This window comes from Lepisosteus platostomus, chromosome 5, assembly GCF_059453375.1.
Source record: "Lepisosteus platostomus isolate fLepPlt1 chromosome 5, fLepPlt1.hap1, whole genome shotgun sequence".
NCBI lineage: Eukaryota > Metazoa > Chordata > Actinopteri > Semionotiformes > Lepisosteidae > Lepisosteus > Lepisosteus platostomus.
The window spans coordinates 14,065,874-14,128,356 of NC_142615.1; the positions used below are offsets into that span (position 1 = coordinate 14,065,874).

The following is a 62,483-nucleotide window of genomic DNA, read 5'->3' on the forward strand; positions in this document are numbered from 1 at the left end:
TGGCTGAATGAACTTTGTAAAAAGAATTGCATGAAAAGATTTACGAATCTAAAGGATAAATACACTAGAGGTCTTCAGAATCACAAAGACAAATAAATATTTAATGAAACAATGAAGAGCATAAAGAAGATCAGAGAAGAATACTTCAGGTTTCACAGTAAGTTAAATTGTTGGCTCAATTTAATTGAAAACAATACTTTTAAAGTTGTTTTATCAATTGTTACAGTTTACTTCTGTTTTTTTAAGAACATTTCAGTACACAAAGAATGAGCTCCCATGGTGCTCTTAGTTTTTGGCCTGACGTGCTCTGTGCACTTGAGTGTTTAAACTCAGTGTTTAAACTTGTTTCCACAAGGCTGTACCTTTAAACTGTTGCTTGGTATGACTGCGGACCAGCAATTGACTTTAAGTTGTCTTATGTCTTCCACAAACGCAGCAGAAATTTAATTCTCTGCTCAAGGATCGTGGTATATTTATATGATACAGTATACAGAATATACAGAAGCAGCCATTCAAGGTTCACAGTACAAACCCGTACAGCACGCAACTAACCACAAGCCACCTCGGCATATGCCACGGTACGTGATTGGCTGTCCAAAAATACCGACAGGGGCACTCGTGGTGCATTGGTCAGTAGTGAAAAGATTTAATCATTTAATCTGTTTACTGTGCACATTTTAATCTGCTTAGTATTGAATATTTATAAGGGAAATTTTAGTAGCTGAGCATAAAAAGAAGAGGAACATAACGCATCTGAAGGTCATAAACAATATTAATTTAGGAACATAAACATATTACTGTATGTAAACTGTACTGTATATGGCTGGTCTTGGTATTTTAAAGAAAAAATACACACCAGTATTCCATTTCTCCCTAAACATTTTAAGCATCAAAGTCTTACAGTACATGTGGTTATTTTGAAATGTTTTTACTTGCTCCTTCTGACCATATTACTGTACATTTATATACTTCGTGAAAAATTGATATTTTTAACCTTTGCTAATACGCTCGTTATCGGATAAACAAAAGCATACTTTTAGAATTGGATAAATAGGGAATATAAAATGGATTTGTGTATCTAAATAAATTAATAACGGTATAGCTATAGTTCTATATTGATATGTGTATTGCTGTTTCAGTGCATGTCTTATGATTTGCCTTGGCGGCGTGACAGCTTAAGTGACTGATGTGTAAGCATGAGGTTGGATGTTTCAATCCAGCAATCTCTGTGAGTTTTCTTTTGACAAATAAACATTTCTTTGAAAAACTAAAATAGCAAATATTATGGACACTACAGTATATTGACATTTTTTATATTGCTAAATATCACATGTTCGTACCGTATGTAGACAGTGGTACCACAGGTTGTAGGGCGTAAATCCACATGAGCCCGAAAGCCCTACATTGACGTTGTGCATTCGCCTGGTGCTGCGGGGTTTACATCTCTCTCTGCAGGAGTGCTGGCTGTCCCGAATTAAACCGGTCTCACTGTTTTTTTCAAAGTAGGATAGGACGAGTCTTCCAGCAAAAGACACTCCACCTTCCCCCACGGACACATGTTTTCTTAGTAAAACAGTTTCACAGTGCGAAGCTGTGTCAGTCTTCTGTGTAAAGAAAATCGGTTTGAACACCATGGGGGCTGTTTTTAATAAGCTGCTGAGTAAAGAATAGGAATTTTCCTGCTGTCAGCAGTATTGTGTATATAGTTTTTTGTACAGGCTGTGAAAAGTTTCACAAAAAGAGGTCTTTAAAATTAGGCTGGTCAAATGATTATTTTAATTCTTAAAAAATAAATCAAAAACAAGATATAATGTTGTGTTCCTACTTAGACATTGCACGACTTTAAAAGCTTAAAAAACAGGTTTCGATAGTTAATAACCACTTTTAAAAAATGGGTGATTTTTCTTCCTCATGATCAGTTTAGAATCTCTGTTTATGCTGTAAGGTTTTTACTACTTAATTAAACGTTTAAAATACACGAATTTCATAAACACAACACACGTTTCGATTAAAAAAAATAATATTCTGTTATCTTCCTGGTATGTAGAACAGATCAGCAGGTTTTTTTTCCCGTATCAGAGGCTCTGAGAACAGTGTGCTGCCCACTGCACTGTGTCAGAGGGAGAGGTAGCATTGGAAAGGAGAAAGCGCAGAGCTCAATAATGCACAATGGCTGTGAAGCACCAATTGCGTTCATAACTTAGTGTTTAAAATTAAACAACGTAAATAATTTTCTTTGACTTCTAAGTCCCTTTATTATCATCAAGCACAGGTTTCTTTTTTGATGCCATCGTTAGACAAAGCAGGAACTTATTGTACTTTCTAATGACATTACATGTGGAAAGATTACAGATTACAGATTTTAATCGTCTTTAATTTTGTTATACATTTTAGAAAAGTTTCATCTACGCATACACCACAAAACTATTTTCGATTGTATTTCTGAATGCTATGTATAAAAAAACTTTTGAATGGCTGCATCTGTATTACAGACATTTACAACAAAGACATATCATAAAACATTTACATATATTGTTAAGTTATTACTTTAAATATATACTTTAAATTACTGTAAATATATTACTTTATTTTATATAACACCTTTACAACAGGCATCTCAAAGTAATACAGGATTCTGGCTATCAAATTCTGAACATATTGGAGATTGCTCAGTGTGGAGTTAAATAACCTAGTGAACAGGATGTGCATCTATTAATTGTGTTGAAAAAAGCCTTTCTTGATTTCTTTAGTTCCTAGTTTCTCTATGTTCCCTTTAAAATAAACGATTATCCCACAATGCTGTGTACTACATGGCCGGTAGGGAAACTAAAGGGAAATTTTAGTAGCTGAGCATAAAAAGAAGAGAAGCATAAAGCGTGTGATGGTCATAAACTATATTAATTTAGGAACTGCATCAGAGATATTTTTTTAACTGCATTACATTGGGGAGAATCAGTATAGCTTACATTTATATAGAATGTATAGAAATACATTTTTCCTGCATCAAAGTTTAACTCGTTCAGATTGCCCTACATTACAGCCCCAGTGCTGCAAGGTAGCAATGCTAACCACTTCACCACCGTTAAAAATGGATGGATATCTTAGTTATCTTTCTAATTCAGAGGTTTGCATGCATAATTTAATTTTGAGAGCCACTGAGACATCTGGTACTACTGTTGTATTTATGAAAAAAAAACATACAAAAAGCATACTAACAACTGTGCCATCCTATTCCTTAGTTAATACATTTTATTTTTATAAACAGTTAACATTTTTAGCAAAATATTTTGAATTATATTTACCCTATTTTTTCTTTAATTTTGTATTTAACTTATTTTATGATAGAAAGATTTAATGTACATTTGAACAATAAAAATATGGTATTACAAGATGTGGAGAAAAGTGCAACAATTTATTACAGTGCTAAATTTAATATTATTGATTACTAATAGTTTATGCTAACACCTAACTTTCTTAAGTAGATGTATTAAAAACAGGTGGGTAGCTGCATCAGCATGCATAGGCTGCAAAGGAACAAGTAATAGGTTTATTCCATGCTGAAAAAAAGAAGAAAGAGAACACAACGTTTCGGCCGTGGAGCCTTCTTCAGGTCTTGACACCTGAAGAAGGCTCCACGGCCGAAACGTTGTGTTCTCTTTCTTCTTTTTTTCAGCATGGAATACACCTATTACTTGTATTAAAAACAGGTTTGCCCAGCCTAAGAGGGGGGGTCAGCTGACACTCCTTCATACACTCAAGTGAAAAATTAATAATGCCAATATAAACGTCAAATTCTCTCTCGCTTTGGCGATTTTGAAAAAAGTATTGAAACAAGAGAGTGTGTGTTTTTTTTAATTCCTGGTGGAATCGGGCTTCCATTAGAATCAAGTAATAGGTTTATTCCATGCTGAAAAAAAGAAGAAAGGTACACATTCCATAAGAATCAGCACCCTTATATAGCGCCTTTATATAGCGCCTTTAAAGGTGGCTTCTCCTTGCACTTTGACAGATCGTCTTTAAATTAATTTTTGATTTAAAGTTTGACAGTAAATGTTTATATTGTAATGCATACAGCCTCCATTTCTTTATAACATTTTTCAAAATCGTTTGCGCAGTCTAAGGGGGGGGTCTGCTCTCATTGACAGCTGACACTCCTCCATACACTTAAGTGAAAAATTAATAATCCCAATGTAAACATCGTATTTACAATTTGTTGATCATAAAAATGTTAAGTTCTCTAAAGCTTTCTCAGTCACGTACGATAGTTTACCCATGGAGCTGTGTAAGCATGCGAAGGCAGCAAAATATCAGCTAAATTTGAAGTTGTGACACCTAAAATATTATTAATAACCTTTTAAATCTGAAGGGAGATCTAAACGGATCCCCACACGATCAGAGGGCAAGACGGTGATAACTCATTGTTATTAAAAAAATGACTTAGATTCAAACATGTTGTGATATTTAGAAATATAAAAAAGTCAATTAATTGTCCATAATATTGCTATTTTATTTTTTCAAAGAAATGTTTGTTAAAAGAAAATTCATAGCACTAGCTGGATTTGAACAGCCAACCTCTCACTTAGAAGTCAGGCACTTAGACCATCACACCACTCACATGATGAGTGGAAAATTAAATATTTTCGTTTTCAAAGAATGTGGACCAGGGTAATACTTTGAGTTTACAGCTTGTCCAAGGTCATTCGTTATTAATACTATTAGTAATATCTTTGGTAAAGACTTTGATGGTGACAGCTCAAACGCTGTACATGAGAGGTTGAGCTTTATTAGCTCCACCTTGCGGAAATTCCAGATACTATTATTTTACTTGCGGTACCATGTGGTATTATGCAAGAATATACGGTATTAATACAGTATTATACGGTAACTTGAGTTATACCGCGACAAGCGTTATAACGCAGTATCGCCCGGTTGTTTTGAATGGCTGCTTCTGTAACTCCACCTGGCGGTTTTATAAGGTGATTCCGGATACTATTAACATAATCTAATTTCCAAGAGGTAAAATGTGGTATGACCTGAAATGAATTGTTATGACGCATGTTTGATGCAACATGCCCACCGCGTTGTACCGCAGTGTACCCCGCTTATTTTGAATGGCTGCATCTGTAGGACAAAATATTTAATCTCTGCATCAAAGCATGAAAAATGATGTTGGAAGCCTTTATCATTGGATAAATTGAAAGCACTAGTCAGTTGAATTTACAGATTATTTTAAGAGCTCATCTCACATTGATTGAAACACTTGTGTGTGTGTTTTTTTTAAGTATGAATACTTATTCAATCAGTTATTTTCTGGTTTATATCCATAATTCATTTGGCAGGATCTGTAGAATTGGCTACACTTTGATATTATAAAGTATTTTGTGCAGATCAATGGCATAAAATCCCAATTAAATACTCAATTATTCCATATAGTAACCCAATAATAGATAAATATATCCAACGGGAGTGAATACTTTTGATAGATAATGTATTAATTATATAAATAATGAGAAAGCAGCAGAGTGAATTCTGAGGTTTACAGAAATATTTGGGCCATTATTTTGAAGAAATGACTTACATCATCACCATCAGAATGACAGTGACCCGAAACACACCATCCCAGCAAACCTCGAGTTATCTCAGCCAGTCCAAGTCAAATCCAATTGAGCAGCATTTAATATAATGGGGGGGGGGGGGATAGAAAGAATGGACAAAACTATCCTGTTTTGCTCATTAAAACATCTTATTAAAGCATCTCAAGTGATTACGTTTTTAACTTAAAGTGGATGTGTCTCGGTACTTATGTTGACTTGAAATCAATGGAACACAAAGTAAGTTGTTGTTATAATCTGATCAAACGTATGCATAACTTACCCAGAAATAACATATGGACGATTTACCAGGAATAAAATAACTCCCCAGAGTTATGCAAGATTTACATAAATCCAATATTATGTAAAATCCTGACCTGGGCAAAATAAAGACTTATTAAATATGAATTTTCTTTTAGCTTTATTTACACATTTTAACAGACAGCCTCCAAGTAAAAACCAAATGCTCCTACCTTCTGAAAGTACAAACTGAAAACCTTGAAAAATGGGCTGAATTATTCTAATTATTTCCATAATCTTAGATGTAGAAGTCAGACATGTTGGTCTGTAATCACACTTGGGTCAGTTTCCTCACTCTTCTTGTGGCTGGGCTCTATACTGGCAGTGAGCCTGACTGGAGCAGCTGTTGGCTCATCAGAACCCCTTCACTGCAGAATGTTATTGTGCTCTTCTGCCATGCCTTCCTGATTTTCTTGTTGAATAACCTCATGCCTTATAGGAGAGTCAGGGCAAGCTATAGGATCACCTTGTATTCTGCATTTTACTGAATACTCTGGTGAGATTCTGCCTTGTTAGAGTATTCATTAATTTTAATTGATTAAAAAAACAATATAATCATTTCTTACAGGTGGTTAGTAATTTTTAAGTTAAAATAAAGTTTCCTTAACTCAGTATATCTTGTGGAGAAGGGGACACAGAATCTCAGTCTGGTTACCAAAAAAAAAATTGTTCAAATATTTAGTTGTAAGTTTACAGTTTTCTTTCCTACTGATGGCAGAGCTGAAATCCGATGGAAGTAGATCCCAGACACAGTCCAATGTTTTAAGCAAACCTTCCTTCAAGCCAATTGAAAAGCAGTTCAAAAGGCTTACACATTAAGCACTAATACCTTCAACACTGTGCTATGGTTTACCTGTTCTAGAGAATTACCTTTATCAGTTCATGTGATATGAATGTCATGAATGTGAACTCAACAATCTCTCCTTTCTGGTGTGAGATAATAGCAATTTATTTAGGTTCTAGGACTCACAGAATACAAAGAGATTTCACTTCTGACAGCTTAGTCTTTCCTGTTGTACATGCAAAGATGTTCTTTCTATCCAAGATCCAAAACTGTATGAGATGTATCCGATTTGTTTGACTTTTAGTGCTGTCCTAAAATTATACAATCATTATTTTCATTTGAACTAACCTTTCATTTTTTTAATAATCCTGTCCTGTTGTATATTGAATCGACAAAACACTGTGATTAATGAATACAAAGTTTTGCTATTTTTTACTGGTGCTTGTACTGTATTACAGGGGTTGTCATGCATTAAGATTCCAAAACAAAAAAAAATTAAAATTTCTGAAAAATTCTCACTGAACTTAATGAACATAAAAGGTATCAGTCATTCACTTGAGAACTATACATGTGTTTATAAAGACACATTTTCTAAAGATTGTGTACATCTTTAAACATTGATATTCACAGGCTAAGTTTTTTTTTAACGTGCTTTATGCTGTTGGAGTAAAGCACTTAAAATGTTTTCATTTAGGGTCTGATGATATAAGCAAGACTGTGTTTTCTGAACTTGGCACCCTTCACCTGGACCCTTTGCTTAAAGACTCCTTGAAGGTAATTGTCATTAAATTAAAAAACTTCTTATTGAATTGTTTGGTCCACCGGTTTACTGAAAGAGCTGTTACAGAATAGTGGTACTATTGATACAGATGCAGCCATTCAAAATGCGCGGTACAAACCCGCGGTACGGTAATCTACCCACAAGCCACCGCAGGGCACCGCGGTAAGTGATTGGCTGGCCAAAATGACCGACAGGGGCACTCGTGGTGCATTGGTTGGTAGTGAAAAGATTTATTTCATTTAATGTCTTTACTGTGCACATTTTAATCCGCTTAGTTTTGAATATTTATATGTAATTTTACCACTAATGGGAAATTTTAGTAGCTGAGCATAAAAAGAAGAGGAGCATAACGCATCTGAAGGTCATAAACGATATTAATTTAGGAACATAAACATTACTGTATGTACGTAAACTTTACTGTGTATGGCTGGTCTTGGTAGTTTAAAGAAAAAATACACACCAGTCTTCCATTTCTCCCTAAACATTTTAAGCATGAAAGTTTTATGAAACGGTACCCAAATATGTGATTGCTGTATAGGATGAATTTTAATCTTAAAAAATGATTTAACACGAAAATTAAGCTGTTTACATCTTCCGCCTGAGAACAGTCACCCGTTGCTACCCAACGCAGAAACACAGCCACTAACTAGCAAAGAGAGGACATTAGCTAGCCAATATGATAAAGAAATAAATGATTAATTGGTTTATTTCTTTTGCACATTTATTTGAACATTTCCATCGATTGTACAAGCACTTGTAAACTGTCCAATCCCTAGTTCATCAGGCATTTTCTTTTATGCTGCGGGCATTCTCCCGGTCTGGTGCCGGTCTGTGTCTTCTAGGATATAATGCCAGCGAACTCTTGTTTTTATGTCCACTATAACTTACAGATTATTTTAAGAGCTCATCTCACATTGATTGAAACACTTGTGTGTGTGTTTTTTTTAAGTATGAATACTTATTCAATCAGTTATTTTCTGGTTTATATCCATAATTCATTTGGCAGGATCTGTAGAATTGGCTACACTTTGATATTATAAAGTATTTTGTGCAGATCAATGGCATAAAATCCCAATTAAATACTCAATTATTCCATATAGTAACCCAATAATAGATAAATATATGCCAGCGAACTCTTGTTTTTATGTCCACTATAACAGACAATCTCCTTTGCTTTTAACCGAGCGTCTAACCCCTCCGATTGGAGAAAAAAGACGTGCTGGCTTGCTATACATACTGTACCAGGAATATGATTTCTTTCTATTCGAAACGTGTATTTTAAAAGTTTAAGAAGTAAAAACCTTACAGCGTACACAGATTTCTAAACTGATCAGGATCGTTATCTTTGTCTTATCCATATTGTTCACCACTCTATCCAGCAAATTAATAATAAACTTTATTTTATATAGCATTTTAAACTAATAAGTAATTAGATTGCTTATAAACCTAATCACTTTTTCTACATAAACACAGCGTACTTGCTCTCTGAAAATGCTTTTTCTTTTTATTTAGGCTCAGATTTCAACTATAGATTCTATTATTATAAACTTTCTTGGAAAAATGTCTTTTATGTAAACCATGTTTGCTATTAATTCATTTAGGGCTAGAATATGTTCATTGTCTTCCAATCGAGTCGAGTTGACATTAAAAGCTTGCCACGCCCGGACTGTTACACCAACGCATTAGCATGTTAAAGTGATTTCATTGAGGAGCCTAGCTTTCTTAACTAGTAAGTACTGTACTTCCTTGGTTTTGGAGGGGGAGGTGTCTTTCGCTAGAAATCTCGCCCCCTTCTACTTTGAAAATACCTGTGAAACCGGTTTAATTCGTCACAGCCAGCACTCCCGCAGAGAGAGGGGTTGTACTCGTTAATGTCTTAGCCGGAACACATCATTATATCTCATTTTGTATTTCTATAAAAAAATCGTTTGCCCAGCCTAACACTATTGTTGTTACTGTTTTTATCCTGTAAAGCGCTTTGAGGAGCACAGCTTTCTCACCACTTAGATTACTTTTTGATACCATCCTTACACAAAGCAGAAACTTCTTGTATTTTCCGATGACATACAAGTGGAAAGATTACAGATTTTAATCGTCTTTATTCTGAACCAGGGAAAATCTGATCATGTTTCTCTATAACAATAATAAAAAACTTTATTTTACATATCACCTTTAAAAGTGGCATCTCAAAGCAATACAGTAGATGGAAACCACAGATTACAAAGTAAATACCCAGACAAACGCAAACGCGTTTTTAATAAAATGCTTTTATTCATTCAGCAGAGAGAGCGTAAAACCTGGGCATAACAGCTGTTCCTTTTTCTGTTCACCCGCTCTCTGGATACACGTCTCACCTGTCCTGTTCTTTGTTTTCCTAATTTGCTGATTATGCCTTCTGCGATCCACTCCTGCCCTCACACCTAAAGAAGACTATTTTAAATTGATTTGCGCGGTCCATTGTGCAATTAACACTTGTATGTGCTGTCCTTAAGGTGATATCACATAAAGGTGATATGTAAAATAATGTTTTTTTTATTGTTATAGAGAAACATGATCAGATTTTCCCCGTATCAGAAAAAAAGATCTAAAGTATACTAATTTGTCACTAGTATACTTTTAATACAGTCTTTGCTGTGCTCTTGAGGATCCTTGTGATATTTCGAGCTCTGGTTGAATGATAAGTGTAGCAGTTTAAATAATTTTCGTAGTTAGATATTATGAAACGCTCTGTTAAAAGCAAGGGAGTTTTTATGTCCATTACAGTAAAAGAAAATGCCTGACAAAGCAGGGCTTGGACAGATTCCAAGTGCATTTTTGCAATTTACGTTGCATTGTGCTGCTGTAATACAGTTTAAAATAATTAAAAGTCTAAACAGTATCAGCTTTATTTATTGCAATTTGCAATTTAAAAAAAGTCAAAAACCGCACTCAAAATGCAATTTAGAGCTTTCTGGCAAGAGGAGACACCCAAATTAATAATGTAACATGCCACTGCATGAACAAGGTTATACTGCTATTTCCTTAGATACGCGATTAAAAAATAATTTTTATTAAATTTTTAATAAAATGTTTTTGTTCACTCATAATCTGACAATTTCAGGAAGACTAAGGAAGGACTAAGGGAATTGTCATCTGTTGTGAAAGCTCTGTGAGCTCTGTGACTTTGAGACCGCTTGTTATCCCAGGTTGTTTGAATTGCCACAATTCAAATAGAGAAAAAAGAGCTGACTGACAAGATTTAAGATGTGGCTGTCAATGTTGGATTAAAAAAGACACATTGCCCGACGTTAGTTGCATTGCTTGAAAAATAATTTTATTTTGAGAGACTGGATAAGTAATTCAAGTGTTTTTTTTTTAACTTCCTGAAAAACAAATAATAATTTAACTATATGTGCAAATGTTTTATGATATGTCGCTGTTGTGAATGTCTGTGGAGTGTATCTTATTTGCCTGTCTGTCCTGGCTATGCTCTCTCGCTTGCTCGCCCTCCCCTTCTCTCTCTCTCAATTCAAGGTGCTTTATTAGCATGACAGATTGGTACAATCAGTGTTGGGTATTTACTTTGCTTTGAGATGCCACTTTTAAAGGTGATATATAAAATCAAGGCTTTAACTTGCTTTAACTCCGCAAGTCTGAGTTCTCGTGTCTGTCCTATCCGAACCCGAAAGTATTACAATATGTATCTTTATAGCAGGTGGTGTACAACTTTTTAGTATAGATTACACTTTTCTAAAATGTATTTAAAAAAAAAAACGATTACAATCTAATCTTTCCATGTTTGATCCCAGGATCCCAAGAAAAATAAATCTAAACGGGGAGAATGCTATGCTGAAAGTTTATTAAGATACTTAGAAGACAAAGATATCAATTTATGTTGCATTTGTCTGATTGTGAATCAAAAAACACATATATTTAAACCTGCGTTTGTGATTTAAATCAAAACGCGATTTAAATCAATATAAATGTTTATATTGTAACACATAGGTGACTATTCATTGTTATTAAAATGACTTAAATTCGATCATGTTGTGATATTTAGAAATATAAATTTGTTTGGTGCGAGTGAGGTTTTATTTAATCTCTGACCCAGGGAAATGTTTTATTTTTTCAAAGAAATGTTTGTTGAAAAAAAAGTCATGACTCCAGCAGGATTCAAACACACAGCATGTGAGGTAGGAGTCAGGAGCCTAACCCACAGTGCCACCAGCAAGGTCACATGCAGAGTGCTGAAAAAGTACTACAGAAACATTATCAACAGACAATGTACAGCATGTACTATTCTTGTGTTGCGGTACATGAATATAATTATATCGTTATTAATTTCTTTAGATACGCAATTCCATATTATATTCCCTTTTAATCAAATTCTAAAAGTATGCTTGTTGACTCCAGTATCACATTAGTTAAAGACTTCGAAGCTTAAAATGTTAAGGGAGAAATGGAATACTGGTGTGTATTTTTTATTTAAAGTACAGAGACCAGCCATATACTGTATGTTTATGTTCCAAAATTAATATCGTTTATGGCCTTCACACGCGTTACAGTATGCTCCTATTCTTTTTATGCTCAGGTACTAAGATTTCCCTTCAGTGGTAAAATTCCATATGAATATTCAATGCTAAAATGTGCACAGTAAAGACATTTACTGTAAATCTTTCTACGACCGACCAACGGACTACGAGTGCCCCTGTCGGTCAACCAATCACGTACCGCGGTATTTTGCGTCATTGCGCGTCACAATGCGCGACGCCGTAGCCAATTACCTCCGGTATGTGTCTGTACTGCGCACTTTGAATGGCTGCATCTGTACCTTCCAATCACTGATGTCGCTCTCCCTAAACCTTAACGTGATGTTTTGCAGATGTGCAGTGTGCCTTTACTCCTGTATTAAAAACGACCTCTGTTGTCGGGCGGAGTTGAAGGAGAACTAACTGCACAGAAAAAGTATGTAACGATAAAATGTTTCTACACTTCAGAATGTCCCTTTAAATCCCTGCTCACACACGTCGGTGTGGGGAGCGGGCAGGTAGAGAGCTTTTCCAGAAACTCATGATGTTTCTCATGGGGTGTTACCTGCAGTAGTATCTCTCTCCACGCCTTTGGAAAGAAAAGAGTGGCTCCAGTGCAGGGTAAGGTCAGAAAAGCTGGTCTGATTGTCTTATAAAACAAGAAATTAAAATCAACAGGGAAATTGAACAATACAGAAATCAGAGCAGTATACAATAGGAAGCAAGCAAACAAAATGCTCAGCAAAATCGTAGTTGAGTAAATTGGTGTAAAAAAAAATATTTGTAAGCAAAGGAGAGCCCGTGCTGCGTGTGAAACACACCAATAGTTCAGCATTTCTGAAACGTTTAATTGAATTGACAAAGAAATCCTCTCCTTAAACTTCAAAAAAGGATTATCTGTGGAGCCAGCAGGCGAAACACTGCAGTTGCCCGTTTCTCACAGGTGTTTGAAGTTGTGGATAACATTTAGTTAAACCTAATAACTGGTTGGGCCACCCTTAGAAGCAACAACTGCAATCAAGCGTTTGCGATAACTGGCAATGAGTCTTTTACAATGCTGTGGAGGAAATTTGGCCCACTCATCTTTGCAGAATTGTTGTAATTCAGCCACTATGGAGGGTTTTCGAGCCTTAACCGCTTTTTTAAGGTCATGCCACAACATCTCAATCGGATTCAGGTCAGGACTTTGACTAGGCCACTCCAAAGTCTTCATTTTGTTTTTCTTAAGCCATTCAGAGGTGGACTTGCTGGTGTGTTTTGAACTTGAACTTGAACTTTATTGCCATATGTAACCGGTACTGGTACAATGGAATTCTTACTTACAGAAAATCTCTCGATTGTAAAACAAGTGTAAAAAACAAGACAAAGTGCAAACAGTGCATCAAGACAATGTACAAACAAACAATAGACAATGTGCAAGTAAACATGTAGACAGTTTGAATGTAAACAATACAGACGTGTAAACAATGACTGGAGATGTGCAATAGATAAGAAATCATAAAGAGGTAGATGGTGATGGTGTAGGTGTGGTCCGAGGGGGATGGCTAAATTTCTTCGCCAGTCTCACTGCTTGTGGATAGAAGCTATTGAAGAATCTAGTGTTAAGTGTCCGTATGCTCTTATATCTCTTGCCTGAGGGCAGTGGGGTGAAGAGCTCATGCCCGGGGTGGTGACTGTCCTCTGTGATGGCCAGAATTCTACCACGGCAGCGGTCCTCATAGAGCTGTTTAATCTCGTTGAGACTGCAGCCGATGATCTTCTGGGCCATATTGACCATTCTCTGTAGTGCCTTTCTTTCTCGCGAAGAGGTGTTACCATACCACACAGTGATCCCGTTGGTGAGGATGCTCTCGATGGTGCAGCAGTAGAAGTTCACCAACACATGTATTGGCATCCCCCATCACTTGAGGCACCTCAAGAAATAAAGGCGCTGCTGAGCCTTCTTCATGATAGAGTCAGTGTTCACAGTCCAGGTTAGATCTTTAGAGATGTGAATTCCCAAAAACCTAAAGCTGGTGACTGTTTCCACTTCCGTTCCATCAATACTGAGTGGGCTGTGAGTGTATGGCCTGTGTCTCCGAAAGTCCACTATTAGCTCTTTCGTTTTCTTTATGTTCAAGTCCAGGTTATTGCTATGACACCACCTAAGCAGCTGTTCAACTTCATCCCTGTAAGTGGACTTGTCATCATCACTGATCAGTCCTATTATAGTGGTGTCATCGGCAAACTTAATGATGCGGTTGTTGCTGTGTCTTGCTGTGCAGTCGTGAGTAAATAGGGAGTACAACCTTGGACTCAGACAGCAGCCTTGTGGGGTTCCAGTGCTCAGGGTGAGTGGTGTTGATGTTTTATTGCCTATCGGCACCACCTGTGGTCTCTCAATAAGAAAGTCCAGCAGCCAGTTGCAGACAGAGTTGCACAGACCTAATCCCCTGAGCTTTGTCACCAGTTGACTGGGTATGATGGAATTGAATGCTGAACCGTAGTCCACAAACAGCATTCTCACATACGAGTTCTTAGTGTCCAGGTGTTCCAAGGTTGTATGCAGAGCCAGGGAGACAGCATCATCCACTGCTCTGTTGTTCTGGTAGGCGAACTGCAAGGGGTCCAGGGACTCTGTGATGGAGGAGTTGATGTGTGACAACACCAGCTTCTCCAGGCATTTCATCACCACAGATGTTAATGCTACTGGGCAGTAATCATTCAGGCATGTCACTTTTGTCTTTTTGGGGGTTGGAACAATAGTGTTTTTTTTAAAGCAGGTGGGGACCATGGACTGTGACAGGGAGGAGTTAAAGATGTCCGTAAACACTGTGGTCAGCTGGGCTGCACATGTCCTCAGGACGTGAGGTGGTATCCCATTAGGCCCTGCAGCCTTACGGATTTTCACCCTGCTCAGAGTCTTCTGCACGTCCTGCTCTGAGAGTTTCAGATCAAACTCGCCCTGCACACTTGGGGTCTTCTCAGCATTGCCCTTGTTCAGAGCATCAAAGTGGGCATAGAAGTTTGCCCGCTTTGGATCATTGTCCTGTTGCAGAACCCAAGTGCGCTTCAGCTTGAGGTCACGAACAGATGGCCGGACATTCTCCTTCAGGATTTTTTGGTAGATGGCGGAATGGTTCCATTTACCACAGCAAGTCTTCCAGGTCCTGAAGCAGCAAAACAGCCCCAGACCATCACACTACCACCACCATATTTTACTGTTGGTATGATGTTCCTTTTCTGAAATGCTGTGTTACTTTTACGCCAGATGTAATGGGACACACACCTTCCAAAAAGTTCAACTTTTGTCTCGTCAGTCCACAGAGTATTTTCCCAAAAGTCTTGGGGGTCATCAAGATGTTTTCTGGCTCATCAGTGGTTTTCGTCTTGGAATTCTGCCATGCAGGCCATTTTTGCCCAGTCTCTTTCTTATGGTGGAGTCATGAACACTGACCTTAACTGAGGCAAGTGAAGCCTGCAGTTCTTTGGATGTTGTTGTGGGGTTTTTTGTGACCTCTTGGATGAGTCTTCGCTGTGCTCTTGGGATAATTTTGGTCTTTAGAAATGGCTTTATAAACTTTTCCAGACTGATAAATCTCAATCACTTTTTCAGACAGGGCCATGTAGGTTTAATTTTTCCCTTAATAATAAAAACCTTCATTTAAAAACTGCATTTTGTGTTTACTTGTGTTATCTTTGTCTAATATTTCAATTTGTTTGATGATCTAAAACTTTCAGTGTGACAAACATGCAAAAAAATAAGAAATCAGGAAGGGGGCAAACACTTTTTCATACAGCTGGCTCTGTGGCGCAATGGAGAGCGCGTTGGACTTCTAGGCCTTGATAGAATGAAGTCATTCAAAGGTTGTGGGTTCGAGTCCTACCAGAGTCATGTATCATTTTTATTGAACCTTTCTAAATCCTCTAGGGATTGGTGTTGATCAAGTCAAATACAGGACTTCTTAAGAGTCCACAGTTGAATATGAACCAGCAGCCACAAGAAAGAAATTAGCACTGGACTGTGATCACATCACTCCTGTCCTGGAGTCCTTGCACTGGCTTCCTGTCAACTTCAAAATCCTCAAGCTCAGCTATAAAGCTCTCCATGGCTTGGCACCTCAGTACCTGTCTGGGTTATCGCCCTACTCCCCACCTCACAACCTTCGCTCTTCTAATTGTGTTTTCCTATCTGTCCCCCAGTCCATCTGGACTACACTCTATGGGTGACAGGGCCTTCTCCTGTTTTGCCCCAAAGCTCTGGATCTTTATCCCCAAGGACATCAGTCACCTTCTCTAAACTCCTTCAAATCCAGACTCAAAACCCTCTTCTTTAGAAGAGCTTTTAATGCACTATTCTTTACCCCTCTGTTCCTACTGTATTTAATACCACCATCTATTGTCTCCTCTAACTGTGTATTCTCATCCTGCTTATCTTGTGTATTTTTTTAACTTTATTGTTGTCATTCTGTAAAGTGCTTTGAAAAGCCACCTTTAAAAGCGCTATATAATGTAAAGATTATTATTATTATTATTAATAATGAACAGTGCATTTAACACTGAGCACATGTGGTCCTTCTTTGCAAAGGATTGCAAAGGTTGGGAATTAGCTTTTCACTCGTGTTGTTGAAGACCGTATCCTGGCTGTGTTGCAGGAAATGTCTGGATGCCATCACCGGATCAAGGAGAGGATCAGGGTTTTGGGAAGTCTTTTTGATGCCTGACACTGTGTGTTTCCTGGTTGTAACGGGTGTCATTCTGGACCTAAACAACAGAGAACACCATTGAAATCGCTGGACTGCCTAGCGGACACTTTGTCGCCTTCTTCTGACCTGTAATTAATGTGATTCTCTGAAAACGTGGCACGTTGTATCTGTGCTACCTTTATGGAGGGTGACCACACTCATAAGGATCATAGATTCGATCACAAGCATCTAAAAACGAGAATGAGAAAATGACATCACGCTATAAGGCTGAATGGCACGAATTCTCCTGTTCCTTCTGCAGCAAATGTGAGTTTTTTTGCTTCTTAACACTGAGATAGTTGGAGATATTTGGCAGCTGTGGGATTCCAACTCAACCCTCAAAGAGACTGGAGCTTTAATCCAGCTCTAAACTAAAAACTTACTGACTTGTAAGGGCTGGTAGGAGAGGAAAAGAATAAATGCTTCTTTTTTGGTCTTTAGCTACTAAAAGAAAGGAAAAAATATTTGATTATTATTTATTCACCAGTTGTTTTGATCAAATTATTGTAACGCAGTGCCATATTAAGGTATAATATGTACATGAACGTCATGTCTGAGTCGATGATGGCAGCTGAGTATCGCTGGAGGACAGTTCATCATGAGTGGGTAAGCCTGCATAATGAGGGAGAAGAGATCGGCCTCTCTGATGCAGTGTCCAGTGACACTAACCTTCTGTCCTACTGTTCTCTGCTAATGTAGAGGGTGAATGCTTATTTAGGTGAATGTAAGGTTTCATTCTTGTAAAATATTTCCGAGCACTTTTTTTGTTGCTGAAAATTAATCTTGTGCATTTGAATGAATTCCGATATTGTCACCTAATTCTATACATTGTTTCATCAGACTAGAACTTTTATAGGAGCTCAATTGCATTTATGAATTGCATAGTGATAGTATTTCTTTCCGTTTAAATACTTCAGTCAAAAATGTAGAGAAGGTGCTCCTGTTTTCACCATTATAAGAACTGTGATGCACCAGTAATATTTACTCTCACAAAAGTATTGTAATTGTATTGTTCTGTTCTGTAACATTCTTGAGTGACACAAACCTTCTGATTTACTGCACTACACTTCTCCAGAGGCCAGTTCAGCACACAAGGATCCTCAGTCAAACAAACAATGCAATCGCTTGATAAAAGCCATTCCTCATCCTTTCTCTTAGTATTGGTGCAACTTTTGTATCCAAAGAAGGCGATTTGACAATGAAAGGTGCAATCATCTTAAAGAGAGTCTTCATGAAGGCATGCACAGCTTAAGGCACATGAAGCTGAATCCGTGAGCTGATTGACACAAAACAATGTCACTTCACATTATCCGCAAAGCTGTTTTGCTTGTCTGACCACCTCTTCGTACTTTACAGTGAGCGCATATATTTCAGTTTCTTCTTTTGTATTTTCCTTACTATTTTACTGTCCCTTTCCCCCATGTGGAGATGTATCCACTGCCAAAACTGCTGTCTGATTATTTAAATTATCTGTAAAACTGTTACATGACTTCATCTAATTGTAAATTTATAAGACAGTCTGTGAGACATTTGTGAGAGTAGCTGAATCCCAGGGCTGGTGTGGAATCACACACAGACGGGTCTTCTGTGTGATCTGAATCCCACTGCCCAGAGCTACAGACTGGTCAAATGGTCACTATTGTAGACACGACCATCGGACAATCGGCTACAAATAATCAATATACTGATCATATTGTCACTACTGGGTTTTATTACATAAATACTATATATAAATAATAAGATAATTCCACACTCATGTGTGTTATAAAACATTTATAAACATTTTGGGAGGCTGACATACAGTAAAGAAAGTAATACTGAAGGGCTGGAAGTCCTGGAAAGCGTTAATAGAACCTTCTTGCTTTCGACCTGGAACAGAGCCCACAACTGACAGATCAGTGACCCCTGAGCCCAGTTCACAGAGAGGAGAACCAGGAGCTCTTCTATGTCTCTAAGAGGGCTGGGAGGAAGGATAAAAGGGGGAAATGTGACATGAGTCCAGGCTGTTCTGTCTGATATTGTTCATGTAGCAGCACTGATTGTCTGAATATCTTCTGGTTCTGGATTGTGAGGATAGAGAGCAGTACGGAGTTGAGATCCTGTCTGAGTGTGAGTCTGAGCAATGAATCTGACTGAGAAAAGAATAATGATTTTTTATTCTGCCTGAGAATTTTCCCTGAGAATTTTTCTTCTTTTCCAAGTGGTGTTACATCCCCTTCAGATACTCTACACAGACTGCCAGAGAGAAGAGGAGAGAGAGATGGACAGATAAGAGCACACACAGCAAGAGACACATACGTCTTGATTTACTTTGAAGCAAGTGTTCATTTCTTTTCAGGAACAAGTTGTTTTTGAACTTCAAGAAATTCATACAACTTCTGAAAGATAAAATACAAATCTTGCTTCTCAGGACAGAAGAAATGCTGCAACAAAAAGCCAGTGATTTGTGAAAAGCAACGGGAATGTGTCCCTCTGCAGCTGTTAAACAAAGGGCTGGTGGGTCAAACGCACTCAGGGACGTGCTTCAGATTGTGATGATGTAAACATAATCTCCGCTAAAAATTGAAGGGATTTCTTCGCAAACCCTCTTGAATGTTGCAGGAAATCTTCGTGTTTTACTCGTGTGCAACTAAAACAAGTAAACAATTCAGTACCTAAGTCAATGTCCAAGAAAACCATCCTCACGTGTGGAATTTTTCTTTAACTGGCTGTTGGGAGAATTCATTTATACACCCGTTGTATCCTTAGCAAAAATATTTTAAAATTAGAACACAGATTTGTTGGAGAACTTGACAATCCTTGACAATCATTATTAAATGAGCATTATAGAAATGTGCGTTGATATTTTTAATATGTACCTTAATTGTAATATATATATATAATTGCTTTGATATGGATGTTCATTTGAAGGAATTGAGGAAACTATGAAGGATCGCAGAACAACCAAAGATACATTTGGGCATCTGCTATTGGTAAAGATTAACGAATACAGTAAGTGTGAAGCTTGCACATACACGAGAGAAAAAGATCAGTTTAAATTCACTTCATTAGACTGACGGTGTGTATAGCAATGGATGGTTCTGATACATCGACCTCTGGGTTATGGGCCCAGCACGCTTCTGCTGCGCCACTCTGCTGACAGCTGTCGTAGTGTGATTCAACACAACTGCTCTATCTTTGCTTTCTAAAAGTGCGCCCGAGATGAAAAGTTTCAACGGCAAACACAGACGTCACTTTGAGCACTTGGTCTTTTATAGTACGAATCATCACACCCTGCTCTACATGGGCGTGTCTTCAAGATCGTTGAGAACCAAACCTTCTGCTTTCCGAGGCAACTGATTCTTTCCTTGTTAATTCACAAATCTTCAATGGGAATCAGTGAAACGAAAACCAAACACATGTACACACTCGCGTCCTAGCCTGAAAGAAAAATGATGGAAGCATTTGAGAAATAACAAGAGTAGTCTGAACAGCTCCAGTCTATCAACTGCTCTACAAAGTGATCGCTACTTCCACACCCAGTTTATAACGCTGAAAATGATTCAGGAAGCACAGCAAAGTTCTAAAAGCAGTGGTTGAAAAGCGTCTAGATACATAAAATGACAGTTTCTCAAAAGTAAAATCTTAAGCTTTTAAATATTGTCATCCATATATTTTCGTTTTTCTCTTTTTTACATAACACGCTTTCGAGAAATAGACTGTCTTGTAATGAAGGCTGCATTAGAAAATGTGTGTCTAAATTAAAATCGGGTTTATGACTTCTGCGTTTTTCAGCTTTCTTAGCGCTTGGGTCTCGATTCAGATATTGCAATGAAAGCAACAGAGGAGTAAGTTTTCCTTTTCTAAATCAAAGGTGATCTGCTCACAAGGAACTATAAAAACTTCAGCGTTTACTTTTTGAAGACCGCAAATTGTCGAAACACTATTGCTTCATAAGCTAATAAGTAAGGTTTCTGAGCACGCATTGCATTACTAATGCTGTTATTAATTAAAAAAAAAGCTTAAATTCACATAATGGAATTTGGACGGCTCAAAGTAGTCTATTCTTTGTACAACTTTACTTGCCCGCTGAGTAGAGTTTAAAGCAACGGCAGCAGAAGTAGCAGTAATAGCAACAACGTGGTTAGAGTGTCATAATACACTCTATGAAATTATTGCGGCTTCAGATCGTTTTGTTCTGTTGAAGCTGCCTACAGGCTCTGATTTGCTGACATTGGCTGTGATCTTTTTTCAGGTTTCATGAAATTCTTCACATATTTGAAATATTTAATTCGGGTTCGCCTAATACACGGTGCAAACCGTACCTGCAGCAGAATGCTGTGGCACATGAAGCCGTTTTGTTTATCGGTTGTAAGGATTTAGGAGCGTACTACAAATCGAGCAAGCGAAAAGAAAGTTAAACAGGAGTCACTTTTTGGATTGCTAATTCATTGTGCTCTGCTCGTCTAGGTTCAAATCCTATCCTTGTCATGGTTAAGGCCTGAGACGTGTGTGTTTTTTCTAAACGGTGTTTGCATTTGTTTCCTCTTTACTCCTGTAAACTCAGGATTTTTTTTCCTTGGTGGCAACAATACGCTTCTGTAAATGGTAGACTCTGCTTTCAAATTAGCTGCACCAGGCATTCGGATACAGAAAAACACAGGGATTTAAAATTCAGGAATATGAATGGCCAATTGCTTACAGCTAGGGTTTTTACGTTTTCTTATTTAGCGATTTGTGTATCAATCTTTTAACAATTCATTAAAATGCTAACAATATGTAAAATCAAAACAACAGCACCGTTAAATGCTGGGGAGACAGGTAGTTTTTTTTTTTTTCCATCAGATGCCAATCTCTAATGCTGTGTGTGAGAGCTTACGTACCTTTCCTTTTCTCACATTTTCTGACAACTATTCCAAAGGGGCACCCTGTCAGCTCCTAATACTTTTTAAAAGTCTGCCTGCATGTTTGATTATTGTCGTTTTATTTAGAAAAAGTTCAATATTGATCATAACTAAAGAAAATTAGGATCACGAATAAAAAAAGGGCTGAAGATGCGAGTCGCTCTTGAATCAGAGCTGGGCGACACGGGCTTCTGTTCTGATATGATTGTACGAGAAGCAGGAGGAATCTCTTCTCTCCTATGGAGCATGAGCTGAATCAGGAGTGAGACATTTCGTATGCTCGTGCATATGTTAACACATGACCTACATCGTAAAACTAAATTAAAAACTAACATTAAGTTGTCAAAGACATTCATTTATATACAAACAAGAGACAGACATAGTAATGATTCTACATTAACTTGTCCTGCACTGATCAGACTAATTGAAATGTATGAAAGCCCGTTTCCGCCAGGGAGTTACAAAACAACGCGCTATGGTATCGCAGAATTCCGACTAAGTAACTCAGAATTGCGACTTAGTAACTCACAACTCCGACTTTATATCTCACATTTGCAACTTCGAAATAGCCCATATTTCATTGTCTGTCCTTTTGTTATTGTAACGGATTCGGGTTCTAGCTAGCAAGACCTGGGTTTGAGCCAATAGAGTGAGGCACGAAGTAGGGCGGGAGCGGCGAGGGCACAAGCCCTAGAACCCGAATTCGTTACAATAACAAAAGGTCAGACAATGAAATATGGGCTTTTCGAAGTCGCAAATGTGAGAGATAAAGTCAAAATTCTGAGTTTTTAGGTCGCAATTCTATGATTCTAAGTCACAATTCTGAGATACCATAGTGCGTTTTTTTTACTCCCTGGCGGAAACGGCCTTCCATAGGTTCTCAGTGCTGCGAAGCAAAAGCAATCTCTGAGAAATCAGACAAATTATTATCAGATCATGTCAAAAGCTGATCAGTATTTCTTTACTGGGAAGCAAAGAAATGCTTGTATTACACATTTTAATATGACATGCAATTACACATGAAAAATAGTAAAATTATTTTCATTGCGGTACGTGTTGATAGAACAGCCCCCTCGATAAAAGAAAGTGTGGACGGACGTGTCGCATGTTCCGTACTCTGTCTGACAGCGAGTTTAACACACTTTCCTCGGAAATTAGAAACTAATTGAACAATAAATTAATCTGAGCAAATTTTACACGTGTGGGTGATTTAATTCTGTCGAAATTGCGTGGAACTCCTCCGCTGAGGTCAGATACACACGGGGAAATGTTCAGGCGGCTTCACGGAGTCCTGCCTCAGACTGGAATCAGGTTCTAATTAGACGCTGAGAACAATCCGGGTCTCTGTATGTAATTGATTGTGTTGATTGAGCGGTAGTGTGATCAGGTGTGCGGTAGCAGGTCCTGCCAGTATAAAAACCTAGTCACCGCGTTCACATTTTATGCTTTCTTGCTTCAACACAGTTTTGTGGTTTACTTATTTTACTTCTATAGCAATTGAGCGGGACGTTAATTTGGCGATGCACTCGTTTCTCTTTATGCTGTGCCTGTACACAGGGGCCGGGCTCCCCGCACTGGTCTCCGCCGGGCCGGCTGGCTGGGACTCTCGGGAATTGGCGCTCCAGGCCGACCTCCCGGCTCCTGAAGACGCAGCCCAGTTGGAGGACTTGAACCTGGCAGATGCGTCCTCCGAAGACCTGTCTGCAAGCGAGAACGACTCGCAGTCCTTGGCTCCCGACTTTCGCCGCCTTCCCGTGTCCAGAGACGCGTACTCGCCCTACTTCGACAAGGAGAAGATGAAGCTGGCAGCCGCCCCTTACCCGCCTACATCAAGAGCGTCCTGTTTCCTCCCCAGCGAGGGCGGCAGCCGGCTCGCCCGTCCATCGGGGACACCCGAGGAGTGGCTGTGTGGTGTGACTCCAGCAGGATGTACGTGAGGGTCAGTCGGCTCCTGCTTGGCTTCAGCTGTCGGCCATCGGAGGTGACCTTGGGCAACTGCAGCGTCAGCCGAACCACACGCAGTTACTTCTACTTCATCTACGGGCTTCACGAGTGCGGGACCGAGCGATCGGTAAGCGGGTCTTCATCTACAGGCAATGTATCGATGTGAGCTGTAGGGCCAGTGTCGGGGTTGCCTTTCCTGGGAATATCCCTTCCTCTGTGACCCTGCAGGTTGTCCAGGGCCGCCTGGTGTACTCCAACACTCTCCGCTATGCCCCGCCCTCCTCCAGTGCACCTGTGCATCGCTTCATTCCCTTCTCTGTGCCGGTCAAGTGCTCCTACAACAGGTAGGCAGGGCTCTGCTGCTGAGAAGCTGCTAGGAAAGTGTCCAGATGCCCCTCATCTCCTCTGTCCTGCAGGTTCCACTACTCCTACAAGGTTGGCTATGTCCCCACGTGGGCCAGGAGAAGGACCTTCTTCAAGGACCTGAAGAACAAGCACAGCTTTGTGCTGCTCACCACCAACTGTAAGCTCCTTGAGTGAGTGGCTCCTCCTGCCTGCAGGGGGTGCTGTGTGCAGGTGTAATGCTGCCTCTCTCTCTCCAGCCCGCTGGGTCCGGCTCTCTCCTAAGGATGAGTACTTCCTGGGTCAGCCCATGTACTTCCAGGCCACTGCCTACTTTGCCACAGCAGAGCAGAGGCTGTACATCCACTCGTGTTACGTAACGGAGAAACCCCTTCTGGGAGGGGAGGTGGGCAGGAGCCCCAAGAGCCTGCAGGGGTTCATCCTTGTCCTTGTCCCCAGGTGCATGGTGGACAGCAAGGCAGATGGCTGCCTGTCCAGGTTTGTCCCCTCCAAGCAGAAGGATGTGCTCCGCTTCACAATTGATGCCTTCCTCTTCCAGAAGAAGCTGTCCAGGAAGGTGCTGCTCAGCCTTCCTGCTCTACTGATCCATGGTCTGCTTTTCCATCCATGATCTAGATGTGAACCAGACTGTGGCAGCTGTAGTGCCTAGAGCTGCCAGCTTGCCTTCACTGATGGCAGAAGGTCCTTCTCTGTCCCTCTATTGGCCTTGATCCCTTAATGCTGTGACCTTCCCTCTTGCAGCATGAAGTGACTGAGCTGTACATGCACTGTGTCATGGCTGTGGCTCCTGCTAAAGCAACACCAGGGACCAAGTCCTGCACCTACAACAGGGAGGCGGAGAGGTACTTCTGCAAGGAGCCTGCTGAGGGTGCTCTGGGACATGCCAGGTGGAGGCCTCACCTGTCCTCCTCTCCTCCAGGTGGGAGGAGCTGTATGGTGACCATGAGGCCTGTGCCTGCTGTGAGTCCAGGTGTGCTGGCAGACAGAATGAAGGTGGGTCTGGTTCTCTATCCCTTGTGGATGCATCTCTGCCCAAGAGACAACCATGCTTGGACAACTGAGGAATGATCCCATGCTGGACGAAGGGACTGTTTAGATGAGTAGCATCACTGTGGGACTCTGGGTATAGCAGATCCCTCACTCCTGGGTGTTGCTTGTCCACAGGTACCAGGAGCCTGGTGACCAGCAGTCGGGTGGCTGTGGCACTAGTAGAAGCTCCTCTGGATGTGGGAGCTGACTGGACTGAGGATGAGGAGGGAGACCCTCAGAGCACCAGTGAGGATGTGGAGGGAGCAGAGGACTTTGGAGATGTTGGCCAGTGGACAGGTAGGGTCTGGCAGGAGGAGCTCCTGTAGGGGTGGTGTCTTGCAGTTCAGCTGGATTGTTCTCCTTCTTCCTCCCCAGGTGCCTGAATGAAGGCTCCAGCCTGGCCCTTGTGACTCTCCTGCCTCCACTTGCCTTGTAATGGCAACATTTCAATAAAGCTGTGAAAGACCCTTCTGCCTGCTCTTGTTTCTTTATGGTTTATAGGTTTGAATGGGGTGGAGGAATTCAAGGGAAGTGAGACCCATTAATCAATGGAAGTATTTGTGGGGGTTCCCCTTTCAAGAATGCTTCCCGTATTGCTGCCAATGAGGACTGAAAATGGCTGGAGTAATAAAGCGTTGTAGTGGGGGAAGATGGCCGCACTATTCCTTGGGCAGGGCAGTGTGACTTTTTTTACTGTGAGAGATACGGAGGTGTTCAATATACTGGAAATCCTCCTGTTTCCGAGATGGGTAGTGCTTATGGAGTGTGAGTTGCTACTGTAGTGCCCAGTAAGAGTGAGATCTGGTGTCCCATTCTAGGCTGCACAAACTGACTAAAAGAAACGCAAGGAAGGAGTTGTCAACAGGGGCTTGGTGTAAAGTAGGCCTTCCTTCCTTAGCAGAGGAACAATACTGGTGCCCAAACATCAGTGAATAAAGGTACAGTTAGAATCTTGGAGGTCTTATCTTATGGGTCTTGGTTTCACAGTAGTGGTATTGGACAGTCATGGGGAAGTATTAGGATTGAGACTGGAGATCCCAGTACTTGACTGGGAAGGCGGGTGTTCACAACCACCTCTACCAGCAGCACAGACTGTGTAGATTGAGACTGAACGCTTACTACACAAAGCCTCTCCCCTGTTTCAGTGTCCCATGTCATGAATCCTAGTCTTCCTTTGTGACTACCTATAATTTGCACAAATCCTGCTGGCCCACTAACACTGTCAATTCTTAGCCCTACTGCAGTGCCCTATTAAAGCTTCCAGGATTTAGGCTAAACTATTTTATATAATGGTTCCAAAGGTGGCTTCTCAAAGCACTTGACAGAATTACAATAAGAATACACAGGATAAAACAATTCCAATAGACAGAGGAGACCATGGATGGTGGTACTAAGGAAAGTAGAAGCAGAGGGCTAAAGAATGGAACCAGTTCAGTAAAGGCTCTTCTACAGAACAAGGTGTTGAGTCTGAATTTGAAGGAGTTTAGGGAAGCTGACTCTGGTATCCTTGGGCAGAGAGTTCCAGAGCCTGGGGGCATAACAGGAGAAGGCCTTGTCACTCATACAGTGTAGATGGGCTTGGGGGACAGGAGACCAGAATTAGAAGAGTGAAGGTTATGAAGTGGGGAGTAGGGTGATAATAGATTAAACTGCAACTGAAATGTGAAGGCACGTTCTATAGTTTATGCAAGAAAGGGTGATGTTAGGCTTTTATGGGACGGGGGTACTGGCAGCACTTTTGAGGACTGTTGGTACAATAGCAGTGCTCAAGGATTCATTTCTAATACTGAGGACAATGGGTTATATACCCATCGTTATTACCAAAGGCTCAGAGACCTTTTGCTATATAAAAAGACTCCTTTCCACCACTAATTTATTCAGGTTTGGTTCATTTGGGTTTTATCAGTTAAACATTTAATATTGTGTCAGTTTGTTGATGCCTGTATATCATAGTGATCTGCACACACACCTTTGACTGAATATAGGCTGCCGAACCTCTCCACCAAACTTATGTATCACGGTAGGTACACAAGAAGTTTATTTGTAATAACAGGGTTGTTGGTGCCAGTAGTCAGATTGGGTCAATTGCAAGGTAAGAACAGCATCGCATTAACTGGAGATGACCCAGAGATTAGCATGCAGCTCTGTACGCCAGGTTAATACCAATTTGCAACTCGCTCGTCTGCTGACTTTAGTCCCCTGCTCAGTAATCACAATGTTCCCAATTGCAATGAGCCCAAGGAAACAGCTGCTGCTCTCTAGGGGACACTACAGGACAGGACTAAGTACAATTCCTGCAATAGACTAAGCAGTTTAGTGCCAAACTAATGGAACACTGAATCCTATGGGACAGTTCCGAATGTAGTAACAGCTTAATACTGAAATAATATTGTAAACACCTCGTGATCTTAAGAATCTGTCGCTGTTAAAAAGTATTATAATAATAAGCTAAAATTGTACTGCAGCCACAACACTTTGGACTTGCAGCTCCTGTCCTGATCATACAGAAAGATGTCATCACTATAATACCTGTTAACAAACATAGCGCCTGCAGTCTGTGAAAGAGAGCTCTGAGGTGAATATTCCTTGCAGGGAAGTGAACTGTAAACAAGGCAAATACATCACTCAGATGAGGAGCAACGACTGTCGCTAAAGAAAGTGAGCGAGGGTACACCTATAGTAGTTCATCCACAGAAATTCAAACATAAATTTGTGACGCACCAGAGTACCACAAAGCTAGAAGCGTGCCTTCAACTGGAGTATTGTAACACGACTATTTATAAGTAATATTAACTTATTCCAGGCGTTCATCTGGTTTAAGAATACGAATCGATGTCTTCAAATAGACCTTTAACAGTCCTTTGATGTAGAATTAAGAAAATGGGGAATTATTTGAACCCATTCTCAATCCAGTAGTTTATGGACAGGCGCTCTCAGCGGACTGTGTGCAGGAGTGATGGGTGATGTGGAATTCTATGGGCTCAGTGGGACTCTGGGAGTCAACTCAGGGCTCTGCTGTAGATTCCTGTAGAACCGGTGTGAAATGATAATGTGTCGTTGGCTGGTATTGTTAATGTAAAGTTTACTGGTACGTTTCGGCCAAAACATATTTTCTTTCTTCTTTTTTTCAGCATGGAATAAACCTATTACTTGTTCCTTTGCAGCCTACGCATGCTGACGCAGCTACCCACCTGAACTACAAATTGTATGTTGGCCGTTCCGTTACACTATATCGATGAATCGTACAAGATCAGGGGATCTATAAGCCTGAAGACTTGTCTTGTACAGTGCCCTGATAAAAATCAAATTAATTACACTAATTTTTATGGAATCCCATTTCCGGTAGTGAGGCTTCCATAGTACACGGATGGAATAGTGGAGGGTGGGCTTTTAAATTCTTTTTTTATTTAAACACCAGAAATACAAAAACGAAGACAGAATATGAAATAAGATACAGAAATAGACACTTCACATCCAGAAGAATTCACAATTATAAAAGCTGAAACTTATACTTTTTAAATATTTCCATTGTATGTCGTTTTTTACTTAAAAAAGAAACTCTTCTTTAGCTCAGCTGGCAAGGCCTGGGTTCGAGCCAATGCAGTGAGGCACGAACTAGGGTGGGAGCGGCGAGGGCACAAGCCCTGGAACCCGAATCCGTTACAATAACAAAAGGACAGACAATGAAATATGGGTTATTTCGAAGTCCCAAATGTGAGATATAAAGTCGTAATTACAAGATATAAAGTCGGAATTCTGAGTTTTTAAGTCGCAATTCTCAGTTACTAAGTCTGAATTCTGAGATACCATAGCGCGTTTTTATTTTTACTCCCTGGCGGAAACGGGCTTCCATAGAAATGGTCAGATTCAGAGCCATTGCAGTTCGTGCTAATTAGAACAACGCCAGAACTGAACCCTCAGCACCGTACTGACTACTGAGCACAAGATCAGCTGCTCGCCAGCTTTGTTTCGCACAGTTTTGCATTGCTATTGAGCTCAGAGCAGGAGCTGATCTTCAGACAGTCAGATGCGTTATACATTACGTCACTGGCCCTAATCTTATGGTGCTCAACTGCACCATAATGACCTCAGCGCCACTACTAGTAATGCATCGCCCCCGGCCAAAATTGCTTAGTAAAAAAAACCGTTTTCTATACTGTCTGTTTAAAAATATTATATCTTTAAAAATGACAAAGGGTTTGTGTGTTGCGCTAAAGTTTCGATTCATTTCGAATGCAAAGAAAAACATTTTCTTCCAAGAAATCATAAATTTGTCTCATCCTCCATACTATAATTCTCTCTTGTAGTAGTAAAGCATTTTGAGTCAAACCGAACAATATATTAAAGGAACAAGTAAAAGGTTTATTCCATGCTGAAAAGAGAAGAGAGAAAACACGTTTCAGCTGTGAAACCTTCTTCAGGTTTGATTTCTCTCTTCTCTTTTCAGCATGGAATAAACCTACAATATTACTTGTTCCTTTGCAGATACACATGCTGACGTAGCTACCCACCTGAATATATTAAACGTTTCATCTATATGATTAACATAATGTTCTCCTGAATAACTACAGTAAATGACAAAGCCTTAGAGCCACAGAGAAAAACAAATTGCATTTAAAGTAATTTTAAAGGCTCGAGATAACATTGTACTATAAACGCAAATGTCTGTCTTTGTGGCGCTTACTTTTTGTTGCTTTAGCAAATTTCATGCAGTTTATTTCTGACAAGACATAACAAGCTTGTGTATTTATGACAAAAAAGCAGGGCAACAATTTATATCGGCCTTGAAATTGATATTATTAAAAAGTGAGTTAAATGCAGATATAGTAAATATATTTTCTCATATAATGGTGTGTTTTTTTGTCTAAAAATCCTTCATGAATGGTTTAACAGACACTTTGCATAATTAAAAAATATATATTTACTAATTTTAACTTTTTATACAGTAAAGTTTTGTTGTGAACATGAGCCCTGTTTATCGATATCACCAACACAGTTCTGGATTTTATTCTGCCTTCCTATGGACATTGGAATTTTCTTTCACACAACAGCTCCCATGTGTGGTAGCTTATTAGCGCCAGGGAGAAAAAGAATATTGTTGGCTTTTAAATGAGAAACCATTTGCGTTTATACAAAATCACAATGTGTTGTCCCAGACATTGGGACATCCTCTGTTTAAACACCTGTCGTTTTCTCTAATATTGGCTCCTGTGCTTCGGTCCATTTGAGAGAGAAGACACTGAAAAAGTCGTGTGAAAGTGGATTTTGCACCTGCGCCAGTGCTGTAGTGGTATCATACAGACACCCATACAAATCCATCACACGTTGGAAGCTCTGGAAGGCAACGTAAAATATTGCTCTGTCCGTTGGTGGATTAGGTATGCATGCTACATTTCAACGTAAAATGCAATGTAAAAAGATCAAATTTGTTTCAAAGTCGATTAATGTAAAAACCAATAACGCTCATGTTTTTTATCTAGTTTTATCTATATCTATATCTAGTTTTTCAAAGGTCTTAAAAAAATGTTTATCGCAATTGTGAAAGTTAGAGAAGGTGTACCAGCGCGTGCCTTTATATCGCCAGCTTCAGTCTCGCCTGTAGCTGCGAGAAGGTTAAAAGCGCACAAGTAATCTGTCTTTCGTCAAAATAATTGCTGGAGCAGCAGGACGTAGAGTACCATCCAGCAGCTGTAGATGGTGCTCGGGTAAGCGCTAATTCTGTTTTCAGCACAGGGAGCAAGAATGAGCTCAGTCCGGCTCCCAGCAGAATCCATTCTGGTTTGGTTGCTGTCAGACTGTGCATCTGAGGCTTTTCGGATCGCAACGTGAAAAAAAAAAGAACAAAAAACAATTGCTCACATCGTGTTACTTCCACCAGAGGAAGGGAAGATATCACTTTAAAAAAATCAGAACTGAATATTTGGATCTGGGGCCTCATACTTATCAAATTATTAAAATAATAATTATTTAACTATCAGATTGTGTTTCTGCAACATTTCATGCACAGTATGCCGTATTCAACAATAAAACAACAGTCACAACGAGGCCTTTACACCCAGTCTGGGGTATTTTCCCCTTTTATATTTTTGCCACTTTATATCGAACCTGTTATACTCCCAGAAGTGCGCAGTAGCTTCTACTTAATACAAATATACAATTCACCGCTGGTATAAACAGATGTGTGCCATGTCTGCCTTTGTAAGCATTTGTTTAAAAAATAAGTTCACAATATGTTAAAAACACAAAAAGCACAAACTTAATAATACAACGATACAAAATCAAATCCAAATCATAAAGCCAATTAAGTACCTATCCTTTGAAAACAGAGAACACCTTTATATCTAAAATAAAAATGTGACATTTGTATCTACTTTTGAATTACTGTACAAAGCAGACAGAGTAGTCCCTGAATTCAAAGATCAATTCTTGGCCAAAACAAGACAATCAGACGTGAGCTGAATTCGGAACAAGAGCCTCTGCTTCGTCGTTTATTGAGCTTTTGATCAAAGTCTGAGTGAAAAAAGATCAGCTGTTTTAACAAAATAAACAAAGGGCACCTTCCTTCAAGCCGGAGTCAAACTGGTGACCTAAGGATTCCCTCTTGTTTCAACTACAGTCCTCCATTCTACCAACTGAGCTATCAACAGATGTCAGGAGCTGCTCTCTGGCACATACTGCCCAATGTAGTGAAATGTTCCGGATGATTTAAATCCCAGATCGACATCGTTTCCAACTCGTTTCCTTAGTCTTGTTTACCTTGAATTTAAGCCACAAACCAGGATTCTACTGTATAAACTTCCGGAGATATTACAAAATGTTTGATGGAGCATCAATCATTCCAGGCGGAAATTGACTCCTTTTTCTTTCTCGAGGGATCATATTAAACATTTAATTTGGATCGAGAAGAGGATCACCATGAGACACAAAACAAACAGTTTCATTCTGTCTTTATTAGAATCTGTATCACAGCTAATGCATGTAAAGCCTTTAGTATGCGAGAGTGAGAGTTCAGTTATGCCAGGGAGTGTGAGAAAATAACTGAAATTTAGTAAATTAATATTTAAATAGAGTGTAAATCTTCAAAGTGTCACTGCAAAATTATTACAGGGGTCTACCAGCTGCCGGACGTACTTGTTTTGGGACTATTTCCAATAAGTATCGCATTAGTAGTTGTGTGTCCTTACTGGTATCTTTTAAACATTCGGTTATATACAAACGGGACAGAGACACAGTAATAATCCGATTTTAACGTGTCCTGCATTTTAACTTACTGAACAGATAAATTGAAATGTTCTGAATCAGAGCCCCTGCAGTTCGTGCTAATTAGAACCACAACAATACTCCTGAGTCCTGAGCACCACACTGAGCAAAGGTTCAGCTGAACTCTGACTTTGTTCAGCACGACTTGTTGTTGCAGTTGAGCTCAGAGCTGGAGATGATCTCCATATTCTACCACACTAACTAGTCCTAAACGTAGTACACAGTACACACTTTTTTAAAACAATTTAAAATATTACACAAAGGCTGTAAAGCACACTCTAAATCGATCCGAATATTTGATTTCCGCGATCCGTTTAGGCAACATTAGGCAACGTGGCGCTTCTCCAGCAAAGCATTTCTCAGTTTTGTGAACTACTGGTGCTTTTAACACACCAACTTGTGTATCTCGTCAGGATGGCCGAGTGGTCTAAGGCGCCAGACTCAAGGACTCCTGTCTTTCCATTGCTTGGGTGTTCTGGTCTCTGAATAGAGGCGTGGGTTCAAATCCCACTCCTGACAGCTTTTCCCTCTCTTGCATTTTTCCTGTCTTCTTGTGCTCCCTGACAACGACAGAAAGAAGAAAACGGAGAAACCGGCTTGCGGGCACATGACGGGCAGGGAAATGCTTCGTGAACACTTCAATGTGATTAGCAGAAAGTCAAATAGGCTTCGATTTCTCCCTTAAGAACTGTTTGGGGTGCCTGTAATCGAGTAAAGATTTACGGTCAAGGTATGCATTCAAAGGTGAAAGATCGAAATATAAATCCAGAAGAAGATGTATTAAAACATATTGTAACGCTTACGGCCGACAGGCACTGTGTAAGAGCCGGCGTACCAGAGCAGGTGATGTCACCGCCCTTCCCTGTGATAGCAGGACTACAGCTACTGAGCTGTAGAGAGATCTCTCTTTAGCTCACGGGGCTGGGTTGCTGCAGAGAGACGCGGGAGTCCCGGGTTCGAGCCTCAGTCGGGATGGGGCTGACCTAATGCGGCAAGGGCGCCTGCCTGAGCCCCCGTTGCGTTACAATATCGTTTTCCTTGCGGTTTCCCCTGTATTTCATTAAATGTGGCTTTGTGAAATCAGCCTGTAGCCCTACGGAATGCAGCCACTCTCCCGGTGACAGCGGCAGGAGCCGAGAGGATTAAATCAGAACTCGAACCGAGAGTTTAAAAAATATGGGCAACTAGAGCATAGATCATAGAACATTTTTATTAAACTTTCCTATCTGCTCGGCCTTACTGAAGTATTTTAGCTGCATTTTAGCTTCTATTTATATACTTTACAGTAGTAGTGTTTAGTAAGAGAAGAGAGATACAAGCGCTAAACCCCCACAATAACCAAACCTTAACTAAAGCAGGAAGATCAGTTTCTGCTCGAGACAGCCGTTTTCTGAACTGTAAACCTTCAACACTGGCTGTGTCCGGACTCAGAGGTTGTATAAGAAAAGACTCGGAGAGCTGCAGTCGCGGCTCATTGCTCTGCGCTCCCCGTGCGGAATGCGCGTGTCCTCACTCCTTCATTACCTTCATACACTCCTCTCAAACCACAGCAAACTCCTGAAATATTTCGGTGAACAGATACTGGGTCTTTCTTTCCGAGATATCATAGGCAGAAACAATAAACACGGTGAAAACAGGAAGGTATTCTGATCGTATAGAGAAATGCGCAAAAATACATTTCCTAAAATCCAATAAAATCTAGTTACATTCTGATGTATCTGAATAGTTTTGGCACAGTTGTTACAGCAAAGAGACAAATAAACTTTTTTTTTAATTTCATTCGAGCTGTAGTTTTGAAAATGTTTTTTCAATTCTCTAAATAATACAAACACAAACACCCGTTGTAAGCGTCTGACCATTGATACATTGATACTCAGTATAAGCCCGTACACACGCTGGCAGGCAGTTCAGCGAATATGATGCCCCTGCAGGGGCCGAATATTAGACAGACGTATACATACAGTCATCGTGTGGAGTTTATTCCTCCTCTGCCGCAGTCTTTGCCTCTTGTCACATTTGCGCTTAATTGTCGATTTTTTGTATAGAACACCGAATATCTTGAGGAAGCCTGTCAAGCGAAGACTGATGGATTATTGAGGTGCAAACACTGGTTCAAAATCAACACCCTCTGCTATTGCCGTTGTTTCTTTGATAGTTTCTTCAAATTCCTCATCTGACCTTCAATATCAAGGGATATTGAGCATAATACCATACAAATTGTAACTTTCTTTTGATTGCCAGTTTTATTAAAATGCCATCCCCTTTTACAGTTATTTTAGATGTTTGGCAAGGCGTAATATCCCCCCTCTCACCCTCAGCTAAAATATTTTAAAAGTACAACAACATTACATTATATTGAACAGTGTTTATGTTAACATTTATATTCAAATTAAGGTAAATATACGAAAATATTAAAATAGAACTCCGGCGATCTGTTGTTTTTGCTTGTCAAGTTCTCGAACAATTTTGCATTTTTTTTTAAAATTACTTTAGCTGAAGATGCAACGGGAGCATAAGTGAATTCTCCCGCCACTCACTGGAACATATAATTCCATGGGTGAATACTAACTGCTTGCATGTTGCCAATGTCGGTAATTATTGGACATTCCCGGTAATGTTGACTCTGGTTCTCAATTGTTTACTACTGCAAATATCAAAATAGTTCAGGTTTTGCGGAACAATTAAATTTTTGCGGTGATGATGTTTACTATAGGAAGAAGTGCGTCCCTGGGTGGGATCAAAAAACCCACCTGGGGGTTAATAGCCGAAAACGCTAACCGATTGCACCACAGAAATGCTTGCACCTTGCTTTTTTTTCATTTACATACTTTTGGTGAACAAAAAAATTCGCTCGCATTTCATCTTTCGCAAGCTATATGATTTAAAAAAAACAAGTTGTTCTGCAAAGGAAATGAATAAACGCATTAAACCAAATCAAGACCTCTTTGAGTGTCCCAAATTACATGTTCTGTAAAACAAGACAGGAAAAAAAAGGTACTGCTGGAATTCGGATCCAAGATCTCCTCTTTATGAAACAGGTGTTTTAACCAGCTTTACCATAGCGCCGGCAGAACACTTTTCTTATACAGGTGGGTACCCACCCTCAAACCCTTGTTCTCTCGCTACTTTACCTTTGCCTACTGCCCTGTCTCTCTCACACCTGAAGAAGGCTCCACGGGCGAAACGTTGTTCTCTTTCTTCTTTTTTTCAGCATGGAATAAACCTATTACCTATTCTTATACAGCCGCTTGGACACACCGCTCTGAGACATCTGAGGTCGATGTGCTGAGCCTGGTCGCCGAGCAAAATCATGCCCAAGGGGGGGTGGCTTTCATGACGAGGTGGCCGAGTGGTTAAGGCGATGGACTGCTAATCCATTGTGCTTTGCACGCGTGGGTTCGAATCCCATCCTCGTCGGTTTATTTTTTCGACTTGTGATCCGTTTCTAAGTCGGACTTGCTTTCTTTAGCTACTGTAGTAGAGCAGTAATATTTCTAGCGTTGGCTGAACATGGCTTACAGCAGTAGCTGACAGATATAGTCTCTTAATATTTAGGTTACATTTATGCTTTGTACTGCTTTCACCTGATATTAATAGTAGTCCTGATGAACGATTTAGGGACATGGCGCATCTTGAAAATGTTCTTGTTAATTTCAGTTTGGAAAAGATGCACTCACCAGAAGCAGAAACTGGTCGTATCTGCAAAATGCGCAATGCAATAGCAATGTCTTGCTATGAGTTCTTACCTGTTACAGGAGGCGTTGTAGGACTTTTTTAGTTCAGAAAAAGCTATCAATTCATCTTACATTTCTACTCCATCAATATTAGCAATGCTATCTTTACTAAGCTCTAAATATAGCTCTAAATAAATGCTAATTTTAAAATACATTTTACAATAAATGCTATTCCATATGTTGTAACTTTGTGGTATTTAGAAATTTTATCTGAGGATGAAAGGGAAAGTATTATACAACTGTGAAAGAGGCTTGTATTTTAATACAATTTTCAATCAAAAGAAAACCAAAGTCCCTATGATATTACCGTCAATATCCCTTGATATCAACGTTCAGTTGAAAAATTTGAAGAAACTCTCAAACAAGCAACTGCAGTAGCAGAGAGTTTTGATTTAAACCGATGCTTGGAGCTCAATACTCCATTCACCCTTGAAAGAAGCAAAGACAGGGATATTTTGAGTGTCTCCATGATCCTCTTCTCAATCCAAAAGAAAGGTTTTATATGATCCTGATCCCACTAGAAAAAGGGTCAAAAAAAAGCCTGCACTGATGTCCCTTAAACGTTTTATAAGAACTCTGGACGTTTATACAGTGGAAGCCTGGTCCATTTCTTCTTCTGAACGAGACTATGGGAGTGAGTATTTTGATGTCGAACTGGGATTTAAATAAAGAGGAACACTACACTACACTGGGCTACGCGTGTGACAAAGCGTTTACTTTCTGACCTCTCGATAGCTCAATTGCTAGATCTTAAGACTATAGACAAAAACAGTGGGCATTTCTTATGTCCCTGGTTTGAATCCAGCTCGAAGGATGGTGTTTTCTTGTTCCTTAATCAAAAAGTGAAAATTGCGAATTTGTCTTTCACTTTGACGTTCACCCGAAAGCTCAGTATACAAAGAAGTAGAGGTTCCTGTTCTGGATCCTAATCCTAATCCTCACGTCTGATTGTTTTGCTTAGACCTTTAAAATGTACACTGTGGACTGTTTGCTCTTCCTAACACAATTAAAAAGCCGCCGACAAACTTACCGATCGGGAGTTTAGTTCAGTGATAGCGCGCACTTAAGACGCTCCGTTATCTATCTCCGGCATCTCTGTATTCTTTTTAAACGCGATATTTTTTATTCTTCGTGTGTGAATTTCAGGGAGACTCATAAACCCTTTGTCTGTTTTAAAGATACATTATTTTAAACCAGACATAATGAAAGACGTAGTAACTAGACACACATACAAGACACATGAATAGTAGCGGCTCTGAATGCAATACAAACGCCAATGGCGCAATGGATAACGTGTCTGATTACGGATCAGAAGACGTTAGGTTTGTACTCCTTCCTGGTTCGTGAAGAAGCTTTTAAACCTCACTACTCAACACTGACATCGTAGGGTGTGCGGTCCTACACAACCTTACTATCGACTGGATGAGTCTTCTGTTCAATCTCCGATTCTTTCCGCACATTCCTGCTATTTCACCACCGTTATTGTAGGATAACAGCCACAGACACGAGAAGATATACTATTCCGAACAAGTGTCTTAAAAAATCACGTTGAAAAAGGTGACAATACGTTTTTGTTTCTTTAACGTAACCTTATTTTTGCCTGTAAAGTTCACATTATTTTCTGTAGCCGCAAATCCCCAATATTTCTGCTGTCTCCCGAGAAACACAAGCGTGGAGTCAAATCATATTAAATAACACAACACATCTATTAATTTAACACCCAGATGTGACAGAACACATGTAAGACTTACACACAGCTTTTAATATGCTCTAGTGAATTTGCAGGTGTCCTGGGGAGGGAAGAGAACTGATATTAAGGAAATACATATTTAAAGGGGATGTAAGTCTTAAATGTTTTTTGTCACATCTGGGTGTTAACTGAATAATTTTTTAGCATTATTTATTGTGTTTTGACTCTATACTTGTGTTTCTCAGGAGACAGCAGAAATATTGATGTTTACATTTATATTCACATTCCCGGTGATATTGACTGAGGTAATGCAGAAGCATGTTCTCTATAACAATAAACGGTGCGAGAAGACAGGAAGAAAGGCACCGCTAGGATTTGAACCCAGGATCTCCTGTTTACTAGACAGGCGCTTTAACCAACTAAGCCACGGCGCCGGCGGAATACTGCCACTTGGACACACCGCTCTGAGACACCCGCGTTCAGTAAGCGCTGAGTTAGCTGGCTGAGCACGTTGCCTCCTTTACATTCAATAGGAGCCCCGACACTAAGAGAAACGTACAGAAATGGGTTTTATCCGGCACTTTTCATGTCCAATGCGCTTGACATCTCCCAAGGGCGACAGAGTTCATTTACGACACTTTTCCTTTCTTTCTTCTTTCTGTATTCTTTGATGAAACAAAACGAGAAAGCATGTAAGGGAAAATGTCTTTTTTCATGGAGAAAACATGCACCAGGAAATGTTGAAAAAAGTGAGTTAACATGAAAAGTGACCTAATTTACCGGAGCAAATGCTCACCTAGCAAGAGTAGAGTGAAAGACGTAATCATTTCACGCTGTTGTGGAACAAAACGCTTTTTTCTTGGAATTCTAAATCAATTAGAAATTCAGAGCGACACATAAAGGCTTTGTCTGTTTAAAAGTGATGATTTTTAAAAACTGATAAAAATGTAGAAAACACGTTTCTCACTTAGAAATTTAAGATGGGGGTGGGGTATTACTAGTAGCGGCGCTGAACTCACCATGGTGCAATTCATTTACGTGACGGGCTAGTGGTTTAATGGATAACGCGTCTGATTTCGGTTTATTAGATTGTCGATTTGACTTCTACTGGGGTTGTGTGATTTAAGTCAGGCTCCTCAGAAAAAGATGTCCGTTATGTAAATGAACCGCACCTGAAAGCAAACGTTGGGTCTGGGTTCCTTTCTTTCCTGCATGAAATAGCAAATCGTTACAAAAAAAAACACCAACTAATGTCCAATAGCGTTAGTCATTGAAGTAAACATGAATGTACTGTAAGGTCTTGGTACATGGGAGTGGATTTCAACCACAATTAAAAAAGGGCAAATTATAATTACAGGCTTCGGACACTTTTTCATACAAAAGTGACCAAACACTCCCTAACTTTCAGGTTTGCTTGAACCTGTAACAAGAAGGAGGTCTGAAACTTCCATTCTCTGATGTCACTGTCTCTAAAGTCGGACGTGATGTTTCGCGGATGTGCAGTGTGCCTTTTCTCTTGTCGTGTTCAAGATGATTCGCTGCATAAGCTCCTGATTGGGTGTTCTCTACTGCGCTTTTATTTCGTTCAGATTACCTATTTGGTGTACAGATAAAACTTGACTGCGTGGTGTAATTTCCAGGTTCAGCACCGGTAGCACCTGCGAAATCATCAGCTGACCTCGACGTGATTTGAACACGCAACCGTCTGATCTGGAGTCAGACACGCTACCGTTGCGCCACGAGGTCACTGGCCACCAGCGCTTTTAATTCCCCCAAAGAGAACAATCAGCATCCCTGAAAAAGATTTTTTTCATTCTCTCCTGTGAGGAGCGCCGCTCTTCCAACGAGGGTCTCTTCTTCCCAGACCACAGATTATTCTTTCCGCCCGGCTCTCTCACAGAGAGCAGACACACCGTCTCCACTGATGTGTTTACTACATCTATAGATCTGAACCCCTACAGCCCCGATATTCCTGGACAGGATATTTACCACCAGCCTCGTGAACTTCTCATCTTGACCTCTCCCAGGAGGAGCACAATTAACAGAGAAACCTCTCTCCATTTAGCAAATAACACAAAACACTGTTTACCTGTCAAGACAGAAAACCAGGCTGCTCCAGGTGAGGCTTGAACTCACAACCTCAGCATGATTCCACTGATCATGTCATTTGACATGGCCTGAACCAGGAAAGAGATTGGAAGTTGAGAAGTTATGGCATTGTTTTAATACTTGCCTACTCTAATTTTCGGTCAAATGTTTTAATTGGGAGTACTTTCAATTGATGTTAATCCTTGTCGCGATGCATGATTCTGGGCCATGGTGCATCTTGAATAATGTTCTTATAGACTTCAGTTTGGAAAAGTGCGCTCTTCAGAAGCTACCGAAACTCTCAGTTCCATAGGTAGTCTGATTATTTAAATTAACTGTATAACTGTTACAATAATTCATCTAATTGTAAATTTATAAGACTGTGAGACACCTGTGAGAGACATATGAGAGCTGGTGATTCCCCGGGCTGGTGTGGAATCACACACAGACAGGTCTTCTTCTGTGTGATCTGAGTCCCACTGCTGCAGACTGGTCAACTGGTCACTACTGTAGACATGGCCATCGGCCCATCGGCTACTAATAATCAATATACAGTGTACTGACCAGAGTGTCACTACTTGTGTTTATTACATAAAAAGATAATTCCACACTCACGTGTGTTATAAAACATTTATAAAACATGTTTGGAGACTGACATACAGTAAAGAAAGTAATACTGAAGGGCTGGAGGTCCTGGAAAGGGTTAATAGAAGCTCTTGCTTCTGACCTGGAACAGAGTCCACAGCTGACAGATCAGTGAGTCTTGAGCCCAGTTCACAGAGAGGAGAACCAGGAGCTCTTCTCTGTCTCTAAGTGGCTGTGAGGAAGGAGAAAATGGGGAGATGTGACCTGAGTCCAGGCTGTTCCAGGATTGTCTGAACGTCCTCTGGTTCTGGATTGACGGATAAAAAGAAGTATGGAGCTTCTGTCCGATTGTCTCTGAGCTGTGAATCTGACTGAGAAGAGAATAATGATTTATTATTCTGCCTCTGATAATTTTTATCTCTTTGCCAAGTGGTGTTACATCCCCTTCAGAAACTCTGCACAGACTGTCAGAGTGAGAGAAAAGTAGAGAGATGGACAGATAAGAGCACACGCGGCGAGAGATACATATGTCTTGATTTACTTTGAACCAAGTGTTCATTTCCTTTGTGGAACAAGTTGTTTCTGAACTTCAAGAAATTCATACAACTTCTGAAAGATAAAATATAAGTCTTGCTAATCAGGACAGAAGAAATACCGCAAGAAAATGTCAGTGATTTTTCTCCTTTTAACGAAAAGTGGAGAAAAACAACGGCAGTGCATCTCCGTCGGCTTGATTTAGCTTAATACAAATATTCACTTCATTTTCTGTGGATTACAGACTGCGAAAGATGAAATAAAGTTATTGGTTATTCATGGTCAGTGCAGAAGAAATACTGCCGGCTGGCAGGAAAATGTCAGTATTTTATAATTCTTTAACTACAAATGTGTGAATGGCAAAAAGCAACGGGAGTGTGTCTCTGTGCAGCTGTTAAATGAAGGGCTGGTGGTTCAAACCCACTAAGGGACGAGCTTCAGACTGTTCCGCTGTAACCATAATCTCTGCTAAAGCTTGATGGGATTTCTTCGCAAGCCCTCTTGAAATTTGCAGGAAATATCTATTTTACTCGTGTGGAACTACAAGTAAACAATTAAGTACCTGTCAAAGTCCAAGAAAAACCATTTTCACGTGTGGAATTTTATCTTCAACTGGCTGTCAGGAGAATTCATTTATACACCCGTTGTATCCTTAGCAAAAATATTTTAAAATTAGAACACAGATTTGTTGGAGAACTTGACAATCCTTGACAATCATTATTAAATGAGCATTATACAAATGTGCGTTGATATTTTGTATATGTACCTTAATTGTAATAAAATTAAACATAATTGCTTTGATATGGATGTTCATTTGAAGGATTTGAGGAAACTATCAAGGATCTCTGAACAACCAAAGATACATTTGGGCATCTGCTATAATGTAAAGATTAAGAGTACTGTAAGTGTGAAGCTTGCACACACACGAGAGACAAATCAGTTTTAATGTACTTCATTAAACTGATGGAGTGCTTATCAATCGTGCATAAAATGTACATAGCTAAGGATGGTTTCAATCAGTCGATCTCGGGGTTACGGGCCCAGTACGGTTCCGCTGCGCCACTCTGCTAACAGATGTCTTAGTGTGATTCAACACAACTACTCTATCTTTGCTTTCTAAAAGTGCGCCCGAGATGGAAAAGTCTAAACGGTAAACGCAGACGTCACTTTGAGCACTTGGTCTTTTATAGTACAAATCACACGCTGCCTTACATGGGCATGTCTTCAAGATCGTTGTGAACCAAACCTTCTGCCAAACTGAATCTTTCGTCGTTAATTCCCAAATCTTCAATGAGAATCAGTGAAACGAAAACCAAGCCCATGTACACTCTCGAGTCCTAGCGTGAAAGAAAAATGATGTAAGCATTTGAGAAATAACGAGAGTAGTCTGAACATCTCCAGCCTGTCAACTGCTCTACAAAGAGATCGCTCCCTCTACACCCACTTTATAACGCTGAAAATGATTCAGGAAGCACAGCAAAGTTCTAAAACCAGCGAATGCATCTGCATACATAAAATGTCAATTTTTCAAAAGTAAAATCTTCAGCTTTGAAAGATTGTCATCTATATATTTTCGTTTTTCTCTTTTTTACACAACACGCTTTCGAGAAACAAACTGTCTGTGTATCTAGCTTTGTTAAATTAAAATCGGCACATCCCAGTTGGCAAAAGAAGTAGAATATACGACTATTAAACGCATACTTTAGACGTATAAATGTGCTCCGTAACTGGTCTACAATGAAATTCTAGTATACGTATATCGTTATACGTCAATTAGACATCTATGATTATATGTTTATTATAATCATAAATGGTTGGAGTTCTATTATACTGATAAATTTAGAGGACTAATATACATATATAGTTAAAGGTCTATTATACATCAAATAAATATTTTATAGGTGTAGAAACTAGTAAATAAAGCCAATGATTTGTTTTAGAAATTTATTCTTAAAATATACAATTATTCACACCTGAAAAATATGTAGTTCAAATTATACATTATATACAATATTGTAATCAACAAATGGCTAATCATCATAAAAACACAACTAGTAAATTTCAGTTACAAATTCTAGTAACATGGCACTATATATAGTAATGACAAACAAACTAATCACACGATCCCGCTAATATTTAACTCAAAACCACATTTCAATTCAAATATAAATTTTAACATTTACAACTTCTATATTTCCACGAAAATATAATTAATGTAGCACAAACGCTACTTTCTAAAAAAGACAGAATGAAACTGTTTGTTTTGTGTTTCATGGTGATCCTCCTCTCGATACTAATGCAATGTTTAATATGATCCCTCGAGAAACAAAAAGGAGTCCATTTCCGCCTGGAATGATTGATGCCCCATCAAACATTTTGTAATATCTCCGGAAGTTCATACTGTAGAAACCTGATTTGTGGCTTAAATTCAAGGTAAACAAGACTAAGGAAACGAGTTGGAAACTTGATGTCGAACTGGTATTTAAATTACCCGGAACATTTCACTACATTGGGCAGTATGTGCCAGGGAGCATTTGACAACCCTTCGATAGCTCAGTTGGTAGAGCAGGGGACTGTAGTGGAGTCAGTAGGGAATCCTTAGGTCGCTGGTTCGATTCTGGCTTGAAGGAAGGTGCTTTTTGTGTACTTTAATCAAAGAGTAAAAATAGCGAATCTTTTTCACTTAGACATTGATCAAAAGCTCAATAAACGACGAAGCAGAGGCTCCTGTTCCAAAGTCAGCCCACGTCTGATTGTCTTGTTTTGGCCAATATCTGATCTTTGAATTAAGGGAATACTCTGTTTGCTTTGTTATTAAAAAAAAACATACAGTACAAATGTCAATTTCATTTTGGTTTCAAGATCGCAATTTAGTGTGAAACATAAAAGCCAGCTGGATAAGCTTTATTAATTTCCCTCACGGGATCAATAAAGTATCTATCTATAAATCTCTTATACGTCATTTACAATGGCCTTTCAACTAATAGCCCGTGCAGGGATCAAACCCTAGCTGTTGGTACACTACAAGTTGCGTAAGGCTCTGTAACGCGCAGATGAAAAACTAACTTCTGCTTCTTCATTATATACACAGTGAGCTATATATATGCGAGCTTACTGCCTCCTACGGGCTCTGTATTTGTTAGCGGTACAAGACCGGCCGTGGAGAAATGAAGTGAGGAGGGCATGTACGTTAAAAGGCTCGTAGCGTCCCTGGAAGGGTTCAAACCACCACCCTTTTAGTTAACAACTGAGCCACAAAGACGCATGTACAGCTTAACACTTCTCGGTCTCAGTGAAAGTGATACACTCCGTAAAATTTCCAGAGATTCATTTATTTTAAAAGGAAAATCACCAACAGCGGCCGAGATCTACTGGAGTTTTTTCATTCTATACTGCGATTTCTGAAGGGTACCCTGTGAAAATACGAGTTTTGACGAGAAGGGATGGACATATAAGGTCAAAAGGCTTGGGGAATTGAACTTTAAGGTGAAGACTGCGGGTTCAGTAGCAGCAGAACCTGATCAGTATCAGTTGACTCCGATATACTTTGAAAATGAACTTGGGGATTTAGAGTCAGACGTGCTACCGTTGCACCATGGGGTACTTAATTTAAAAAAAAAATAGAAAAAACAATCAGTGTTCCTGGATCTGTAATTGAGAACAACACCTGCACAAGAGCTGCGCAGGAAGAATAAAATGTGGTCTGTGAAGAAGAGACTCTCTTCGGAAGAGCTGCGCACTTCACAGGAGATTTTTTTTTTGTGAAGCTGATTTGTCTCCTTTGGGGATTTCAAAGGCACGGATAGCCGTGATTTCGTGGCGCAACGGTAGCACGTCTGACTCCAGATCAGAAGGCTGCGTGTTCAAATCACGTCGAGGTCAGTTGTTACTTTTTCAGGTTCTGCTGGTCCTGGACACGGAATTCACACCATGCAGTTGAGTTCTATCTGTACACCACATAGATAATCTAAACAAAATAGAGCAGTACAGGACACGCAGTGTGGAGCTCACAGAGGCTTACAGTCTCCAGCATTGGAGTGAAGAGGAAAAAAAGAACTTAATTTTTTTTAAGAGAAAAGGCACAGTTCACATCTGCTTAACATCACGTCCAACTTTAGAGACAGCTACATCAGATAATGGAATCCCGGAAGTTTCAGATAACTTTTTTTAATACAGGTTCAAGCAAACCTGAAAGTTAATGAGTTTCCGGACACTTTTGTTTTATTAAAAAGTGTCTGAAGCCTGAAAATGTAATTTGAAAAAAAAAAACCGCTATTGGAGATTAGCAGGTGCTTTTTGTAACGATTTGCTATTTCATGCTGGAAAACAAAGGAAACAGACCCAACGTTTGCTTTCAGGTGCGGTTCATTACATAATATACATCTATTACTGAGGAGCTTGAATAAAATTTACACGAGCCAGGTAAAAGTCGAACCTACAATCTTATGATCCGAAATCAGACGCGTTGTTTATTAAACCGCTGGGATTTCACATACCCTGAATTTCCCCATAGTGTGCTCAGCGCCGCTACTAGTAATGCACCGCTCCGTCTAAAATTTCAAAGTGAGAAACATGTGTTTTCTGATTTTTTATGAGTTTTAAAATAGAATCTCTTTAAATCAGACAAGGGGTTTATGTTTCGCACTGAAATTCCGATTGACTGAGAATTCAAAGAAAGACTGTTTTCTTTCATAACACCGTATAATTATCACATCCACCAGACTCTCCAACCTCGCCAGACCTTGCTGGTTGAGCAATTGCTCCGATTAATTAGGTCACGTATCATGTTAAATCATTTCTTCTCAACACAACATTTCCTGGTGCACGTTTTCTCTATGAAAAAAAAATATTTTTCCCTTGCACGATTTCTCGTTTTTTTTATCAAAGCAACAGAAATTAAAAAGAAGAAGAAATAGTGTCGCAAAAGAACTCTGTCGCCCTTGGGAGATATCAAACGCATTGGACATGAAAATGCCAGATAAAAGCCAGTTCTCTTCGTTTCTCAGTGTCGGGGCTGCTATGTAAAAGAGGCAATTTGCTCTGAGCGCAGGTTCAGCGCTTACTGAACGCAGATGTCTCAGAGCGGTGAAGGTTGTCCTTTCACCGTTGCCTAGTTGGTTAAAGCGCTTCTCTATTAAACAAAAGAACCGATATTCAAATCCCAGCCGTGTCTTTCTTCCTATCTTGTAGTACAGAACGTATCATTTCGGGCAATCACAAAGGGCTTGATTTCGTTAAATGCATGTGTTCATTTCCTTTCTGGAAAACTTGTTTTTGATGAAATTCACACAGCTTGCGAAAAATGAAATTCAATTCTTGGTTATCAGTGCAGAAGAAATATTACAGGCTGGCAAAAAAAACTTGTGATTCGAGAAATGACCTTACCAGTCAGTCTCTGTGGCGCAATCGGTTAGCGCGTTCGGCTGTTAACCGAAAGGTTGGTGGTTCGAGTCCACCCAGGGACGGGGTTCTTTTGCGATATAAACATTGTCTTCAGTCGATTGGATTTCTCAGCGAAACGTTAACCATTTTAATATTTGCATGAAATGCGAGTGTTTAACACGTGTCAGGGTCACCGGGAAATGTCCAATAATGCCCAACATTGCAACTCCCCAGAAAACCATATTCACTCAAAAGAAATTATCGTCGAATCTTCATTTATACTCCAGTTGAATCCTCTGCTGAAATATTTTAAAAATACAATGCAGGTTTGTTTGAGAACTTGACAAGCATTCTTACAATAGCACTGTGCAGTTGGATTTTGATATTTTGACATATTTACCTTAATTTTAAACATAAATACTATACAGTCTATTGTAATTTTAAAATATGTTAGCTGAGGATGCAAAGGGGTGAAAGGGAAAGGTCAGAGGGTATAGTAAAAACAAGGTTAGGATTGGTGGAGGTGGTAGGGGTGTTGATGGTTTTTCTCTTGTCATGGAAATATAACTATTAATTTTAAAGGATCACTTACTGACGTCAGACAGCTGCCAATTCTCCAGACGCGTCTCTGGAAGGATAAACAGTTTATCCTCCGAGGTTCGTCCAATTTGCTAAAATTGTCCGGGTCCGGATGGAGTTTCATCAGCCGTTCGCGCTCAGGTTTGTGATCCCGGACGAGCCCCCAAATTGTCATGGAAATATAACTATCAAGGAAGCCACAAGAGAGAGTTCTCACCTGAGTAAGGTCTTTATTTCAATATTGCAATATTGGGAGCCCTGCAAAGTGCAACCAGAGACTCAATTTGTTACAAGCAGTACAGGGTTTTTATAAGACGTTGCGCTGTAAAAAAGTTCAGCACTTGGTCCCTTCTAAAACTTCCCCTTTCTCTAAGAGAAAACAGATTACATCATAGAGCGAGAGAAGAAAAACTAGATTTGTTATTCAAAGCTTATCAGTTACTTTCAGCTAATTCTAATGACCCAGACAGCATATATTGTTTTGGTACATTGTCTTCTAAACTAATCTACACAGTGTACTTTGTTGACGAACTGTTTTCTAAAATTCTGCACGCACTGTAGCACAGCAGTTACATCCTTGAAATATATTATCTAAAAGCACCAATATATTTTTTCAAAGCTCTCTACATTTTTAAGAATCAATTTACTTATTAGATTTCCACTTCACCGGCATCATGCAAGCAAACTACATAAATATGAGAAAACACGCAAGAGAGTTGTCACTCAGAGTGTCGAAGGGTCGATGTATACTGGGGCTCAGTTGAAATGCAACGTCAGGACTTTTCCGAATTATGTCACACGAAGAGAGCACAGCCCTTTCCGCCCTGCCGCGTGTGTCTTGGTAACTCGCTGTGATCGTATAGTGGTCAGTACTTTGCGTTGTGGCCGCAAGAACCCCGGTTCGAATCCGGGTCACGGCAGAATAGGGGCGTCTGCTTTTACTACTCGCACGAATGAAGGCAAAAAAAAGCCAATCGATGTGAATGAACGGCGCTTTACAGAGGAGTACTGCCTGACTGGATCGTTGATGAACGACAGAGGCCACTCCGACCTCTTCTCGGTTTTCTTCAATGACTTACTAAGGATCTTCTTCACATTCGCCCATGCAGGGGAAGCCAGTTACACCAAAGCAAACGCAGGAAAGTGCATTTCAAGCAGAGACCAGGAGGGACTTGTTTACACCGAGAGTGGGCGGAGAATGGAACAATGCGCCCAGCCCTGTTGGTGGAGCCGATTCTTGATGAGCTCTTGGGCTCACTAAGAGGCCCTCGCTGGATGCTAATCTCTGTTGTTCTTGCACGTCCTGTGCTGCTTTTGAGCCGACAGAGCTCGTCCTGGTCTGTCGGCACAGCCCAATTGCAAATGATCGGCTCCGCATACAGAAGGAACGTAAGTTTGGTACAAGAGTGCACGAAAGCACCGGAAATACATTGGGAACAAATGACCGGTCGCTCAAGACCTCTGTGAAGTACAGGAGCGTGCAAAACGAGGCTGTTTCCGCCCGGTCTCGAACCAGGGACCTCTCGCGTGTTAAGCGAACGTGATAGCCGCTACACTACGGAAACCTGCAGGGAGCACTGCTGGTGTCTCGCTTGCGTTTCGGGCTGAGAAAGGGACGCGTCACTTTAGGAAGGGGGCGCTGGAGAGAGGAACAAAGGGCGCGATGAAACAAAATGCCGAAACCCGGGATCGAACCAGGGACCTTTAGATCTTCAGTCTAACGAACTCCCAACTGAGCTATTTCAGCGGTGCGCAAAGCCCACAGCCACCTGCTCCAGCCTTCCTGTGTTGTGGCATGAGCGCACCAAGAGTAGCGGGAGAGTGTTGCAGGAACGTCACTCAGAAGGAAAGCCACCCAGCTGCGCCCTCTGAGCTCTGTCCAGCGCATCTTCCTCGCATGGACTCCTGCCTGTGACGGGCAGGAAACAATTAGCAAGAACAGAACGACACCCCATGGGTGTCTCATGACCGCACCTTAGGTTGTGACACTTGCAGGTGACACTGCTGAAACCAAGTGTTTTACACACCACACAGGTCCCCTAACCTTATACAACCTTTCTGTGGTTGTGGCCCCTTTATTTATTTTTTTAATAAGAATTTTAGTTTTTCAATATGGCACCATTAGACAGGCGGTACATGGGGATTGGGGGGTGCTATTCATGAGTCAATAGCTCTTCAAGCACAACAGCCACAGTGCTGCAACCAGGTGTTTTACACCAGACATTTCCCCTAACCTTATACAACCTTGCTTTGAGTTGTGGAACATTTCTTTGTTTTTTAATGTTTTTTTTGACTGTAATCGAGTGTTGTGCTCACTAGGCAGGCCTCCTGACCTTTCACAGTCATGCTTTGTTGTGTGCAACTTTAATTATCTTTTTAGGATTTTTTGAACATGGCAACTTCCACCGAGACGGGTGGGGGGTGTGGGGGTGCTCTTCAATAGCTTTTTCATCTATACACACAAACGGATGTAACCAAGACACTCAGAACCTGTCACGCAGGGGCTGACTGCTGAGGATAGGGATCCAATGCGGTGCCCTTGGTAGGGTTGGCGCGAGACGCAGGCGTAGTCGGAGTAAGCAGGCAGGGGCCCGAGTCCGGGAAGGCGTAGAAGTTGTGCGGTAGGCAGAGGCGTAAATGAAGAGACAGGCTGGGGTCAGGATCCGAGAAAGCGTAAAACAGGCGAAGGTACAAAATCGAGTGGCTAAAGCAGTTGTCGGAAAAGCGGGGTCGAGGTCCAGGGGAGAAGTCATAGTAAGGCAAAAGCGTAGTTAGTAGGTAAGCTCCGGGAGAGAATCTCAATCGTGAGCAATGACCGGGGGACAGATGAGGGTTTAAGTAGAGGACTGATTGACATGTGCACGTTTGGTATGGGGAGAGCTCGAGGGAATGCGGGAGCGCTTGCCTGCGTGAGGGAGATTCATGACAGAACCAACAGAATCAACCTGAACTCATAGAAAAACAAGAATGCCCCCGAGACACCTGAATCCCCCTCCTGGACCACTCTGGTATCAACACCCCCAAACCCATCCATACCAGCTAACAAGATTCAGAATCGGTGCAACCCTCCAACCTGGACCAAGAGCAGGATGGGACAAGAACCTGCACCACACTACGTACACAGGTTTGTATTTTTGGCTGAAGATGAAAATGTCTAACATAGATTGTTTTGGTTCTAGCAAACAATAAAAATAGTTGTTAAAATCCAAACACACAAAATGAGATCACTCTCTGTCAGTATGTGTAACATTCTGGGTCTGGGCTCCTCTGTATTTGGGCTAAAGAGAGTTCAACAACATTTATTAAATGCACTGACATCATAATCTGACAAGATCCATTGTTTAGGGGAGACTTGACCACCCACTGTCCCCCTGGTATCGTGAAGCTCATTGTCCTTTAGCTTTCCAAAACCAGAATCAATTGGGACTCCGGGGGGATCGGTGTATGCAAAATATGAATTCCTTATGCAAGAAATTGTATATGGTCAATATAGCGATCATATCTTATCAGCAGATGGTAATCTCCAAGGAACAAGTAATAGGTTTATTCCACGCTGAAAAATGATCAAATGATTGATGAACCCAAGTGATTTGAAAGAAATGTTAAACAACTCAAAGCGAGGTTGTATAAGGTTAGGGGAGCTGTCTGGTGTGTAAAACACCTGGTTGCAGCACTGTGGCTGTTGTGCTTGAAGAGCTATTGACTCGTGAAGAGCACGATGTACTATCCCCATGTACCGCCTGTCTAATGGTGCCATATTGAAAAACTCATAAAAAAATAAAGAAAGGGGCCACAACCACAGCAAGGTTGTATAAGGTTCTGGGGGCTGTCTGGTGTGTAAAACACCTGGTTTCAGCAGTGTGGCTGTTGTATTTAAAATGCTATTGAGCCATGAAGATGACCCACCTGTCCCAGTGTATTACCTGTAGTGTAATCTTCAGAAAATCATTACAAAATAAAGAAAGGGGCCACAGCCACAGTAAGGTTGTATGAGGTTTGGGGGCCTGTCTGGTGTGTAAAACACTTGGTTTCAGCAGAGTGGGTGCTGTATTTGAAATGCTATTGAGCCATGAAGACGACCCACCCGTCCCAGTGTATTACCTGTAGTGTAATCTTCAGAAAATCATAAAAAATTAAAGAAAGGGGCCACAGCCACAGCAAGGTTGTACGAGGTCCGGGGGCCTGTCTGGTGTGTAAAACACTTGGTTTCAGCAGAGTGGGTGCTGTATTTGAAATGCTATTGAGCCATGAAGACGACCCACCTGTCCCAGTGTATTACCTGTAGTGTTATCTTCAGAAAATCATTACAAAATAAAGAAAGGGGCCACAGCCACAGTAAGGTTGTATGAGGTTTGGGGGCCTGTCTGGTGTGTAAAACACTTGGTTTCAGCAGAGTGGGTGCTGTATTTGAAATGCTATTTAGCCATGAAGACGACCCACCTGTCCCAGTGTATTACCTGTAGTGTTATCTTCAGAAACTCATTACAAAATAAATAAAGGGGCCACAGCCACATTAAGGTTGTATGAGGTTCGGGGGCCTGTCTGGTGTGTAAAACACTTGGTTTCAGCAGTGTGGGTGCTGTATTTGCAATGCTATTGAGCCATGAAGACAACCCACCCATCCCACCTGTAGTGTTATCTTCAGAAAATCATAAAAAAATAAAGGTTCCATAACCCAAAACAAAGCTAGGAATAGTCAGATGACCTGCTTAGTGTGCAAAACACTTACCTGCAGCATTGTGGGTGCTGTGGTTTAAATGCTATTGGTTTGTGAACCAGTGCATTGTGCCACATTAAATAAAAGCAAGAGAAAAAGAGATTCAGAACACAAAGCTGTGTCAGTGTTCTGTGTAAAAAATCGGTTTGAACATCATGGGAGCTGTTTTTAATAAGCTGCTGAGTAAAGAATATTTTAATCTTCCTGCTGTCAGTAGTATTTTCAATATAGTTGACCCTTACCTGAATGAAAACAGGACGTAAAGGAAGGGTTTCAGAAATCAAACAAAGCTTTATTCCCGTGCTTACAGTCTGGGTAATTGGAGACCGCGCTGTTCTGCTTCCTATGGTCATATACGGGTTTTTCGCATGAAGCCGTATTGAACAGTATTTCTCGCTTTGTGAACGTGTGCACACAGCGGTCCCCCGGGTTCCAGTTCGTGCGTAATTACGCATCGATGAAAAACCGGAGGTTTAAAAAAAGATAATTAGCTCACTGATACTTTGATGTAGAGGCTGTGGAAATATCCATATGTCGTGGTCTTTAAAATGCATTTGGTTTGAAGGCGTTCTGTGCTTCCGTTGTGAAGATATGGACAAAAGAATATTCGTGCTTGGTCAAACAAATGTCATATAAACGAAAAAGTAAAGGCTGAGAAAGCATTCACAATGTATTTTATACACAAAGCAAGTATTCTCGCGATTCTAAGAGGTTTCGTGTAAACGCTACAGGCGTGCCAAAATCGTTTTCGAACTTCAAGCTAACTTTACCCGGTCTGGTACTGTAGGTCACGTAGTTTAAAATCCCAGTCATGTTTTTTTTCCTATCTTGTGGTACATAACGTACCATTTCGGACTATCAGAGAGGGGTTGATTTTGTTAAATGCATGTATTCATTTCCTTTCTGGAAAACTTGTATTTCAAGAAATTCACACAGCTTGTGAGAAATGAAATTCAATTCTTGATTATCAGTGCAGAAGAAATATTACCAGCTGGCAAAAAAAAAAAATTTAACCTGAAAGTTGTGATGCGAGACACGGACCCACCATTCCGTCTGTGTGGTGCGTTCTGTTATTCACTGAAAGGTTGGTGGTTTGAGTCCACCCAGGGACGGGTTTCTTATGTGATGTAAACATTGTCTTCGCAAAGGTCGATTGGATTTCTCAGCGAAACCTTAACCATTTTAATATTTGCAGGAAATGCGAGAGCTTAACACGTGTCAGAATCACCGGGAAATGTCCAATTACTGTATGCCCAACATCGCAACTCCCCAGAAAACCAAATTCACCCAAGAAAAAGTCGAGTCGTCATTTATACCCCCGTTACATCCTATGCTGAAATATTTTAAAAATACAATGCAGATTTGTTTAAGAACTTGCGAGCTTTGTTACATTAGCACCGTGCATTTGGACTTCGATATTTTGACACATTTACCTTAATTTTAAACATAAATACTGTACAATCTATTGTAATTTTGTTGTACTATTAAAATATGTTAGCTGAGGATGCAAAGGGGTGAAAGGGAAAGGTCAGAGGTGTAGTAACACCAAGGTTAGGATTGGTGGAGGTGATAAGGGTGTTGATGGTTTTTCTCTGTAGAGGATTTTGAGTTTTTTATCCTTCTCTGAAGTGAGAAACTGGAAGAGTTGGGAGTTGAGGGATCTGATGAGGTTAGTTATGAAAGGAAGTTGATATGGAGCTGTTAGCTGTAAAATCTCCTTAATGTCTTTGATGTTGTCATCAGCGATAAACTGCACTCAGCAAAGATAAAAAGAAAATTATCTTTGCTTACTGCTCTGTCTTTCTCACACCTGAAGAAGGCTCCACAGCCGAAACATTGTGATTCTTTTCTTCTCTTTTCAGCAGGAATAGTCCTTTACTTGTTCCTTTGCAGCCTACGCATGCTGACGCAGCTACTCACCCGATATCTAACATTCCTATAATCACAACTATGAATGTCCACTTTGGGTATTTTTTCGATGATTATTTATTATTATAATTTATTCTGTCATTGAAGCATATTTTATGTCATACTGAAGTGTCATAATCACTGAAAAAATATTTTTTTTCATTTAGAAAGTAAGAAAATGATAAATCACTAGGAATTGCATTTAGCCTGTTCTGATCTAGATTTTCTAAATACTTTAACATGCCATGTTCACAATGTCACAACTCATAAATGAAAGTGAATTGTTGTAATTACAAAAGTACATAGTGTCGGGACATTGAGATGTTTTGGTAATGAGGATGGAGGGACATGCAATGTTCACAGGGTCAAATTTATAAAACGCTACAGTAAAATTTCTTGTATTTCGGGATTATGAGAGCCTGTTACATTGTGTCTCACACCTCAGTGTCAGAATTTTGAGACATTTTTATAACCAGGGGTAGGTTCATAGCAATAAGCAGAAAGTGCGATCATCCTTTGCTCATCCTCGGTTAACCATATATTCTCATATGCCATGTTCTGAATGTCCCATTTAAAACTGCTATATTAAAATTAAGACTTTTTATGATCAGAAGGCAAGGTTGTGGTAAATATGCATAAAGTGCAAGTGAACTTATGTTTTGCCTTTGTCTTGTTATTGTGAGTTTTGAAAATTGGTTTTCGATTTTCTGAAATGTGTTTCACACAAAAATGCAATTTGGATAGTCACTACTTATATATTCCCCTTTACTGAGGATATGTACAGTAATCCATCCCGATTAGTACTTTTAAAAATTACTGTAGAGAGCCATCAGAAAGGGAATGAAAACTTGCATTAAACAAAATCAAGCTGCATGTAATCATCCATAGTGATACATTTTGTAAGACAAGACAAGAAGAAAGACACTACTGGGATTTGAACGCAGAATCTCCTGTTTAATAGGAAAACACTTTAACCAAATCAGCCAAGATGCTGTCAGAGTATTAACATCATGTCTGCATCAGTGATTACAGCTGACTATCGCTGGAGGACAGTTCACTGTGAACAAGTCAGCCTGCATAATGAGGGGAAGAGACCAGCCTCTGTGATGCACTATAGAGTTACACTAACCTTCTATCCAACTGTTCTATGCTGCATTCTACCCTAATGGTAAATATTGATTTCCGTGCGTGTAATATTCATTTTTTTGTCAAATATTATCAAGCACAAATTTTGTTGTTGAAAATAAGCCTTGTGGTTTTCAATGTTGTGATCCTTTTGCCCCACTGTCACCCAAATTGATACACTGTGCTTTGACAATTCTTCAGGCGATATTGTTTAGAGGAGCTCAGTAGAATTAGTTTGCGTATATAAAGTATTTATTTTCCCTTTAATCCTTTAAAACATATTACATTTTCAAAATATTGTATCTTTCTTCCTACTAATTGTAGCGGCAATGCTTGTTAATAAGACAGAATTAAGTGTTGCTGTGCTTTCCCAAATGAGGCCCCATCTCTCTCTTCATCTCTGTGGTGCAGCCACAGAGAAGCTATTCAGGCAGGCTGATTTAAAGATGTTTTCTTTTGATAAGGGACAGCTCCCAAATGGGGATGCATTTAGCTAAGTCTGGCTATCATGATCAATGGGCATCCATTGGCGCCTATCTGTCTAGGGAGTGCCAGATGGACATCTGGACTGCATTCCTAAGTGTCAGGAGTAAGTGACTCATATCTCACCTTGATCAACCAATCAGGGACTGGTAGGGCCGAGTAACCCACATGGGTCTCTGATGCCCATGAAACTTTCATCCAATAAACGAGCTGAAGTTCCTCCAGGTAAAAACAGGCAACACAGAGCTCCAAGACTATTCTAAAGGGAATTCAAAGGAGAATTCCAGGGCTGTGAGACAATTCCAGGGCGGGACGGCCCAGGAGCAGAAAGGCTCCCAAGGGCAGAACATTCTCGCAGCGCGCCTCCTGACCATCCTGAGACTCAGCCTGGACAACCACGGAACGGCCAGTGTGTCCGAGTGCCAGAACTTTGCTTTGTTCTAAGAGTCGAGAGAGAAGGTTGCCAAAGAGTAACCAAACGATCCACCCGAGGTTAGCACCAGCAGCAGGCCTCGTGAACAGGTCGGAACTGTGGACAGCTGAATCACTATTCAGAACTATCGCTTCATCAGGAACGAACTGGTCTTCTTCCTGACCTGCTGGGACCCACAGTCATCTTTTCTCCTGTGCACAAACTTCGCTAGTTTCAGCCAAAACTAACTAGCCGGTCTTCAGAGAGCATCAGCAGCGCAACGTCGTGTGATCCACTGTCCCAGCCTGAGGAACAGACAGTCAGCCCGTCTCTCAATAATAATAATACGGTGTGTGATCTCCTGTCCCAACCTGAGGAACAGACAGGAGTGAGCCAGTCTCTCAATAATAATAATACAGTGTGTGACTTCCTATCCCAGCCTGAGGAAAAGACAGTGAGCCTGTCTCTCAATAATAATAATACAGTGTGTGATCTCCTGTCCCAGCCTGAGGAGCAGACAGCGAGCCTTTCTCTCAATAATAATAATACAGTGTGTCATTTCCTGCCCCAGCCAGAGGAACAGACAGTGAACATGTCTCTCAACAATAATATAAATAAACTGTGTGATCTCCTGTACCAGCCTGTGGAACAGACAGTGAGCCTGTCTCTCAATAATAATAAAACAGTTTTTGATCTCCTGTCCCAGCCTAGGGAACAGACACTAAACCTGTCTCTCAATAATAATAATCCAGTGTGTGATCTCCTGTCTTAGCCTGAGGAACAGACAGTGATCCTGTCTCTCAATAATAATAATCCAGTGTGGAATATACTGTCCCAGTCTGAGGAACAGACACTGATCATGTCTCTCAACAATAATATTAATAAACTGTGTGATCTCCTGTCCCTGTCTGAGGAACAGACAGTGAGCCTGTATCTCAATAATAATAATAATAATAATAATACATTGTGTGATCTCCTGTCCCAGCCTGGGGAACAGACAGTGAGCCTGTCTCTCAATAATAATAATACAGTGTGTGATCTTCTGTCCCAGTCTGGGGAATTGAAAGTGAGCCTGTCTCTCAGTAATAATAATATAGTGTGTGATCCACTGTCCCGTCTTGAGGAACAGACAGGAGTGAGCCAGTCTCTCAATAATAATAAAGCAGATTATCATCTCCTGTCCCAGCCTAAGGAACAGTCAAGAAAGAGCAAGTCTCTCGATAATAATAATACAGTGTGTGATCTCCTGTCCAAATCTGAGGAACAGACAGTGAGCCTGTCTCTCAATAATAATAATACAGTTTTTGATCTCCTGTCCCAGCAAGAGGAACACTGAGCCTGTCTCTCATTACTAATAATACAGTGTGTCATTTCCTGCCAAAGCCAGAGGAACAGACAGTGAGCATGTCTCTCAACAATAATATTAATAAACCGTGTGATCTCCTGTCCCAGTCGGAGGAACAGACAGTGAACCTATCTCTCAATAATAATAATACAGAGTGTGATCTCCTGTCCCAGCATGAGGAACAGACAGTGAGCCTGTCTCTAAATAATAATAATAATAAAGTGTGATCTCCTGTCCCAGCCTGAGGAACAGTGAGCCTGTCTATCAATAATAATAATACAGTGTGTGATCTCCTGTCCCAGCCTGAGGAACAGACTGTGAACCTGTCTCTCAATAATAATAATAATACAGTGTGTGACCTCCTGTCCCAGCATGAGGAACAGACAGTGAGCTTGTCTCTCAATAATAATACAGTGTGTGATCTTCTGTCCCAGTCTGGGGAATAGAAAGTGAGCCTGTCTCTCAGTTATAATAATATAGTATGTGATCCACTGTCCCAGCCTGAGGAACAGACAGTCAGCCCGTCTCTCAATAATAATACAGTGTGTGATCTCCTGTCCCAACCTGAGGAACAGACAGGAGTAAGCCAGTCTCTCAATAATAATAAAGCAGATTATGATCTCCTGTCCCAGCCTAAGGAACAGTCAGGAAAGAGCAGGTCTCTCGATAATAATAATACAGTTTGTGATCTCCTGTCCCAGCCTGAGGAACAGACAGTGAACCTGTCTCTCAATAATAATAATACAGTGTATGACTTCCTGTCCTAGCCTGAGGAACAGACAGTGAGCCTGTCTCTCAATAATAATAATACAGTGTGATCTACTGTCCCAGCCTGAGGAACAGTGAGCCTGTCTCTCAATAATAATAATACAGTGTGTGATCTCCTGTCCCAGCGTGAGGAACAGACAGTGAGCCTGTCTCTCAATAATAATAATAATACAGTGTGTGACTTCCTGTCCTAGCCTGAGGAACAGACAGTGAGTCTGTCTCTCAATAATAATAATACAGTGTGTGACCTCCTCTCCCAGCCAGAGGAACAGTGAGCTTGTCTCTCAATAATAATAATACAGTGTGATCTCCTGTCCCAGCCTGAGGAACAGTGAGCCTGTCTCTCAATAATAAAAATACAGTGTGTGATCTCCTGTCCCAGCCTGAGGAACAGACAGTTAGCCTGTCTCTCAATAATAATAATACAGTGTGTGACCTCCTCTCCCAGCCTGGGGAACAGTGAGCCAGACTCTCAATAATAATAATACAGTGTGATCTCCTGTCCCAGCCTGAGGAACAGTGAGCTTGTCTCTCAATAATAATAATGCAGTGTGTGATCTCCTGTCCCAGCCTGAGGAACAGACAGTGAGCCTGTCTCTCAATAATAATAATAATAATAATAATAATAATAATAATAATAATAATAATAATACAGTTGTAGTGTGCTCTCACGAGGCACCAGTTCTGTAGGGTTTGGGCATTTACTGGGACAATTATTAATTGTAGCAGTAAATAATAAAATGATTATTTTAATGGCCTTAGAATCCAACCATGCGATATAACTCAAACAATGCATACACACAGGTACTAAGACACGAGGAAATATTTATTAATAAAATATTTATACATAAAATATTTATACATAAAATATGCATGTAAACCTAACAGATCTTATCGAGAGGGTTATCAGAATACAAAAGGTATATATTCAATCAGTTACGAAGAGTTACATATATCAAGAGGACATACGTTCAGTATATCATTCATTTAGACCGTTTCGTAAATGAACTTGGTTATAACTTCTACATTAGATACTCAAAACAAGTACATAACTCTTAGGAATTAATTTGATATCAACTGGTTGGAATAACAATAGAATTCTCGAGCTGTGATGCAGTGCAGTTGAATGCTCATCCAATCTCTGGGGATGTAGATATCCTGCGGGCTCTCTGGCTCCGTGCCAGGCTGTGCTGTGTGGCTTGCGACGGTGCGCTGCTGATGCTCACTGACCGGCTAGTTAGTGTTGGCTTTAACTAGCAAAGTTTGTGCACAGGAGAAAAGATGAGTGTGGGTCCCAGCAGGTGAGGAAGAATACCGGTTCGTTCCTGATGAAGCGCTAGTTCTGAATAGTGATTCAGCTGTCCACAGTTCTGACCTGTTCACGAGGCTTGCTGCTGGTGCTAACCTCGTGTGGATCCTCTGGTTACTCTCTGGTAACCTCCGCTCTAGACTCTTAGAATAGAGGAAAGTTCTGGCACTCTGACACACTGGCCGTTCCGTGGTTGTCCGGGCTGAGTCTCAGGATGGTCAGGAGGCGTGCTGCGAGAATGTCCTGCCCTTGGGAGCCTTTCTGCACCTGGGCTGTCCTGCCCTGGAACTGTCTCGCACCCCTGGAGTTCTCCTTTGAATAGTTCTGTGTTGCCTGTTTTTACCTGGAGGAACTTCAGCTTGTTCATTGGCTGAAAGTTTCGTTGGCATCAGAGACCCACGTGGGTTACTCGGCCCTACCAGTCCCTGATTGGTTGATCAAGGTGAGATATGAGTCACTTACTCCTGACACTTAGGAATGCAGTCCAGATGTCCATCTGGCACTCCCTAGACAGATAGGCGCCAATGGATGACCATTGATCATGATAGCCAGTCTTAGCTAAGTGCATCCCCATTTGGGAGCTGTCTCTTATCAATAGAAAACATCTTTAAATCAGCCTGCATGAATAGCTTCTCATTGGCTGCACTACATAGATGAACAGAGAGATGGGGCCTCATTTGGGAAAGCACAGCAACACTTAATTCTGTCTTATTAACAAGCATTGCCGCTACAAGTGAAAGACTGAAGTGAAATAGAGTGGGGACGAAGGCAGTGAAGAGAGAGAACGTGGGAAGAAGAGAAAAACGCAAGGGAAAAAAGCAGCGTCGTAAAAGAGGTGACGGAGCTGTCATCTCTATAAGAAAGGTGCCATTGAGCCCTGCTCTCGCTTACGGCCACACCCCTTTGAGCAGGCCCTCTGACGTCACAGGGGCCGTGGTCAGCGTGAGAGCAGGAAGAAGGAGAGGAATAGAGCATTTGTTTGTCTCAAGTAAGACTTTGTTTTTTGTGAATTTTTGTGTTTTTTTGTGAATTTTTGGTTGATTTTTGAAGCCCTCCCCTTCAGCCTAGCGCTGTTTGGGGAGGGGAGAGACTTTTGGTTTTTTGTTGTTGCTTTTTTGTTGCTTTCTGAGTCCTGTTTGTGTTTTAATGGAAGGAAAAAACATGGAGGCAGAGAATGTTATTGTAGTGGAGGAGGAGAGTGGTGTAGGAAAGAGAAGGATGAGGAATTTGGATCGACCCCCCCGGCGGGTTTTTGCAAGGGCGCATACTGTTGTGGTGGATGTGAGCGGTGTGGAGAAACCATCTACGGGTGCTATTATCGCAGCGGTGCATGGCGTCTGTGGGGAGGGCTCTCTTTTTGCCTGCCGCCCCCAGACGCCAAAAGAGTTTGAACTGACTCTGTACTCAAAAGAACACGCGGACCCTGCCGCTGGCTGGAGCAGAAGGAGGTAGTGGTTTCCTTCCTCCACCTCCCGGCATATATCTCAGACGAGACTATCAAGGAGAAGCTGAGTAGCTGGGGGGTGAGAGTGATTTCGGACATCAGGATGCGCCACTACCCTGGGACCACCATTGCTGATGGCATGTAGCCTCGTTGCCATACAGCACCCGCTTCGCCACGGCAGAGGGGGACCAGTACTTCAGGGTCCTCCACGACCAGCAACATAGGGTGTGTCATGTCTGCCTGGACTCGGGGCACATTGCCAAGGACTGCCCCGAGTTCCTCTGCTATGAGTGCAGACAGCCCGGCCACCGCGCCAGGAACTGCACCGCTGCCAAGTGCCCGGACTGCCTCCATGCGCTCATGAGCTGCAACTGCGAGCCGGAGCCGGAAGATCCAGCCGCCACAGGAGCAGCTGCCCGCAACGCCGAGGGGGTTGAAGATGGACTACGAGTGGCCGCTGCAGCTGAGCATGGAGAGTTTCCAGCAGCGGCGCCCCAGGACCCCAGTGAGCCAGCAACGCCCCAGCCGGTGATAGGGGAGAGGCAGAGGGAGGCCCCTCCAATCCTGGGTACAGCGCAGCAGAAAGGAGCCGGGGACCAGCCAGCATCTCCACCAGCAGGGGCGCCCCGTTGCCCTAACAATCCTGCTGCATCCCACTCTGTGCCGCAAGAGAAGCAGAGGGAGGTTGCTCCACAACATGCGGCGGTGCAGCGTGGTGCAGCTGAGATCCTACGGGCACCACCACCACCAGAGGCGGCCCCTCAGCGTACCAGTGGGCTTTTGACACCCCAGCCTGTGCAGGGAGAGAGGCAGAGGGAGGAGGCGACGGCACCAGCACCACCACCACCATCACCGTCAGCGGTTCCCCAGCTTACCAGTGAGCCAGCAGGGCCCTCTTCTGGGTCCAGGCATGAGAAGCCTGCTGGGGTCAGCAAAGGCGCTGCTGCGAGGCGTGTGACCAAGCGGCAGCGGCAACGGCGAAAAGACCCTGGCAAGGTGGACATAGGCCCAGACGAAAAGACGCCCGAGGACCCAGAGGAGCCTGAGGGGAAGCGCCCGGTTGCCCTGCAGCGGCCACAAGACACCGGCCTGCCAGGTGAGGGAGCCTCTTCAATACTCGGTCAGGCACCGTTGGCAGAGACTGAGGAAGGGGAGTTGGATATGGTCATGGGAGGAGAGGTAGGGGAAGTGGTGGAAGTAGGAATGGAGGATGGGTGTCTGGAGATGGATGGGACAGGGACGGAGGAGGGGTATTACAGGGCATGAAGATGGAGGGGGAAGGGGAGGTGGTGGAGATGGATGGGGTGGAGAGGGAGGACAGGGAGGAGGGGGAGGGGAGCGGGCAAGCCGGGGTACAACCGCCTGGGCCCTCGAAGGCTGGGATCCAGTGGCACCACGTCAGGCCTCAGCCCAACCTGAAGCCCAGTTCAAGAGTTGTCCGCAGACCCATCCCTGATGTCTCTGCGGTGGCGGAGACAGGAGGTGGGGAGGAAGCGGCAAGTGTTGGCAATGAGAATGTGGCAGAAAGGGCGGGGGAACTGTCGCGCGGGCCGGAGAATTAATTTCACTCTTATGGCCATATGCGTGATGGCAACTTTCGCCTCTTTAAACGCCAACGGGCTGAGGGACTGAGCAAAGCTGGGGGCAGTGTTAGCTCTGCTGGGGCGGACGGATGTTGTCTGCCTCCAGGAGACCTTCTGGGACGAGGAGTGTGTCCGGAAGGTGCGAGCACAGTGGGACGGGGAGCTGTTTTACAGCAACGCCTCCAGCCTGTGCAGGAGGGGGGTGGCTGTGCTGGTGAGGAGGGGAGTGTACGAGAGCGTAAGGCTCCTGCACCACGACACGGAGGGCCGGCTCCTGCAGGTCTGTCTTGGGTCTCCTGGACAGTCCGTACTGCTGAGCAACATCTACGCCCACAATGGGGAAGCTGAGCGGCTCGCCTTCCTCAAGCAGCTGGAGGCGAGCTGCTTTCAGCAGCCAGGGCTGGTCGTCGGAGATTTTAACTGTGCACTGAGTGCGCTCGATGTCGCGGTTGGGATGACCTTTAAGAGCAGCGCTGCTCGCAGCTTCCTGGAGCGCAGTGCGGAAGCTCACTGGTTCGTGGATGCGTGGCGTCAGGCTTATGGTGCGCGGAGGGACTTTTCTCGGCGGCAGGTCGTCGAAGGTGTCTTGAGACAGAGCCGGATCGACCTGTTGCAGGGGCACATGAGTCT

At 41.3% G+C, this 62,483-nt stretch overlaps 1 long non-coding RNA gene and 10 other non-coding genes across 11 annotated transcripts; 8 read left to right on the top strand and 3 right to left on the bottom strand.

Moving 5' to 3' along the window:
- Positions 1 to 15,745: 15,745 nt before the first annotated feature.
- On the top strand, positions 15,746 to 15,838 carry trnar-ucu (transfer RNA arginine (anticodon UCU)). Its single transcript has 2 exons — positions 15,746 to 15,782; positions 15,803 to 15,838. It is a non-coding gene; the product is annotated as a tRNA-Arg (tRNA).
- A 9,208-nt stretch (positions 15,839 to 25,046) lies between these two features.
- On the top strand, positions 25,047 to 25,374 carry LOC148663800 (uncharacterized). The gene is made up of 2 exons (XR_015936442.1): positions 25,047 to 25,204; positions 25,283 to 25,374. It is a non-coding gene; the product is annotated as an uncharacterized LOC148663800 (long non-coding RNA).
- Positions 25,375 to 32,575: 7,201 nt separating this feature from the next.
- trnal-caa (transfer RNA leucine (anticodon CAA)) lies at positions 32,576 to 32,686 on the top strand. The gene is made up of 2 exons: positions 32,576 to 32,613; positions 32,641 to 32,686. It is a non-coding gene; the product is annotated as a tRNA-Leu (tRNA).
- Positions 32,687 to 35,502: 2,816 nt separating this feature from the next.
- On the top strand, positions 35,503 to 35,584 carry trnas-gcu (transfer RNA serine (anticodon GCU)). The gene has a single exon. It is a non-coding gene; the product is annotated as a tRNA-Ser (tRNA).
- A 2,367-nt stretch (positions 35,585 to 37,951) lies between these two features.
- On the bottom strand, positions 37,952 to 38,025 carry trnat-agu (transfer RNA threonine (anticodon AGU)). Its single transcript has one exon. It is a non-coding gene; the product is annotated as a tRNA-Thr (tRNA).
- Positions 38,026 to 39,265: 1,240 nt separating this feature from the next.
- On the bottom strand, positions 39,266 to 39,337 carry trnaw-cca (transfer RNA tryptophan (anticodon CCA)). Its single transcript has one exon. It is a non-coding gene; the product is annotated as a tRNA-Trp (tRNA).
- Positions 39,338 to 43,340: 4,003 nt separating this feature from the next.
- On the top strand, positions 43,341 to 43,428 carry trnay-gua (transfer RNA tyrosine (anticodon GUA)). Its single transcript is given in 2 exon segments — positions 43,341 to 43,377; positions 43,393 to 43,428. It is a non-coding gene; the product is annotated as a tRNA-Tyr (tRNA).
- A 1,180-nt stretch (positions 43,429 to 44,608) lies between these two features.
- On the top strand, positions 44,609 to 44,680 carry trnaw-cca (transfer RNA tryptophan (anticodon CCA)). The gene has a single exon. It is a non-coding gene; the product is annotated as a tRNA-Trp (tRNA).
- A 1,509-nt stretch (positions 44,681 to 46,189) lies between these two features.
- trnan-guu (transfer RNA asparagine (anticodon GUU)) lies at positions 46,190 to 46,263 on the top strand. Its single transcript has one exon. It is a non-coding gene; the product is annotated as a tRNA-Asn (tRNA).
- Positions 46,264 to 47,607: 1,344 nt separating this feature from the next.
- Positions 47,608 to 47,679, top strand: trnah-gug (transfer RNA histidin (anticodon GUG)). Its single transcript has one exon. It is a non-coding gene; the product is annotated as a tRNA-His (tRNA).
- Positions 47,680 to 48,251: 572 nt separating this feature from the next.
- On the bottom strand, positions 48,252 to 48,324 carry trnav-aac (transfer RNA valine (anticodon AAC)). The gene has a single exon. It is a non-coding gene; the product is annotated as a tRNA-Val (tRNA).
- Between the last annotated feature and the right edge of the window lie 14,159 nt (positions 48,325 to 62,483).